Source organism: Nuphar pumila, chromosome 2 (genome assembly GCF_984573655.1).
Source record: "Nuphar pumila chromosome 2, dmNupPumi1.hap1.1, whole genome shotgun sequence".
NCBI lineage: Eukaryota > Viridiplantae > Streptophyta > Magnoliopsida > Nymphaeales > Nymphaeaceae > Nuphar > Nuphar pumila.
In genome coordinates, this window is record NC_143250.1 from 66,583,797 (window position 1) to 66,644,744 (window position 60,948).

General features: G+C 36.8%; 2 protein-coding genes across 4 annotated transcripts; one reads left to right on the top strand and one right to left on the bottom strand.

The window, feature by feature from the left end:
• The first annotated feature begins 8,738 nt into the window (after positions 1-8,738).
• Positions 8,739-46,205, top strand: LOC149845636 (uncharacterized). 2 transcript variants are annotated; one of them, XM_089995881.1, is made up of 11 exons: positions 8,739-9,154; positions 9,963-10,160; positions 10,313-10,435; positions 10,770-10,807; positions 10,895-11,063; positions 19,152-22,118; positions 22,197-22,341; positions 27,747-28,273; positions 28,359-28,472; positions 29,553-29,695; positions 45,674-46,205. In XM_089995881.1, exons 1-11 carry the CDS (start codon positions 9,071-9,073, stop codon positions 45,900-45,902), a joined length of 4,737 nt encoding a protein of 1,578 aa, XP_089852007.1. In that variant the 5' UTR covers positions 8,739-9,070; the 3' UTR covers positions 45,903-46,205. The 2 variants fall into 2 exon arrangements, with proteins under 2 accessions (XP_089852007.1, XP_089852008.1); XM_089995882.1 differs by having other exon boundaries at positions 19,152-22,265; positions 27,905-28,273.
• Positions 46,206-47,207: 1,002 nt separating this feature from the next.
• LOC149845637 (protein BTR1-like) lies at positions 47,208-59,482 on the bottom strand. Of its 2 annotated transcripts, none has more exons than XM_089995885.1 (9): positions 59,314-59,482; positions 57,216-57,454; positions 57,003-57,109; positions 56,169-56,362; positions 53,443-53,567; positions 48,016-48,171; positions 47,876-47,937; positions 47,787-47,803; positions 47,208-47,582 (listed from the first exon to the last, which is right to left on the bottom strand). In XM_089995885.1, exons 1-9 carry the CDS (start codon positions 59,420-59,422, stop codon positions 47,554-47,556), a joined length of 1,038 nt encoding a protein of 345 aa, XP_089852011.1. In that variant the 5' UTR covers positions 59,423-59,482; the 3' UTR covers positions 47,208-47,553. The 2 variants fall into 2 exon arrangements, with proteins under 2 accessions (XP_089852011.1, XP_089852010.1); XM_089995884.1 differs by having other exon boundaries at positions 47,703-47,803.
• Between the last annotated feature and the right edge of the window lie 1,466 nt (positions 59,483-60,948).

The following is a 60,948-nucleotide window of genomic DNA, read 5'->3' on the forward strand; positions in this document are numbered from 1 at the left end:
AAATGAACTTAGAATTATCCTCATTGACATTTATTCTAGCCCACCGACCGATTTTTGGAAAATCATAAATCGCAGGGCCACACTGAGGATGCAACACAACAATATGCTCTCACGCTCAGGCCTACAAAAACAATATATTAGTAAGACTACAACCTTCAACGAGTTTAGTCTACAAGTACTAAATATGTAATAAATAAATACCTGAACAAATGACCAAAACCCTCCGGCAGTTTTCATACCCTTACTCGCACGGTAAAGTTGATTGTACAAATGTGCGAGCATAACAGCACCCCATGCATAGTTGTCAACTTCATCTAAGTCTTTCAAGAACTGCATCCACAAGTAACTTGTTCTTGAACCAGAACAATCAGAAAATAAAGTAAGACCAAAAAAATAAAGAAGAAAGTCATGCAACTCTTGGTCGGCTCTTTCAGATGCACATGTAGTGGATCGACCTTCTCATTTATTACGAAAAGAAGAAACTTTCATCGATGTAGAATTTCTTTCACCAGAAATATATTGACTCTAGTCGTCCATCGACATTCCTGGAAGGGTCGTGCACTTTTCCCTTGCGTTATAGTTTGAATCCTATAATAGGACAACACTGTCATGGCACTTAAGGTCAGTAATATGCACCACATCTTCTAGGGTCATGGTGATCTCAAAAGAATCAAACTGAAATGTGCTTGTCTGATGATTCCACTTATTTATCAGGTGGGTCGTGGTGTTCCAGCACGTTTCAAAATAATGTTGGTCCAGAAGGCCGTCGAAGGGCATATTTTGTAATCGATCATTCTGATATTCACTCAGTTATTCATACCATGACATAACTACAGGCCACTAACACTGCCCTCTGAGTTTTTCACCTGGTGCTCTACTTCTCTTCTGACCTCTCTGCAATACAAAATAGTATATTATTCGTATCAATTATAAATTAGTCCCATTTGTACTTCTACACCTCGCAGTAGATAGTAATCGCTATAAATAATAATTGTTGCACACACACTATCACAGTAATCGCTATACATAGTAATCGCTATACATAATAATCGATATCAAAACAATCGCTATACATAGTAATACCTATCACAGTAAATCGTTCACAGTAATTGCTATATATTAATCGATATACATAGTAATCGTTATCACAGTAATATCTATCACAGTAAATCATGACAGACATGATCGATTTATGTACCTTAGTCACAATTTTCTCCTCTTCATCCCCTCCTTCCTTCCTCTGCCTTTCTTGTTGCTTTGCCACCTCCCACTGTTTTTCTACTTCTTTCGTCCTTCGCTTCATCACCTCCCTTCTATGCTTTTCAATTTCTTCCTTCCTTTCCCTTTCCTTCTCTTCCTCCTTCTGCTTTTTCCTTTCCCTTTCCTTCTCTTTCTCCTCCTGCTTCTTCCTTTCTCTTTCCTTATCTTCCTCGTCCTCCTTCTCCTTCCTTTGCCTTTCCTTCTCTTCCTCATCCTCCTTCCTTTGCCTTTCCTTCTCTTCCTCGTCCTTCTCCTTCCTTTGCCTTTCCTTCTCTTCCTCATTCGGATGCTTCTTCCTTTGCCTTTCCTCTTCAATCTTCATCATTTGCCTTTTCTTTACTTCCTCTTCCTTCTTCTTCAATTGTCTTTCCCTCTCCTCCTCCTCCTCCTTATTCTTTTTTTGTCTTTCCCTCTCCTCCTCCTCTGCCTCCTTCTTCATTTGCCTTATCCGCCTTTGCTTTTCAAAATATTTCTGCTTCATTAGTTGCCTTTTCTTCTCTTCCTTCTCATTCTTCTTCTTCAATTGCCTTTCCCTCTCCTCCTCTTCCTCCTTATTCTTTTTTTGCCTTTCCCTCTCCTCCTCCTCATTCTTTTTTTGCCTTTCATTCTCCTCCTCCTTCTTCTTCCTTTGCCTTTCCCTCTCCTTTGACTTCTTTCTTTGCCTTTGCTTTTCGTTCTCCTCCTCCTTCTTCTTTTGTTTTTCCTTCTCTTCGTCATCCTTCTTCTTCTTCTTTATCTTTAGTTCTTCCTCATTCTTCCTTTGGTCTTCAGCCTCAATATCTGATGGAAAATCCTCAGCATAATACAATTCCAACACTTTGTCTCTGTCTTTATCATTCTCAATCTTCATTATATTTTAGTATTTTTCATAATGCTTATATAGATAGGACTGGCGGATAACTTCTCTAATATTCATCCCATAGAACACTGGAGGATTTCTTATCTGACGAGCTTTAGACATTGCTAACCTGCATAATACATAAATTTAACCACAACATTATATGTTACATCTGCCTCCCAAAGTATATAGTAATACAAATTATCACATTTGTTACAGAATCACCAACATTACAAATCATCGCAATATTTAGCTTCATAAGTAAACATCGTTGTAAAATTTAACAAACTTAAGTATAAATCGAGGTAACTTCATAAATACACATCTTTAGTGCTTTAAATGTATAAATTGTTGATGCTTTAAACTTACGAATCGTTGTATAAATTAAAACCTTCATAAGTACATACGTTGTAACGGTTGGCTTTATACGTATACATTATTTTATGATTTATCAAACTTAAATACAAATCATGGTAGTTTTATTAAATCGTTACTGTTTCAAACGTGTAAATCATTTCTACATCGAATGTACAAATCGTTGTAGAAATATAGCCTTCATAAGTACACATCATTGAAATGTTTGGCCTTCATAAGAATAAATTGTGCTAACTAACTGTTTTTTGATGCCCAGAAGGTGGATAGGTACAAATCGATTTGTTTCAGTATGAAAATATGTGTTATTTAGCATGAATAGTAAAACCAGTTGTAAGATTTAGGATTCATATTTACAAATCGATTTGTTTGGATAACGAAACCTTGGTAATTCGACAGTGGAGAAGAAACACCCAGAAGGTAGACACAACCGATGATGGCAACAATGCTGCCACTATGCAGACGACGACAAAAGATGCTCCGACGGCAGTAGATGACGAAAAAGGGTGCTCCGACGACAGCAGACGACGAAAAAAGGTGCTCTGACGGCAGCAGACAATGACAAAGGGTGCTCCGACGGCAACAGAAGACGGTATAACTGCTACTCTAGTGGCAGAAGATGACGACAAAGTTTGTGTCGTCAAAGGGAGCTCCTGTTACAGTAGATGGTGCAAACGTTTGAACTATAAAGAGTTAACATCATTCTCGAACCGGTGTTTCACTTTTCTAGATGAAGGATCTTGAACCATCGTTTCTCTTTTTTTGAATGGAGGACATTTTTGTTATATTCCAGAACCGTCGTTTCATGGCAAGAATGGCGGGAGAGGGTACTTATGTGTTTGCAATTGCACCAGATTATGTTGCTAAGTGATGCAGACACACACAGAGATACGAGCCCCATGAGCTTATATATGTGGCGCTCATTGGGACCCCCGAGCATGCATTGTGGCTAACGACCGTCTTCGGGAGGGGGGGGGGGGGGGACATATAACCTGCTTTGTGTCTGGACACTGCTGGCCGGACTCAGAGGTGTCCAGAAGTAGTTGAGTTTTTGTCTCAAGTGTTCGATTCTCTCTCTTCATTTTTTCAAATATTTTTTTTCTCCCAGTCCCAGGTGCCCCTGACGCTACATACCTAAAAGGTGTTTCACTAGACATGCAGGACAACATGTTCTAGGTGCTTCAATCGTTTAGATCATGACGTTTGAAATTCTGTATTTGTGGAGATCATATTGGAGCACTACACTAAATCTTGATACCATTAAACCCTACTTTTTTTTTATTTGTGTTTTGTTTTGTTTTTACAAATAAAACATAGTGGTGATGCAGAACCTAAAAAACAAGCCTGCTTTATTGACTTAGAAAAAAAACTATCCCCCTTATTTTTTCAAAGTGTATTAGGAAAAAGTTCTTATAAAGAAATAAAGAAATACCTAATATTGTAAAAATGGATAGAATGCTCTCCTAGTTTTTTTGAAGGGTAATTGGGTTTAAGCTGTTCAAAGTGAAAGTCAAGCAAGACTTGTGCAGTTGATCCAACCTGACTCACTTAACACCATTCTAGTTTTTTCTTTATATTTACACGGAGAAACCTCCTCCAAGATCATAGACCTAGCCGCACTGACTTTGCCTGCTGTACTTACGATCGTTGTCCTGACAACGTAAAAGTGGTGTTTTTCTTTTTCTATAACTCATGCAGGAACATGCCAGTTTCTCCTCTCCAATCTGATACATACCCTGAGCATCTGCTGCTTGAGGTCTACCTTTTAAGTCGATCTTTGCATGTGAATTAGCCTACCATTATATATAAACTTAGGGACCTACTTCTTGGATCAAGCCACTTGTACCCTTCTAAGTAAAGATGCTATGGGCAACCTTGTGAAAAAATCAGGTGGAACATGATTGCACAATATTTGTGCATTATGCACCTGATCACCCTTCATCTCAAAGACAGGCCTGGGACCCATGGACGGCAATCAGGTGCTTAATGCACAAATTTTGTGCCATGTGATTGCACCGGATCTAGATTCGGGCACCCTCGACCAATTTAAAATGCTTATCTGAATCCGACCCGAATCTGAAAGTAATCCGAATGTACATTAGGATTTTACTTAAAAGATACATATCCAGAAATGATACATTAGAATAGGATAAAACATTCCGGCCATATCTGATCCGTTTGCAGCCATACTTAAGTTTGGTCTAAGCCTAAGCATAAAATAACTATCAAACTCAGGGTATGCTTTGGAAACACATTTAGGGTGATCAAGTTCCTGATTTCAAGTTGTCCTATTTCCAGTCATTAAGCACTACAAGTTGGAATTGATGAGCTCGGCTTTTGGTGTTTCTGCTGAAACTTTGGAATTAGTGAACTTGTCTGTCAGTACTGGATCTCCTGATTGGCCTTTGTTTTTAGTATATTGATTTTTTTAAAGGCAAGCTGGGGTTACAGACCCCTACCAATTATACAAAGATACCATTGAGATTTGAACTTGCAACCTCCGAAACACAAGGTGACTTACATTAGCTGCTCCTACCAAACCAGCGCTGCGCCACCCATTGGCTGTTTTTAGTATATTGTTGGTAGACCAAGGATGGCTCACTTGGGTAGAGGTGATTGTTCCAGGCTTTTCGAGGAATCCTAGGGAGGGCACGCTAAGGGGAGACCGGAAGCAGATCAGGTCATGCTGAACATGAGCATTTTTTCTCGTGCTCACATTGTGGTCGTCTGTTTGCATTTTGGATGAATGCCACGTGATTTTGTTCACTTTTTAGCATTTTAAAATGCAAATCGGATGCCCACGATGTCGGCACGAGCAAAAACACTCATGTTCAGCATGACCTGATCTGCTTTCGGGGAGGTATGTAGTGGGCATCACTCCCATGGCTTTACACCAGGAAATCTGTAAAAAGGTGGTAAGCCCACGGAGTTTTACATTGTCAGAACAGTGATCATGAGTATATCAGGCAAAACCAGCACAACTAGGTCTCTGATCCTGAGGGTGGTTTCTCTATGTAAATATATAAAAAAAGCTCATGATCCTGAAAAATAGATGCTTCACCATTTAAAAAAAACATGGTGCAACATGGAAGATGGACCTTAGCACAATCTATCACAGAGTCCGGTTTGTCTTGCTAGACTAAGAGTGTGTTTGATGGCGCGCATAGGGCCCTGACCCATTTGCTTGCCAAGACCAAAAAGCCTTATGCATGGATTCTTACTGAATAAGTGCTTGCTGCAATAAGCCACCTCTCCGCTACATTTTTTCCCTCCATGCTGCTTTGTTCGCTGAGTGCCTTTGTTGCCGCTACAAGTCAGACGCACAAGTTTGCACCTTGTTAGAAAGCGGCCTTTTTCTTTCACACACTATCAAACAGAGAATAGATCAAAAAATTAAAAATAAAGGGTGTTATTGTAGTTATTAGTAGAAATAGATCAACTTGATCTCCCACGTTAACTGCAAAAGATTATAGGGTCAGGGTTTGGTGATAAAGAAAGGAGGTCCTGTTAGATACTGCGTCAGACTCAAATGGTCCCATTAATGTATGAAGCCGAGGTTTGTGAAATTTTATATATATACTAGATCCGGGTTTGACCTGAGTTTCTATTAAGACCTGTGACTTTTTAATAAAAAAAGATAAAAAATATTATTTTTACTGAGTCTGGTTCATGTAATCCTTATTGGATCTGAGTATAAGCACCTCAAAGACAGATCTAGGTTTGGACTCACCTGAGTCAAAACCAGATCCGACCCATTGACACCTCTAACTGTATAACGTTAACACCCTTAAATTATACGCCAACTTGCTAAATTAGCTTGAATAATACAACATAAAAAGTTGGAAGCTATTCTTTAGTATAATAGTGCAAATATTCCCTTGGTTTAATTGTCAATGATAAAAGAGAAACCTAGAGGAGAAGCGATTCCTGCAAAGCATATATTCCATAGTCCAATAGCTATGTTCAATATAGATGAACCCAAAAGTACCACACTTTCTCTCTCTTCTTTGACACTTGGGTGGGAAGCTCTTTGACAAATATTGCGAGATTTATAAAAATCTTGCAGATATATCGCGAGAAATTGCCTGAAAGTTTAAAAAGGTAATTTCTTGCCAGATTTTTAAACTGTGAGAAATATCGCGATATTTATATTTTTTAAAAGATATTTATAGTGAAAACCCTTGAGATTTTAATTTTTAAATGTGTTTTGTTTATGTTTTTTTGTAAAAACATTATTTGAATTTATTTTTTATTCCCGAGATTTTGCCAAAAAAATGTGAGATTTATGAAAACTTTCAAAATCTCTCGAGTTTTTTTTTTGCCGAGATTTTGCCGTTTTTAACTTTTGTCACTACGGTGGAAAGTCAGAAAAAAAAAAAAGAAGGGAAAGGGCAACTGGACTTGCAAGTAATTAGACTTTGATTCTATATGCTTTCAATCCTAACAAAGCCTTGTGGACCAGCCAATATTAAGCTTAGCAACTAAAGAATGGGCCCTAACTAAATAAATAATCTGATAGAGACAATTCAAATAAAGATTGAACTTGACACTGGTCGGGTTTGGACTCGGGTAGAACTAGACTTGGACCAAATTTTTTGGGTATGGTATTGGGTCCAGACCTGGGTTTAATTGGGTCTATTATAAGAGAAACCATAATCGAACCCGATAAGAACTACATGAACCAGACTTGAATCATACCCAGTAAAATAATGTTTTTTTTATCATTTTTACATTGAAAATTTGTAGGTCTTAATCAAAACTCGAGTCAGGCCTGGGTCTAGCCTAAAATTTCACAAACTATACCCGGGTCCATGTATTAATCGGACCTTAGGATCCAGACCCAGGTCTTAATTGGGTCTTGTTATTTGTCACCGTACCCGGACCCCATAGGGTTTGGTCCGGGTAGAGTCCCAGTAAACCCGACCCTTACAGTCCCCAGTCATCCTTATTGGGTCACAACTCACAGGACAGCCTCATGAAGTTACTTTTTTAATTAATTTCTTGTGTCTTAAACGTAGAAAACCAAATTGATCAACCTCCCTGCTGACATCTGCCGCCACCAAAATCACATTTTTCCAAAATCTGATTCATCTCGTCTACTCAGAAAAAAAAAGGAAAACTTTTTTTTTTATTTAAAGGCCTTGATTTTGGTTTTAATTAGCAATAAGCTGGTTATGCTTGAAAGATGATTTCCCACCGACTTATGAATGTCATGAAGTTGAAGGTCGTCACAAGTTCTTTTGACAGAGGGAGACCTTAGGGCATGTTTGATGGTTTGTTCAGGATTGGACGAAATGTACAAAAAATGAAACAAAACACAGGTTTTGTTGGTTCCTTAATAATTATAAGTTCAATGTTTGTTTGTTTTGAATGTGTTTCAAATGTCTATTGTTTGATGAAGATGTGCTGATAACTTGGACAGTTATGAATAATGGGTTTGATTACTTAATTTTGAATGTGTTTTAGCATGTTTATTATGGATTTTAACTTCAAGGATCTAAAAACTAAAAATGTTTAAAATTTGGATAATTTAAAAAAAACAAGAATCAATATTTTTTTATATAAATGCTTTAATCGGTGTCTTATTAGATCTAATTATGAAAGTTTATCAAAAAATTATAGATTTTAACTACAAATATAGATTTCAAACTGAATCCAACTACCAAAAAAATGTTTCAATTTTGTTTTCTTAAATTTGTTCCATGTCCTAGTTCTTTTGGTAACATAGGGTTGAAACAAAAATAACACACTTTCATGGATGGCATTTGGCATGTCCACCGCATCCAACATTTGTTAAAAATGAAGTTCTTGTCATTTTTTTAGTTGATGTACGTGCCCTCAAGGGTTTTATCAACAGGACAGCTAATCTGCATAAAAAAAACTGCACCATATTTTTCTTAATTCCAAAGGACCCCTTATTTTTTTGTAAACGTGGCAGGTATGACAACAAGGGCTTGATTTTTACATTTTCAACTTGATCACCCGATCGCTATTTTAGTGTTTCTTTTCACTTCTTTTGTTAAAGAAAATGGTAACCATTCAGTGAAGTATTCGGCGGTAAGCAATCAAGAACCCCGTGATCCACGGTGTACAAGGGTAATTAAACCCTTCCCTTGTTTTCTTTCTTGCTCGTGCTGATGATATAACGATACCCACCAAATAAATCTGCAAAATTTATAATATTCCCTTACATTTTTTTTCATATTCGACTTAAATAATCCTTAAAAGGTACAAAACCATTCACAGAAAAGAGATTTATTTTTTTATTTATCCGTGTAGTGGTTTGGACTTTTGAGAGCAAGAAAAGAGAAACAGCCACAACAGAATGGCTTCTTACGGGCCATATCACAACGCACCAATGATGCCTCCCTTTGGCCGCATAATTTTTTAAATTATGACGCACCCCACATGAGTGAAACATCCAAAAGGCGACCAACCAACCACCCAGAATAGGATTTTGCTGCCTTTTGCTGGATTCCCTCCTCAAGTTACTGAATTCTTGATGCTTTTGGGGAGTTGTAGCGGAAACAGTAACGTGGTCGTCTTCATCCTGGCGTGAGGGAAGGGGGAGGAGGCTTGGGAAGGGAAGTGGAGGGGAAAATGTTCGGCAGATTTCAGAGATACAAGTCGGAGAAGTCGGGAGAGAGAATCGAGTTCAAATTCTCACAAATCCAATTAAATCAGGTCAGGATTTTTTTGTAAGCATTAGTTTTTTTGTTGGTATTTATTTTACTCCCCAGATTTGGTCTTCAGTTGGGTTCTTGAGATGAAGTGGGTTGGTGGTCATTTTTGGGTTGTGGGTGTTTCGTTTTCCCCTTTCTATTGTTGGTTTTGTTACTAAGACGAAGTGTTTTTTTTAGATATGATATGCTATAGCGATAATACAATGAAATTTTTGTGTGCCAAAGAAGCATAATTAGTCGCAAAACCCAGAAGAAAAAACGCAGGATGAGTAGAATAGGAAACTGCCATCAAGCATGCTGTGAAATAAGATGCATTTGATAGTGTAATCCTTGAAATGTGTTGATCTATTCTCACTGCAATCTTATGTTGACTCCTAAAATGATTAGCATAATTCAATCGGATGCTTTCAATTATTTTATTTGTCGCATATGAGAAAATTTTCTTGTTGCAACCTATTACCGTATTTGTTATTTCTGAGCGCCAGTCTAGTGCTGATTACTTGCTTTTTTTGTGTCAAACTGCTCGATAAGAATTTTCACTTCCAAATTGGCATGCGCATTACTCGATAGTATTGTCCAATCGATGCTTTTAAATGTGTTCACATTCTCTGTTTTCTTGCCTTAAGAGAACACATATTGTGTATTATTTAACATGACATTGTCTGTTCTTTGTACAGCTGAAAGTCCATATGTCAGTGCACCTTAGAGCATAGTATAAAAAGCTTGTTTCTTGGATTTGTTTCTCTAGAATGTTATTGGTTAAAGTTTTCTTCTGCTACTGAATTTGGTTTAGTTGTAATTTGTAACAGGTTCCTAGAGGATGGGATAAGCTCATTGTGTTAATTACTTCAGTTGAAACAGGGAAAACAATTGTCAAGTCCAACAAATCATCGGTACGAGATGGAACTTGTCAATGGATGGAGACTTTCTCTGAGTCAATATGGGTTTCCCAAGATGACACATTGAAAGATATCGAAGAACGGCTTTTTAAACTTGTTGTTTCCATGGTCAGATGCCTGTATGCTACCAAAATATATGATTGAGCACATTATTTTTACTGCTTCATATCTACAATAGATTTGGCCACTTTCTTCATGTTCTTTTTTGTTCAACAATTCATCATCCAATTTCATTTAATGGACTCCTATAATATATGCAGGGATCAGTTAGGTCGAGTATTCTTGGAGAGGCTGTTATTAACTTGACAGAACATATCAGTTCAAAAGATCCTCATCCAATCTCATTGCCGCTGGATAAATGCAGTCATGGGACAGTTCTACAAGTGAGTATATACGGATTTAAGCTTTTTTTGATATGGCTAGCTTTCCTTTTAACTCTAGCTCCCAAGTCTTAACCAAAAAAAAGAACACCAGACCCATACAAACAACATGGCAGACCATTGACCAAGAGTTCATATGCTATAATTCATTTCTTTGATCATATGCCCTATATGAGGCCAATTAACTGCTGTAGTTTCAAGTTTGTCTATCTACTTCCTGCAATGCACGTTTGTCTGCTGATGATGTATAACCATGATCTACATCATTCATTTGCCCCTGATGATCATTATAATGTCTATTTTTTCTATGAAATGAATGTTAATTTGTTTTTTACAGGTGAACATTCAATGCCTTACTCCAAAAATGAGATCAAGGTTACTCATCATTTCTGGGTCGAGCTACTTTGCAGAAATTATTCTAGTATGAAGTTTCATCAAGTGCACTTTTTTAATATTTTTCAGGGGCAGAAAACATAGGAGTCGACAATCTTCAGAGGCTGATAGTCTCAATGTTGACCATGATGATAGACTTGAATATGCTCAACCTGACAATATTCTTGCCGGAGGCACTGGAACTTCCTCTAACAAGAATCTGGGTGGCACTAGTCTACTTGTTAACTCAGGAAGAAGGGTTTGTTCCATAACAATAAGATATTTATTGTAGCTCAAGTCAAGATGTTAGCCTTAACTTTTTATTTGACTTGTCCAACTGTGATCTTCTATGTCTGAAATAATGCGTGATAATTTTTTTCTGCTATTCATATGGGTTCTGTTGAATATATTATTTTTCCAATTTTAGGTAGACTACTTGTATAGTCATAGTTCCTCGTCTCTTGCCTGCCTTGTACCTAATTGTGTTAATCCGAGACATGATCCCCCTATTCTACCATCAGTCTGTTATTGCTTGAATTCTCTATGCAGTTTCAGCAGTATATCTCAACATAAGACCGGCTGTCTTCCCTTTGTGATCTGGCATATAAGCGAAAGTCAAGCAAAACAAATATTTCAGCGAATGATTGTTTGAACTGTTAAACAGTAAATCTTGGAGTTATTTTAACAAAAGGCAAAACATTACACATACACATTGTTTTAAGTCAATGGAAAAAACTATAGAGTTCATTTAGTATAGGTTTCATTTTGCATTCCTCTCAAATGAAAAAGAGAGAAAGGGAATAGAAGCCCATATTGTCAAGGAATACCTAAAACCATATAACCTGAGCATCAAAATTACGAGAAAAGTTGGGGTTTGTACATCTTATTGAAACCAATCAGTAGTAAACTTGTGTAACACTAAAAACCAACGAGCCAGCAGTAAACCAGCTAGGATTCTCAAATCGATGAGAAACTGAGGCAGTATCTGGCAGTTGGAATGTTAGCATAGCAGTAGGTAGTCTTTCCTCTTCTTTGGCCTTTAAGCAAGAAACATTTTCATGCCTAATGTCATATTGTTAAATGAGTTGATAAACATCCATATGAGTTGTTAAGGATGGTGTTAGATGCCATTTTAGTAGGAGGTTGAACGCCAAAGGCAACAACCACATCTCCTGTCCTGGCCATTAACTTTATAAGTATCTGAAGGATGAATTGTGATGCAGTTTGATTGTGGATCATAGAAATGACACATATGGGTAAGCACCTTAACAGCAGTCACCTTTTCTAATACACTTTGTATCCAAGATTTTAAAGGCCAGACTAGATATAACTTTGTGACCTAGTCATTCATTAGCTAGTTGGTAGAAGATAAAGAATGCACTTTTTGTGTTAAGCCTTCTCTTCAAACTAATAACTTACAATAACTTGTATATGTTCAGTTCATCAAAGATAATTTTAGCAAAGTTCATATTGTTACCCTTTTTTACATGGTAGGGAAACTCCAAACTCCAAAGTCTCCTTGATGTTTTCTGCTTAGCCGCAAAAAAGAAGCTTCTGCTCTAGGTGAAGATGTTTGTTACAGTTCTTTTTCAGTTTTGAGTACTTTTTGCTATTATCTTCAACCCCATGTTGTTTATCTTCCCTGCATAATCCTTTTCACTAATCACCTCCATCGTTTATTCCTTATCTACCCAATGGGGAAAGGCATCCTATGCAATGTCCACTGCTTGGTGCTCTAGTATCAGCACCATCGTCCATGTGCCAGGTCAACGAGGCAGCATTGGGAAACAGCTACCTCAACTAGAGTGAGAGTTGTCATGGAAGTGGAAAAGGATATATAGAGTTTTTTTAGGCTATGTGGAGTTGATGGTAGAAAAAGAACAGGAACAGTCCCAAACTGTGTTGCATACGACGCTCCATGGAGCATTGTCATCTATTACCATCATGAAGGTTTGACACCATAGCTTTACAAACCTTCATCGCACTAGGGTTTTCAGCATATTGGTTTGGTACCTAATAATTTGTATATTCTGAGATTGTAATATGTTGGCTGATCCCCAATTACAATAAGGTCTGGATCTACCAAATGTCAACGACAGTATCCTGACTAGTTCATAATTGTTGAATGGTTGATCTCTCTATGCTACAAACATCCTCATTGCTTCAAAACTATAGCAGATGAATTTTATCCTCTTTCTATAGTATGAAAACTGAAAAGTCTTCCCTGACTATGTCACATGGACACTTCACTTAGCGTGCATAATCCCATGTCAGCATTACATGACATTAGGGCACTTCATGGACACAACATGACACATTTGGACGTAGTCAAACCAGTTTCACACATAGTCAATATTGTTAAAATGTATCATTCAACTTATGTAATCTTATATATATTTTATATATATAAAGGATAATACATATTCATATATGGTATATATGCATATGTATTATCCTAATTATATATATAAAATATATTTTTTTCTATTTATAGGCATAGGGGTAGTTTAGTCATTTCACAGTTTTACGCATATTCCATTTGGAATATGTTTGTAATTTTTACTTTTATTTTTCGTTTTTATTTTTCTCTTTTTTAGTAGTTTGCGCCACCTAGGGAGGCTCCCCAAAGAGTCGTTGGGGAGCCCCCAACGGTCACAAATGTGACCGTTGGGGGCTCCCAACGACTCCTTTGGGAGCCCCCTAAGTGGCTCCTTGCTTGTATTATAAATAGGGGCTTTCCCCTTGTAATTCCTTTACTCCTTGGAGGAGCTTATGCTCCATTGTATAGGGTTTTTTACCCTCTTCTTCTTATTTCTTCAATAATATTCAACTTATGACTTTATGTCATATTTACCCCTTTTATGGGTTTATGTATTAGCACATGATGTGCTTGTGTTGTTCCCTTGAATGGGTATATTCGCACTTAATGTGCATGTGTATGGGTTCATTATCGAACCTAAAGTATTCAAAGTCACTTTCTAACATGGTATCAGAGCTCGGTTGAGATCGAGTTGCTCTTTGGTGCATCGGGAAGCGTGATATTCAAGAAATTTTTAAAGAAAAATGGTGAAGTATTCATTTCTCTCTCTTTTCTTTCTTAAAGTTATTCAGTATGCATTCTATTTCTTTAAGTATTGTATGAAGAATTTAATATGTTTTTTTTATGTGTACTCTTTGTCATTATGTCTTTTTATAAAAAATTGAGTTACTTGATACTCTATTGAATCTTTTTCGTATACATACTTTTTCGTATGTTTTTCTTTGAATTTTTTTTAAATGATAACTTTTTTGGCGAAAAATTAGATATATGATTGCTCAAAACTTGCTTTAATAAGTCGGTAAAAATTTATGACCATTGGAGCTTTGAATTTATATTTTAAACCTAACTTTGTTTATAAGAATACCTTTTATATGAATGGTAAGTCTTTAAAGAAAGGTATGTTAAGATTAAAATGTTTGTGAGGTGTAGTTTTTTTAAAAAATGCTTGACATATATGAAAAATTCCTTAATAAGTTTTGATTCACTTTCCTAATGTGTCCTTTTTTATATGAGCAACATTTAATTAAGAAGGTTTTTTTTCGGTTGAATTAAGTTTTAAAATAGTATTATGGAATATGGTGATTTTCTTTGCATCTTTATACTCTTAAAAGATTTTTCAATTTGATTTAAAGAGCTTGTCTCATTATAAAATTTATGGTCTTCACTAATGTTTGTTGCGTACTTATTGCATTAGGAGTTGGTAATAATCTATTAAGTCATGTTTTTTGATAAAATTTAAGAGTTTTGAATTTTTCCTTGATAAATGTTTAATTTTATAGATTTATGCCATAGTACATTCTTACTTTATCATAAGGTTTTTTAATAAATCTATTATTCCTCTTTGTTGGGATTTCTCCCACTTTAGTGGAGTTTCCCACTTCTTTGGGAATTTTGTGTGTTTTTTGAGCTCTCTTTAAGGAGCCTTTCGGTCCTTATAATCTTCTTGTGAGTATATACTCTTTTATGAAGATTTCATGGTTGTTGTGAGAAGATTGGTTGTGAGCATCATTTTTTAAGTTACAATAGTGGATTTCATAAGATTTTCGAACTTCACCATCTTTATGAATGCCTATATTGGCCTAAGTTTGTTATTTGCTCATTCAAGATTATTGTCATTTAAAAATCTTGCATTGCATAAAAGTGTATCTATTATCATTTGGTGTGCATTTAATTGCACTTTATATCTATCATAGTTGAGGCTTGTTTTTGACTTTTTCCAAATCGGTTCTTACGCATGATGCTGCTTAAATATTTCATAAATTGTGTTAGTTGCATAATAAGTCTTTTTTGTATAAATGACTTCTTTTGAAGATTAAGCATAATTCGGATTTATGCAAAATTGTTGTTATAAAGCATATTATTGTGATTGATTATATTGGACCTTTGATTCAATTTTTAATCGGTCCTCTTTTCTTTGAAAAATGATTTCTAAAGTGTTTATTGCCTTTTTGTGGCATTTATATTTGTCCATCACATGTTATTTAATGCATCACTTGTTTAGCCTTATTATTGTTTTATTAGAGATGTTTGTTGAGGTGAGTTATGGGCACCTCGTGTTATATCATTCTAGATTGTCCACTTGCCATATTATAGATGGTGGTTGAGGTGAGTTATGGGCACCTTGGGACTCTAGAATGATTTGGTATACGATCTCTAATTATGAGTGTGTCACTCGTTGTTATGTCATTTTAGATTGTCCACTTACCATATTATAGATGGTGGTTGAGGTGAGTTATGGGCACCTTGGGACTCTAGAATGATTTGGTATATGAGTGTGTCACTAGTTTGATGTTGGCCATTGATCTTATGGATGCTCTTATTTATATATAAATGTGATGGATATATGATGTTTGAAACCTTAAAATGTTTTAAGGTATATTAAAATCAAGGTTTTAGGGATTATTGACCAACCTTTCATTGTTTATGAAAATTATGAGTGCATTTGCACATTTGTGATTTCGTGCTTTTGTGCACAAGTGTTCCATATGTTTTTGGTGTGCGTATGTTTCACACATTTATTTTCAAGAATATTGTTCTATCGGTTGTTGTATCTTGTTGAAGATACTTTTATATAGTTTATTCCAAAATGATATTGTTATGGGTATTCTTTTTTAAGAATATTGTTTCAAGGTTTTATTTATATGTTTATCATTACAAGTTTTATTGCCTTAAAAGCCTTCTCCTTTTATGCCCCTTATCTAAGTGTCATCATATATAGACAAGAATTTTATTACACCTTCGTGTGTTGGTAGCCCTTTGTTGGCTTTTGCTCTCTTGGTCTAGTAGCTGAACACACTTGTCTTAAGTGTTATTATATGTAGACAAGGCACGTTGATTCACACCATAGTGTGTGATTTTAGTCCATGTTGGCGTTTGTGTCCTTGTTCTAGTCGCTGAGATGTATGCCCATGGTTGGCTTATTTCACTCATTTCAAGTGTCATCTTATGTAGACAAGAGATGTATTGTGTTTTAGCCCATGGTTGGCTTGTTACTCTTGTTCTAGTAGCTGAACATACTTGGTTTTGAGTGTATTTTTTTACGTAGACAAGAGATGCTTTGGGTCCATGTTGGCGTGTATTCTCTTGTTCTTGTCGTAGATGCACTCATTTCAAGTATTATTATATGTAGACAAGAGGTTCTTTTGCACACCTTTGTGTGTGTCTTTGGCCTTTAATGACATTATATTTATATTCTTGATCTAGTAGCTTATACACTTGATTTATGGGTTTTGGAGGACTAATGAGGTAGTTGTTTGTAATGGATGAACTATTGATGAAATTTGCAAAATTTCATTCATGACTTGTGTTTTAAGATATTCAAGTGAATCATATTTTTGATATGCATATTTTAAAATCAAGTTGATTTTTTGGCATTTAATCTATATATTAAGTGCTTATGGTTTTTTGGCCACTTTTGTATGCAAAATGTGTTTTTTGTCAATTGAGTGAGATTTTCCTAAATGGGTAAGATTCTCTACTCAAATAACACTCTTCGTTTTGCCTCGTAAATGGATTTAAAACCTTGGGAACTCTTGTGTTTATTTTGTCTAAAGTATGCTTGGAGACTTCGTTTCTCTTGTTTGACACTTCATTACATGTTTAAAGCATGTTCATTAATGATTTTATTTAAGTATTAATTCATTTCATGATAGTATATGCATATGCTCATTATGGCCTTTTAAGGCCCTCTTTCATTAAAGCATATGTAGCTTATGCCTCTTCATAGGCTCATTGTGATGTTTTTTAGTGGATCATTTTGTTATTTCCCATTATGGGGTTGTGATTGTTCAATGATGGACCTTATAAATGCATAATGCATTCTTGCAATTCATTTCCGCATAATTTGTTTCCGCTCACTCTTTAACATGATGTATGATTTTGAAACTTTGGTTTTCTAAATTTACTTTTCATGCTAAAATAATTATCCTATCATGTGCTTCAAATTTCTATGCATAAGTTATATTTTTGCACCATTGTTTTGCGGATGTGTCATCCGATATGGTTTCAATTAAGCTTGTTAGAAATGCTCCAATTGAGTAAAGTGCAAAGATATGTTTTACTTGTTTCTTTGTTGTTGTTCCACAGGATCTTAAAGATAAAAGGAAAAGAAGTACCTTGGATAGATCATGGAAGGTGCTCATCGTTAAAGACGTTGGAGGAAGACATTTGCAATGGCATTCGTACGGAAGGCTCTTGAAGCCTTGAGAGTCTTCCTCCTGCTTTCTTCAATCTTTTCGTTCCCCCACGCAAAGTTTGAGGGGGGGTGTTAAAATGTATCATTCAACTTATGTAATCTTATATATTTTTTATATATATAAAAGATAATACATATTCATATATGGTATATATACATATGTATTATCCTAATTATATATATAAAATATATTTTTTTTATTTATAGGCATAGGGGTAGTTTAGTCATTTCACAGTTTTACGCATATTCCATTTGGAATATGTTTATAATTTTTACTTTTATTTTTCGTTTTTATTTTTCTCTTTTTTAGTGGTTTGCGCCACCTAGGGAGGCTCCCCAAAGAGTCGTTGGGGAGCCCCCAACGGTCATAAATGTGATCGTTGGGGGCTCCCAACGACTCCTTTGGGAGCCCCTTAAGTGGCTCCTTGCTTGTATTATAAATAGGGGCTTTCCTTTTGTAATTCCTTCACTCCTTGAGGAGCTTATGCTCCATTGTATAGGGTTTTTTACCCTCTTCTTCTTATTTCTTCAATAATATTCAACTTATGACTTTATGTCATATTTACCCCTTTTATGGGTTTATGTATTAGCACATGATGTGCTTGTGTTGTTCCCTTGAATGGGTATATTCGCACTTAATGTGCATGTGTATGAGTTCATTATCGAACCTAAAGTATTCAAAGTCACTTTCTAACAAATATTGTGTCATTAACTTTATCTATTTTCTTTTATGAACTTGTTTACTTATTTTATATTCATTTGAGTTCTTTTCTTTTAAAATTTGTCACCAATTAAATTGTATTTCAATTTCAACTTAGTTTCATTATTTGATGTTCCTAATTATAGTGATTTACAATTGATGTTTTATATACACACCCACACACATGCATACATTTGTGTGTGTACAACTGTGTCCCTGTGTCCTAATTTTTTAGAGCTATCATACCGTACCAAATTTATCTGTATTGTGTCTCACTCCTGCATCCACATCCATGTGACAGTTCTCTGAAGCTTAATCAATAGTGAACTTTCAAGTTTCGGACCTCACTTCTTTGTATAGGCTGCATCATTCTAGATTAATCATAGAAAATCATGATCTTTCATGGTGCAGTATGGGTTTCTGATTATACTATAAAATGACATTGGTATTGGTTCCAATAGGAATCATCAGAGTCACAATGATTAATCGATAACAAGGCATGTAGAAGTGGTAATTATAGGAGGTCAGGCAGATGGATTGGTCTAAATCCAAGTTCCGCTAGCTTATTTAGGAGACTTAAAAGATTAATTAATTCATTTTTAGGTGCGATTCTGTGTCCAATACAAAGATGAATAGGAAATTGATATCCACTTATGATGATACTATAACATGTATGGAGCCACATGAGCAGGGGAAAAAAAGTCAAATGCAAATTGTAGTGCCTGTCTAATATGATGATGATTTTTGTGTCAAAAAAGTTTTTTTCTCTCATAAAGTTATTTTCTTATAACAAAATCTGTGTTTAGATGGGATTGTGTTAACTACATAAGGGGGTTCATCCATCTAGATATACATGCATGTGTACCATTTGATATTCCCTTCCCCTCTGACTATGTTCTCTTTCCATTTGCAGCAGGATATGAGTTCTTTGGCAGTGCCATCACAAAATAGTTCTTTATCAAGAGAAAGCTCAGTTACAGGTACGCCATCTAGAGACACTTTCAGCAGTGACATGACAACATGGCAAGATTTAGAAGACTCTAAAAATAACACATTCAGAGCTGGTTTTGTTGAAAGCCGGTACAAGTCAAGTTCATCCTTCAATTCAAGTGAAATGGGATCAGTGGGTAACATTGAGAATTTGGATGTAATAGATCAGAGTTCTCCACAGGCACTTTCATCATCCTACACAAGGACTACTGACCCTAAAGGCTTTCTGGAAGCTGCAGAATTGACAATTAAGGAACTCCGATCAGAAGCTACGATGTGGGAAAGGACTGCCGAAAAGTTAAAGCGTGAAGTTGTCAGTCTCAGGAAGGATCTTTCTGACCAAACAGAACTTAACAAAAATCTTGGACTTGAAGTTTCTGAAGCATGTACTGAACGTGACAGTTTGAAGCTGGAGTTACACAACTTGAAGATGTTGCAGACATCTAAAGAAAAGCCTTCTTTTAGAGACAATTCAATGATTAATGATGAAGACATACAGAACAAATTGACGGAACTGAAAGAAGAAATTGAATTTCAAAAAGAGTGCAATGCCAACTTGGCTTTACAGCTAACAAAAACTCAGGAATCAAATTTGGACCTTATTTCTGCTATACAGGAACTTGAAGAGACCATTGAGAAGCAGAGGCAGGAGATAGACAGGATTTCAACACATAATAGAGGACCTCTAATATTGCAGAATGAAGAGCAGGAAGTTGAGGATGGAGACAAATTGCATGCACCACATGAAGGGAAACAGGAGAAGGATTTAGGAGATAATGAAGAAGCAGCTGTAAAATTGCAATACAAGATAAAGGATAGGGAAAATGATGACCTAGTTATCCAGTTGCAGGAACTCCTAGAATCACAAAAAGAAATGCAATCAGTTGTTCTGTCACTGCAGAAAGACATTGATGACAAGAACAAGGAGATGGAGCATGAAAGGGATCTTAAGGACCAAGCTGTGCTAAATGTCAAAGCAGAATGGAAACATAAATTATCTGCAAAGGAAGAACAGATTATCAAACTGGAGGCGCAAGTCACAGACTTGCTTAACAATCATTCTGTGCAGAATTTGGTACAATCAACCCGCAATAATTCTGAACTATTAGAAGAAATTGAGGCATTAAAAACTAAAGTCCAAGAACTAGAAAGAGACTGTAGTGAACTCACTGATGAAAACTTGGAGCTTATATTAAAGATGAAGGAAGCAAACAAGGCAATGGTAAAACCTGTACATGAGCTGCCAACTGGCAATTCTAATGAGACTCATAACCCAGGGACAGAAATTATTGGAGAGGGGAGGCTTGTTAATGCAGTCACAAATCCTGAAAAAGTTGACCAACATAGTTTGGAGGAAGAATTTCTAAAGATAATGTCTGAGATTAAGAAGCAACTAAAAATATCTTCTCAGCTTGTAAATAGTCCATGGTATCATATTGTAAACAATTTAGAAGCTGACAACGGGATCGATCTATTCCATAGTTATATTCTGGATGATGCCCGTTTGGTAGAGGAGACTGAGGATTTATTCAACCATTTCCATGAATTAAACAAAAGTTTGGAGGCAAAGATTCTTGACTGCAGATTTCAGTTTTCAAAAATTGATTCAGGGATAAAGGAGCGAGATACAAATGTCTCAGAGATGCGCCAATTGCTGGAAGATCACAGTGCAAGGATCAATGATCTTACTAATCCGATTAAACAACTTGAATGTGTGAAAACGGGACTGCAATCCGAAATTGAGGATCTAAATAAAGAGCAGGCTGCAAACAGGTGCAGAAAACTCGACTTGGAGACTGGACTGTCCTTGAAAAATGAAGAGATGGAGGCTCTGAGGCTTGAAAAGGGGGATCTAACATCCCATCTTGAAAAGTTACAAAAGGAAAAAAATTGCTTGGATGAGAGTTTAAAAGATGTGCTCAGGGAAAGTGGTCTTGCTTCTAAATGCTTGGATGATACACGTCGGGATTTGAGGATGCTTGCTAGCAGTATGGATTCTCATATTTCTGCCAGGAGGTCCCTTGAAAATAAGTCGGTGGAGCTAGAAAATGTAAAAGAAGAAGTAGAAGCCCAATTATCTGAACTGGAAGGGGAAAATATACAGTTATCAGAGCGCATATCAGGCTTGGAAGCTCAATTAAGGTACTTAACAGAAGAGAGAGAAACTAGTAGATTGGCACTTGAAAATTATAGATCTCATGTCTTAAACCTTCAAAATGAGCGAGAAAGATTTGAAACTGACATTGAAAAAGAAAAGGTGCAGCTAGAGTTAAAACTAATAGAGGCACAAACAAGATTTTCTGAGGCTCAAGAAGAAGCTGAATTTTCAAGACGGGCTCAGTCCAGATTGCAAGATAAAGTTGAATTTCTTGAAAATGAACGTGATTCCCTTCAGAAAATGAATGTAGAGCTTAGGAGACAAAGACTTGACCTGCATGACAATTGTGAAGTCCTAGAGGGAAAATTTCGTGCAATGCAAGATAAGTTTTCTATTTTCCTGGAGAATGTTGAACACTTAGAGAGGAAACTTGACTCCATTCAAAATGATGTCTCTGTGAGAGAGAAATCATTTTCTCTTGAAGCTGAGGCTCTGACCATACAGTGTAAGGAGCTTGAGGAGAAACTCTATGAATCGGAGAATCTACTTAACCAGATGAGTTTAGTTATGAATGTTGAAATTCAGAGCCTTCAAGGTGAGGTAGAATGCCTTAAAGAACAATTGTCCATGACTGATGATCAGAGGGAGGTAGCAGCTTCAAATGCAGTGCTTGAAATATCACGCTCGCAATCTGAGAGAAAAAGGCTTGAATGTGTTCTGCAAGAAGTATATGATAAGGTTAAACAATGTGAAACTGAGCTGTGTATCACCAGACAGCAGTCCGAGAATAAGGTACAAGAGTTGATGGGTTTACTTGCTGCTTCTAAGCAAAATGAGCAAAGCCTGAAAACTGACCTTGAACATATGCAGAAAGTGCTAGAGGATATAAAATCTGGTGATGCCAATTCAAAAAAGATGGCAAATGAACTGGAGTTAAAGGTAAGGACTTTGGAATATGAGAGGCAAAAACTAATGGAGGAAATAGATGGTTTGAGTGACCAGCTACAGAAGGCATGTAATGAAGTGCCGGATGAAGTCTCCAAGAGCAAAACAAGAGAGCACGCACATACACAAATAGCCACTAATGGGCAAAAGAACAACACAACCACTTAAAGTGGTAAGGCACCCAAAAGAAGAGGAAAAATATATATTCCACTCAAAAGGCTTCAAAGAAGCATACTTTACAATGGGGAGAAACCCCTTTATTTATAGACAAAAGAGGAGACCTTGGAAGGGCTCCTAGAGGGACGTTGGAGCCCTTCCAACGGTCATAAATATGACCGTTGGATGCTCCAACGTCCCCCTAGGTGGGGCCCATTCCAAGGTGGAAAAGGAAAAGAATAAAGAAAAATAAAAAAGAAAGAAAAAAAGGAAATAAAAGAAAAGGAGAAAAAATACAATATGCGATAAGAAGTAAAAAGACTGTTTTACCCCTATATGGGTCTATTTACAAAAGATATAAATATATATATATTTATATATGTAGATAGACACATAGACATATATATAATTAATATATATGTGTGTATGTGTCGTGATCTATATATATAAATATATATATGTACAACATATTTTAACACCCCCCCTCAAACACACGGTGAGATCACCGAGAGTTTGCTAAGGAGAAAGAAGAAACGAGGCGATGGCAAAGCTTTGGTGAAGAAGTCCGCCAACTGGTACTCGGTTGGAACATAAGGCAATTGAATGGTGCCTCGTAGGAACTCATCACGAACATAATGGCAATCCATCTCAATGTGCTTTGTTCTTTCATGAAAGGTGTGATTGCTGGCAATGTAGATAGAGCTCTTGTTGTCGCAGCACAGCTTTGAGGGAGTTGAGAATGAGACCCCCATATCTTTAAGCAAACTTCTTAACCATACGATCTTCGTGGTGGTAGTGGCCATCGCACGATACTCTGCTTCAGTAGAAGAGAGTGAAACTTTCTGTTGCTTCTTACACCTCCAAGAGATAAGTGACTCTCCAAGAAACACACAATACCCTGTGGTAGAAATACGATCATCGGGGTTACCACCCCAATCAGAGTCAGTATAAGCAAGTAAAGTAAGAGGTGAAGAAGAGGGTAAGAATAATCCTTTTGTTATGGTGCCTTTCAGATATCTGATAATTCTCATGACAGCAGCCATGTGAATGGTGGAGGGAGCAGTCTGAAATTGACTTGCACTATGAACTGCATGAGAAATATCGGGCCTAGTGATGGATAAGTATGTGAGCGACCCAATTAATTGACGATAAGGTGTGGGATCAGCTAAAGGAGTGCCATCACTAGCTCTCATCTTGGCATTGATTATTTCTGGCGTCTCCACCTTCTTGTCATCAGTCAGTCCAGATCTGTCAATAATGTCGGAGGCAAGCTTCATCTGAGAGAGGACATACCCTTTGGGAGAGTATGCAACTTCAATACCTAAAAAATATCTTAGATAACCAAGATCAGACATATCAAAATTTTCTTTGAGAATATTCTTAATAAGGTTAATACCTCTCTTATCATTACCTGTGATAATCATGTCATCAACATATAATAACAGAATTGTAATGTGATCATTAGAATTTTTAACAAACAAAGCAGTATCAGTATAACATGAGGAGAAACCATTATCAAGAACTACTTTGCTAAAAAGATCATACCAAGCTTTAGGTGCTTGTTTAAGACCATAGAGAACTTTATTTAACTTTAGAATATTTCCTTTACCAATATCAAGACCTGGCGGAGGATCCATAAGCACTTCTTCATATAAATTTCCATTTAAAAAAGCGTTTTTAACGTCAAGTTGATATATAGGCCATTGTTTAATGGAGGCTAAGGCAATTAAAGTTCTCACACTAGTCATCCTAGCTACGGGAGCAAAGGTTTCCTCATAATCAATTTCATATTCTTGGGCATAGCCTTTTGCAACCAAACGAGCTTTGTATCTCTCAAGAGATCCATCACACTTAGTTTTAACTTTATATACCCATCTACACCCAATTGCCTTTTTTCCTAATGGTTGGGGAATAATACTCCAAGTTTGAGCTTTGTTAAGAGCCTCTAATTCAACTTTCATTGCTTCAATCCAATGTGGATGATCTTTAGCTTCTTTAAAGGAAGTAGGCTCATGATATGAATGAATTAACATGAGACAAGCCCTATAATTAGGTGAGAAAGATTCATAAGATACAAATTTTTGTGGAGGTCTACTATTACGAGAAGATCTCCTAGGTGCATTAATAGGTTCTTCTAATGAGAGATCTTGAGAATATCTTTCAAGAGCAGGTTGATGTTCAATTCCTGACCGCCGGGTATATACATTCATTTCATTAAGATTCTCAACTTGAGAATCATTACCATGCTGAAGTATATCATTATGATGGGAGATGCCATCACAAGTATTATCGCAAGTACTTGCATCTGGTGTTTCAATTCTAGGAGCAAGATCAAATAGGAAGGAATAGTCAAGGTTTTCTCTAGATGTGTAAACATCAAATCCATTTTGTTCTTCAAGAAAATTTACATTTCTTGATATATAGAGTTTATTATTTCGAGTGTCATAGCATCTATAACCTTTTTGATTTTCACCATATCCAATGAATGCACATTCAATAGCTTTAGGTGATAGTTTATCTTGTCCTTGAACAAACACAAAACATTTACATCCAAATATCCTTAATCTATTAAAATCTGGAGTAATTTTGAATAATTTTTCAAAAGGTGATACATTTTTTAAAGAAGCAGAGGGCATACGATTGATTAAATATGTTGCGGTAAGAAGAGCTTCGGCCCAAAAGTTTTTAGGAACATTTTTAGAAACAAGAAGTGTTCTTGTAGTTTCAATTAAATGTCTATGTTTTCTTTCCGCAAGACCATTTTGTTGTGGGGTTTTAGGACAAGATCGTTGATGTAAAATTCCATTTGTTTTGAAATAATTTTGAAAATCTTTAGACATGTATTCTCCTCCAGAGTCGGATCTAAATATAGCTATATTGTTTTGAAATTGGTTTTGAATAAGAATATGAAATTCTTTAAAATTATTAAAGACATCGGATTTATTTTTAATAATGTATACCCATGTATATCTAGTAAAGTCATCAACAAAACTAACATAGTAAGAGTAGCCTCCCTTGGACAGAACGGGTGCCGGTCCCCATACATCGGAATGCACAAGCTCAAAAGGTCTTTTTGACACAAAATTACTATGAGAATACGGAAGCGAATGAATTTTTCCAAGGATACAATCATTGCATGTGAATGTATTTGTATTACAAAATTTTTCCAAAAAAGGAAAGAGATACAATTTAGAAACACTAGGATGTCCAAGTCTTTTATGCCAAGTCTCAATATCTTTGGATTGAACATGATTACAAAATGATTTGGTTAGCAATGACAAAAAATCCATATAATAAAGATCCCCTCTTCTATGGCCTTGCCCAATCCGCTTCCCGGACCGGAGATCCTGCACATAGCAATGGGTAGGTGAAAAAGTGACATTACATTCAAAATCGGTAATTTGGGAAACGGAAAATAGATTTAAATTGAGTTTTGGAATAATTCGAATTTTGGGAACAAAAAATTCTTTGTTTTCATTATAAGTTTTCTCAAGATTCCCAATGCCTTCAACATCCAAGGATGTTCCATCGGCAGTGGAGACAAAAGATTTAAATTTGTTGAGACTTGTTTTTGATAAGAGTGATGCATTCGGAGTCATATGAAAGGAGGCACCCGAATCAAGAATCCAAGAGGTCATACCTGGGAAGGAGGAGATAGCGGCGCCGGAAGTGGATGGTGTAGAAGAAAACTGAGAGGAGCTCATCTTCATGAATTGTTGAAGAGTTTCGGTAAGATGAGCAAGAGACTCTTTTATGTCACCATCTTTCTTTGAGTCTTCATTTGGAGGAGCTTCACCAACGGAGGCCACCTTCTTTTTAAATCTTGGGCAATCCGGACGAATATGGCCCGGTTCATTACAATTATGGCAAATGATTTTCCTTCCTCCACCACCATTATTTTTGAAGAAATGAGGTGGTTTGTATGGCCTTACATTGTTGCCGGGTCTAGATACGGCATGAACTTCATCAACATCTCGTTTTAATGCCAAACGAGTCTCTTCTTGACATAAGTCGGCCAAAATATCACTTAGAGGAGTAGAGGCCCTATGGAGAAGGGATCCTCTAAGTTGCTCAAATTCGGGGCGAAGCCCATGAATAAATTGGAAAAATCTTTCTTTTTCCATTTGCTCTTGCCTCATAGCAATAGCACTACCTTCCCATTGGGGTTCGAGAAGGACAAGTTCATCCCATAAAGAAGATAGGGCACTATAGTAGTCCCTAATACTCATATCACCTTGTTTAGTAGCTCTTACCTTTTCTTGTAGGAAGAAATGCCTAGCAAGGTCTCTTTGAGTGTACATGCCTTTCATAAAGAACCAAGCTTCATTAGCCTTCTTGAATTTGGCGAGATTTGCACAAATCTTTAATTCAACATTGTTCATGAACCATGCTAAAATTTTAGCATGCTCACTTTCCCAATCTTCTAATTTAGAAGAGTAATCAAGAATAGCCTTCTCTTTTTCCTCTTCGTTCAAAGCTTTTTCCTCATTACCTTCAAACTTAGTCAACTTCAATTGTGGTTCCGGAATGGTTCCACATACATAACCCCAAAGTTTTTTACCTTTGAGATTGTTTTCCATGGAGGCCGCCCACATGCGATAATTGGTCCCATCCAATTTGAATGAGAGGTCGATTTTTGCATCCTTGTTGGCCATTTGTAGAAGAGGAATATAAATGCACGAAAGAGAAGGATATTACTTGTCAAAAGAAGATCCGATGAAGCTTTATCAACCAATGATCTGATACCATGTAATGAAGTGCCGGATGAAGTCTCCAAGAGCAAAACAAGAGAGCACGCACATACACAAATAGCCACTAATGGGCAAAAGAACAACACAACCACTTAAAGTGGTAAGGCACCCAAAAGAAGAGGAAAAATATATATTCCACTCAAAAGGCTTCAAAGAAGCATACTTTACAATGGGGAGAAACCCCTTTATTTATAGACAAAAGAGGAGGCCTTGGAAGGGCTCCTAGAGGGACGTTGGAGCCCTTCCAACGGTCATAAATATGACCGTTGGATGCTCCAACGTCCCCCTAGGTGGGGCCCATTCCAAGGTGGAAAAGGAAAAGAATAAAGAAAAATAAAAAAGAAAGAAAAAAAGGAAATAAAAGAAAAGGAGAAAAAATACAATATGCGATAAGAAGTAAAAAGACTGTTTTACCCCTATATGGGTCTATTTACAAAAGATATAAATATATATATATTTATATATGTAGATAGACACATAGACATATATATAATTAATATATATGTGTGTATGTGTCGTGATCTATATATATAAATATATATATGTACAACATATTTTAACAAGGCAGTGCGTCTTAAAGATGAAAATTTGGCACTTAGGAGCTCACTCGATGAGATTACATTTGAAAAGGGTAAACTAGAAGCATCTCTGAAATCAGTTTCTGCTGGATATGATGAATTGAAGGCAGAGAGGCTAACACTAACTGAAAAAATATCATGCATGCAGAAAGCTATAACCAAGGGAGAAAATGCAAAACGTAGTAGGGATGCTTTGGAAGAAAAGATTCTGCGTTTAGAGGGTGATCTAGTTGCAAAGGAAGCATTATCCACTCAGGAGGCAGAACTTAGAAATGAACTTAACCGTTTTAAGCGAGCAAATAGCCAATTGCAGCGTAAGATGCAGTTGCTTGAGAAGGAGAAAGATGAAGCACAGAAGAGAATCCATGGCCTTGAGCAGGAGCTCATGATGAAAACTGAAGGGCCTCTGTGGGAGGAGAAGGAAGTCCTTAGCGGGTCAAATGGTGAAGAACCACATATTCTGCAAAATGAAGTAAAGGATCTTGATATTCTCTGCGAGAAGATACATACTGTTGAGGTGAAATTGGTTTCAGATTTACTTTATTACCATACAATGGTGTTTTTTGTATCTACTCAAATTTCTGGTTACATGAATTGACCAGGATGAAATCGAAAAGCTCAACAAGAATGATGAAAGAACACCATCCACAAATCTTGACCAGCCACAACTTTCACTGGGAAAGCAAAGTTTTGATGACAACATAAGTGAAACACAGGTTATCTAGTTTCCTTCATGTCATTCTATTTTCTGTATTGTTTCTTTTTCATCGAAGTGGAATTGAATTTTTTTCGGTTTCCGTTATATCAATTGTTTTTCTTCTAATAATCCCCTCATTCACTGCAAAATGATGTACTAATTGTTTTTTTCTTCTCGGACCATCTGTGTCATCCATAACCACTTTTTCCTGATACTAGTTGCAGCACTATGCTGCTGCCTGATTGTGTGGCTTGCATGTAAGATTCTGATTCACATATTGTTATCAATTTTTGTCCATAAAACTCTCTTTCTGATATACATGATGATGTATAGTTATTTGTAGGAGACTCAATTTCACTCCATCATCCAACAATTGAGTTGTCTTTCCCAGTCACTTGTTTTCTTCATGTTATTTCGTTCAATTCATTTTCCACGAGCACACAAAAGTGTCGAGCTATTCTCTTGCGCCGTAGTACATCTATACCATCTAAATTTTTTGTTCTGACATTATGGCATTTGTTTTCCATAATGATTCTTCTGTTTTCCTTTGGTATACTCAGTTGATGCTGCTGATTCATATTTCTGTATGGAAGCAGAGTATGTTTCTTTCTGTAATAGCACCATATTCTCACTATCAATAATGAAACTCTTTTCCTTCCAAACACCTTTGATGCTAACTAGTGGATCTGATATTTTAAACCAGTACCTGGCTGTGCAATTGGTTGTCCATCTCAGCTACAAAATATTTATTGATTAAATGCATTTCGGTTTTACCTTTGAAGTCTCATTGAGCCAAAACAATTCAAGAATACTACATTAATTTCTGCAATAGTGTTTAAGCTTCTCTCACATTTGTCTTACTGAGTATGCCAACTGGATACTTCTTTTACCATAAGAAATTGACCATGAAGCTCTAGCACCTAAAGAAACGTATCATCTGTTCCATTGGTTGAGATGTAGAACATTGCTGACCAAGCAGAACATGCATAAACACACGTCACATAGATATGTACTCCTTGATAAAATGTGTATGCATCTTACAATTTCTGAATGCTAAAAATTGCAGTAGATTTTGTTTCTTAATATTTGTCCATCTCAGGTGGACAACGAATCTCAGACACCAAAAATGTTGCATGAGGGAAGCACAGGATGCAATCATCATATCTCGAAGATCCAATCTCTAGAAAGTGAACTGGCTAAAGCTTTGGAGGCAAATAAGTTGTACAGAGTACAGTTAAAGAGGTAATGTTTTAACCAAGGTTGTTAAATGCGATGAGGCATAAGCCTTGAGGCGTTGAGCCTGTTATGAAGCGAGGCGTAAGCCTTGAGGCGTTGAAGCGTAAGCTTCATGATCAAAATAATAAAATATATAATATTAATAAAATAATGAAATTTTTAAATAAGAACTACTAATAAACGACAGAACTAAATTCAATGATCTGTTTTATATTTCTTTGGAGATTCACATATGGAAAAAGACTTCCATTTTCTACTCATAAATGAATTTAGACACTGACAAAAAAAATCACAGAAAGCTAGTTACCATTGATCAAAATTAGAAGAAGAAGAAACATTAAAAATAATGGGTATGAAGTTCTGCCTATAGTGACTATCAGGTTCTATTTATTGATCAAGGTCTCGCATCCTGACGCCAAACCACATGCATGTGTGCTTATGCAAAATCCCACTGAACTTAGCTTTGAAAATGCACATAGATGCATGTATACTTCCAACACACGACACATGTGAGTACAATTACAACACTAGGAAACAAACATCAGCATGATTGACACACAGAAAATTGTAGAAACATACTAAATATTGTATACAAGTTAGATAAATGCCAAAAAATTCAAAACTTTGACTGTTTCCTATCATTTCTGCAAGAATCTTAACAACAAATTTGCTTCGACTTTTGACGTGAAAAAGAACTTCAAATAAAGGAACTAAATCCAAATAGTTCTCCGAGCATGCATTCACAACCACCTCAAGTATCAAACTAGAACTGCTATACAAAACTACTTGACTTAAATAAAAAATGCATATGGTAACACTCAAAATGGATGGAGAAATGAAAACATAGGATTTTGTGGACATAATCTCTCTCAAGAATTTTGTCAAATATTTGATATGTAACTTCTCACTCCCCAAAAGACCTACAAAGAATAAACAACGGTCAAAGAAAAAAACATTCACACGCACCTCAAGCATCAAACTAAAATTGTTTTACAACAAGAACTACTTTCTCAAATAAAAAGATACACATAGTAAAGAAACAAAAACATGAGATTCCGTGGATGCAATCACTTTCAGGCATTTCATCAAACAGTTGATCGACAACTTCTCACTCCCCAAAAAAACCATCAAGAATAACCACAACGATCAAAGAAAAAACTGTCGATCTGGTCAAGTTTATCATGTCCATCAACAACAGAAGCATATAACACAAAACTACGTTGAATCATCTTACTAAGTACTGTGGATGGCAGATTGATGCTTGATTGGAGATGCAAATGGGCCTGTTACTTAGAGGAGGGAAGAGAAGAATGAAGTTGGTTTGAAGCAGAAAACAGAGAGAGAGAGAGAGAGATCACTGACCGGAAATAGCCACCAGAGATGTCGGAGATGATGATGCGTACGCCTTAGAAGCGAAACGCGCCTTGACACGAGGCGTGCGCTTCACCCATGTGAAGTGTGCGCTTCGAGCCTGCAAGCGCCTCAGTTCTTTGAGCTTGCGCTTTGCCTCTGAGGCGTACGCTTCAGGTACCGAGGCGTTCGCCTCTCACAACACTGGTTTTAACACTTTGTTTATTTTTTCTCTCCACTGGGCAAGCAGAGGGACTAAGTTGTAAGTCCTAACTGATAAAGTGGTGTTTTGGGTCTGGATATCATACCAGACCCAAATCCACCTGTATAACCTTTATATACAATTGTATATGTTTTATTTCATTCTGGGTCTGGATATTATACCAGACCCGGACCCATATTGTACACTCAAAACATATTAATATACTCTCTTTAGGTCACAATTTGATATATTGATTCCATGACAGCCGCAACCCCTTTCTTCTTTTATTCCTTTTCTCTTTCTCGACGCAGTTTCTGTGAAGATTCTAACATGGTATCAGAGCCAAGGTCCATCGAGGGTTGAAGAGGCTTATGAAGGTGCAACCGATCGACGAAAGGTTTGAGGTCTCCACTGTCTCCTGCCTTGTACTCTTCTTCAGTTCTTTTTCTCGTTCCTCCACCCCCCCTTTCTATTCTCTTGCTGGTGAATTCACGTCCCACGAGGGTCTGATATTCACGTGAACCCTTGTTCACGCAGACCCTGAGTGTCGCAGGAAAATTCTACTAAAGTTGATTCACGTAACGATGCGAATCGCTGAAGTTGATTCAATCGTTCACGTGAATCGACCCACATTTTTACCCACGATTCATCCTTTTCGCCTATTTTTTTTCAAACCTGGTGCACCAGATATGTTTCACTTCTTGCGCATTTCCCTCTACGCATCTACTCTGCGTATTCAGATCTGAGAAATTAAACCCTCTTTGATGTTCGTATTTGCTAAGTGACAATAGTTTGTTTTTAATCTGATTCTCACCTCTTTTTTTAAGTGTCTCATCTTTAAAATAAGTCTTCTCTCACTGTCACAGGTGGTACCTACATTGTTTTTATCTGAAAAACACTTAGTATATTCAGATTAATTTTCTGTTCCATGTGTGAAAATTTTCAACTTTCATTACGTTAATCTCCAATCTTATAAAAGTGTAAGGGAAAGCTTATTTCTAATTCCCTTTAAACTTGACAGTCTCTGATCGCCAGTTTTAAGGTTTAAAAAAAAGAAAAAAAAAGAAGGCTGATCAACAAATCTTACAGGCAGAAGATTGAGCATTTTGTGAACACTCTTGTCACCTTTCCTTTCTCAATGGATTCTTATTCTTCTCAATTGAGTCTCTCTTCAAGTTTTCTTAATCAACTCGTTTCCGAAAAGTTAAACACCTCAAACTTCTTGATTTGGAAGAGACAAATCATACCTTTTATAAGGAGCCAAGGTCTCTTCGGTCACTTGGATGGAACCACTCCAGTTCCCTTAGAATTTGTTACGAGAGAAGAGAAAGATGATAAAGGGGCAAGTTCAATTGTGTATGTCAAAAATGCAGAATATCTCAACTGGGAAAAGAAAGATCAATCAGTAGTTGCATACATCACTTCTACCTTGTCTCAAGAGGTTCTTGTTGCGATCCCCGATAATTGTACAGCCCTGCAACTTTGGGAGAAATTGGTTCAGACGTATTCACAAGTTTCACAGGCGAGGATGGTTTTTCTCAAGAGGGAATTTCAACTACTGAGAAAAGATTCCATGACCATCATGGAATATCTCAACAAGATGAAGACTATCACAGACCAACTTGTAGTTATAGGATGTGCCGTGAGTGACAGTGATATGGTGCAACAAACTCTGAGTGGATTGGGACCTGACTATAATATGATTGTCACTTCACTATTATGTCTGTCTGTTCTTCCTACCTTTGATGAGTTGAGAGCCAAACTGATTTAGTATGAGATGACTATGAAGGGATTTTCTCAAGAAACACATGCTCATATAAATTCCCAAGAAGTCTTTGCCACAGGAGTGACTTATGGTCGAGGACGAGGGCGAGGAGGACAAGGGCAAAATGGACACGGAGGACGTGGATTGCTTCCCACTCCAAATATCTTAACTCATACTCACGGACAAAGGCCAATCCCCACTTGCTTCCTCTGCAACAAAAGGGGGCATATCAAGGCGAATTGTTGGCACAACCCTGAAAATAAAGGAAAGACTCCACAGACAGAACAGAAAGCAAAGCCCACTAATATCAGAGACAATGGAGAGATTAGAGATTTGTTAATATCTGCCCTCTCAGAATTGAAGTTAAAGCAGAACGATCAAGGCACATGGTTTGTCGACTCAGGGGCAGCAACTCACGTGACTGGTGATGCAGGTAAACTTTCTAAACCTATCCCTTATTTTGGCAAAAGTAACATTGTCACTGGAGATGGATCCTATCATCCTGTTTCTCATGTTGGAAAATCTGTCATTCCCATGTCACACTCTACTCTTGAACTTACTGATGTACTTCATGCTCTAAATATCAAGAAAAATATTGTCTTTGTTTTCAAGCTTGTTGATGATAATCATGCTTCAGTTGAATTCACTCCCTTCTCTGTGCAGGTCAAGGACCTTCGCACGAGGGAAACATTCGCTGAAGGAAAAAGACAAGGCAACATGTATGTCTTTGAAGAAGCTCCATGTCATCCCGTCCGTCCTATTCATCTGGATTTGAAGTCTTCTAGAGTCGTGTTCCCTCTCTTCAGCAAATGTTTTTAGTATTTCTGAATGTAATAAGCCTTTCTTATGGCATAGTCGATTAGGACATTGTGGGAGTCATTTTATTGAGAAACTTGTTTCTAATAATCTCATTCCAAAAAAAAGTCTCAATGTGGATGAGAAAAGCCAGAAATGTTTCAGTTGTTCTTTATGCAAAAGTCATGTATTGCCTTTTCATTCTACTAACAAGTGAGCTTCAAAGCCTTTTGAGACGATATATTATGATGTACGAGAACCTGCCCCAGTTGCCTCTGGGTATGGGAGCAGATACTACCTAATCTTTGTTGATAGCTACTCTCGATACACCTGGATATATTTCATAAAAAAATAAGTCAGAAGTTTTCCTTTTGTTTTAAAATTTTCTTTCCTTAGTAAAAAATCAATTCTCTGAGTCTATCAAATTCTTTTAATGTGATGGAGGTGGGGAGTTCTTATCTAGTGACTTTATTTCTTTTCTTCAAAATAATGGGATAGGAAGAAGGGTGTCATGCCCACACACGCCACAACAAAATGGGATTGCTGAGCGAAAACACAGGCACATTGTTGAAAGTGTCATGAGTATGCTCCATGATAGTAATCTTCCCATTAATCTGTGGACAGAAGCCTTCCATTCCGCCGTACATGTGATAAATAGATTGCCTATGGTTGTTCTAGAAAATAAGTCTCCTTATTACTGTCTTTTTGGAGCTCATCCTAGTTATCATGATTTGCGTGTTTTTTGATGTGTTTGTTATGTGTATATTGACCGGTCCCTGAGAAACAAGTTTCGGGATAAGGCTCAAAAGTGTAGATTTGTGAGATATGCCGACGACTACAAAGGATACAGGTACACTAACCCACCAGGATTTGAATCTGTGAACCCTACCACCACGGTGGTTACCCATGTGGTCAACGGGGTCCTCTGTCAAGTTGAACGCCCAAGATTAAATCCTGCAAGCACATGGGGGCAGCCTTTGCTTTATCACAGTTGGAGCACGTAAGGCTGGGTGGTCCTGTCCTCAACTCAGAGTTTTACTTCGCAGGGAGGTGGGCCCATTAAGTGACCCAGTTCTCAGTGAGGATTTTGCTGTCATAAAAAAAAAACCCTGAGAAGTCCTAAGTTGAGAGAGTGCAACTGTACCAGTCTAGCTATTATATTTGACCCAAAACAGAGTAATAGATATTGTGATATTATCATGATGTTTAGATACTTGTTGTTTCAATACTTCTCATTTTTTACATCATTTGTATATTTTAATTTGTAAATTTAAATACACCAATATTTTTCCTGTGATTTGTAACTCACAGAGTCGTTGGGGCATTAATGTAATTCAACCTATAGGGTCTTTGGGACCTCCCCAACGGCTCTATTTGTAGCTGTTGGGGAGTGTCCCAATGGCCCTATGGGCCTCATGTTGTGTATAAATAGGGGAGCTCTTTGTTAAAGAATGCAATCACACATACATAAGAAGCACACAGGTTAATGTGGTTGGGCTGTGACAGCCTACATCCATGGGAAGAACAATCACTCTCTCTCAGACTACACAATATATAGTAAAACCAGCAACAATCAACAATAGTAATTGCTGGAGATAGATGATATCTCCATCTAGAGAAAACATGAAACAACCCACGATAATCTTGCACGATAATGTTGCCTATACTGGCTCCACATTTTGTGGAAACCGAATCCATATCATAACAACCTTTGCTAAAGGACACTTCAAACCGAGTAGAGATAAGATCCTCTCATCTCACGATAACGATAACATTCTCTCCCTCAAGTTGGTGCGCAGATGTCAATCTGTTCCAACTTGCAACTTAACTTGTGGTGTTTTTCGTGGCTTAGAGACTTAGTAAAGATGTCAGCTAACTACTCTTAGCTTGGCTTAGAGACTTAGTAAAGATGTCAGCTAACTACTCTTAGCTTCCCACATATGACGTGTAAACCTCTTTAGCCTGAATCTTCTCTCTTACAAAGTGACAACCGACTTCAATGTGTTTGGTTCTTTCATAAAATACTGGATTAGCTCCAATGTATATAGCAGCCATGTTGTCACACTTAAGCTCCATTGGTTGAGAAGTTGTTATGCCCATATCAATAATAAGAGCCTCAATCCAAATAAGCTCACATGTGCACAGAGTCATGGCATGATATTCAGCTTCGACACTGGACCTAGCAACAAGAGACTGTTTCTTGCTCTTCCAAGTCACCAGGTTGCCACCAACAAATGAGCAGAACCCAGTACTAGATCTTCTATCATTGGGGTCTCCTACCCAATTTGCATCGGTAAATCCCACAATATCAAGGTTTTCCTTTTTTTTCATAAGAACTCCCTTGCCTGGGCTGCTTTTAAGATATCGGAGAATTCCGTGAGTAGCTTCAACATGAGTTGACCGAGGTTGATGCATGAACTGACTGATTATACTTACAGCATATGTGATATTAGGACATGTAATAGTCGAATATATTAATTTTCCCACAAGACGTTGAAAACTCTCTATATTAGTGATCACTTATCCATCATTTTTCCTTAGTTTGCAGTTGGCTTCAAGGGGAGTATCTGTTGTATTTTGCCCCTATCACTCCAGTATCTATTAGGAGATTTAAAATGTATTGTCGCTGACACAAAAAAATTCCTTTGTTAGAATGCACCACTTCACTGCCAAGAAAGTACCTTAGCCTACCAACAACAGTCTTTGATTTCGAATTTGGCATATAAGATTTCTTTTGTTTTTTGTATCATACCTTTATTGTCTCTTGTCAAGATTATGTCATCAACATAGACTAAAAGAATCACAGTACCCTGAGAAGACAGGTGAACAAACATGGTGTAATCAGCAGTACTACGATTAAATCCGATTTTAATAAGAACTTCACTGAGTTTGAAAAACCATGCTCGAGGAGATTGTTTGAGACTATAGATGGATTTTTTGAGTTTGCAGACTTTCCCACAATCACATTTATATCCAGGCGGAGGATCCATATATACCTTTTCTTCTAGCTCACCATGAAGAAACACGTTTTTCACCTCTAATTGGAAGATGCTCCGCTGATTATTAGCGACAACTGATAGAAGGATACGAATAGAACTCATTTTTGCAACATGTGCAAACGTTTCAGTGAATTCAATGCCTTCTTTCTGCGTATACCCCTTTGCCACAAGTCTTGCTTTATACCTTTCCACGGAGCTGTCACTATTATATTTAATTTTATATATCCACCGACATCCCACCATTTTCTTTCCTTGAGGAAGTTCTACAGGAGTCCAAGTAGAGTTTTTAGCCAAAGCTTTCAACTCATCATTCATTGTTGATTTCCATTGAGGATCTTCAAGGGCTTCTTCAAAACTTGATGGTTCACGATGGGAATAGGTCTTGGATAGGTATGTCTGATAAGGAATGGATAGTTTAGAAAGGTCAAACACGTTTTTGATAGAATGGTCAGTAGGTGCTTCAGTGACACTATAGGAGTAGTAGTCACTAAGTCTAACTGGAAGCCTAGTGGGTCGAGATGATCTCTTGGGATTACCAATTTCCTGAACTGGGTTGGACATAGATATAGGTTCTAGGTTTGTTTCGGTAAGAGGGGCAATAGGATCTGAAGTAGGACCAAATTCTTGGTTAGTCGAATCACCCAGTTCATTAGGCCCTGAATCATTGGGAAAAGGATCAATATGGCTCTCAGGAATCGGTAGAATGGGACTCGGGTTGAGGCTTGGCATATCTGGTAGGTTCTTCCCCTCATTAGGATGCTGAAAACAGGGTTCATTTTCAAAGAATTTCATATCCCTTGATATATACAGTTTTGTTGTGATCGGATTGAAACATTTGAAACCCTTCTTAGAGGACGAGTATCCTACAAAAATACACTTGATGGCTCTTTTCTCAAGTTTGGTTCAAAACTTATCTTGAAGATGGACAAAACACTTACACCCAAACACTTTTAAATGAATTTTTTTTATTAATCAAGCTTTCCATAAGAATTTCATTTTCCAAACTAGAACTTGGAACCCAGTTTATAATGTAACAAGTTGTCGCTACAACATCTTCCCAATATGGTTGAGGTATGTTCATATTAAACATAAGAGACCGAGCAACATTAAGGAGGTGACGATTCTTCCTTTCGACGACCCTGTTTTATTAGAGAGTCCCAGCACATGTAGTTTGCGGCAATATGCCTTGCTGAGCGAAAAATTCACTAAGAACCTCATTAATGTACTCTCCTCCATTGTCAGACCTCAACCGCTTGATCTTACAGTCATATTGATTGAAAACCAGGTTATAAATTTTTTTAAAAACTTTGACTATCTCATTTTTATGCTTCAGAAAATACACCCAAGTGACACGAGTTTTATCTTCAATGAATGTGACATAATATTTAAAACCAAACAAAGAGTCGATAAGGGCAGGACCCCACACGTCAGAATGAATTAATTCAAACAATGCGCTACTTCTATCAAATGAATTTTGAAACAGAAGCTAAATAGCTTTAGCGAACTCACAAGCATCACAAGATACCCTAGCGTTATTCAATTCTGTCAGCAACAGTTTTATGATTTTAGCAGAAGAATGACCCAGACGAGAATGCCAAAGGCTGTAAAAGTTACTTGATTGAGCACAACTCAACAATGCCCTCGTCGGTTGATTGAAGATGTATAATCTGTCACGTTCGATGCCTCTACCAATCACCTTCTTCGTTCTCTTGTCCTAAAAAACTACATCCTTTGAAGAAAAAATAGCCAAGCAATCATGAGTTTTTGTGATCTTATTCACATATATGAGATTAACAGCAAGTTTAAGAACAATGAGGGCTTTCGAAATAATATCACGATTGATGAGCTTAACGTTTTTGGTTCCCGTGACCACCATGATTGATCCATCGCCAGTATATACCGGTTTACTCAAACTGGTCAAGCCATCATTAAGGTTTGTCATGTGGTCTGAGGCTCTAGAATCAATAATCCACTCGTTGGAAACACACAAAAGTAATGCATGAGTTTTACCTTGTTGATCGGCAGGAGTATCACTGATGGGAGTGGTGGATGCTAAATTTGTTTTAATCATCTGTTGAAAAAAACGTGTCAAGTCATCTTTGGTGACAAAGTTTGTTGAGTCCTTTATGCTCGTCTCCTTATCACGGTTAGGGCATCCAACTAGATCCCAACACCGATCTTTGGAATGGCCAGTTTTTTTTACAGTAGGTGCACTTGATTTTCGACCTTGGTTTGAGACGATCTTGAATAAAGTCGTTTGGAACCTCAGTAGGAGATTGATTTTTCTTGAAACTTATTTGACACGCCATTTGTTCTGTCAACTCTTCTTTATGTTTAAGGGCTGGATTCATGACTTTCTGGTGTGTTTCTTCATGTTGAATCATGGCGCACACAGTGTTGTAGGACGACATGGGTGTTATCAAAATCTGACTTCATAAATTTTCATAGTCAGGGCCAAGACCTGCAAGAACTTTAAACACCTTATCTTGCTCAAAATGTTTCTTGTTTTCAAGAATGTCGTTGTCGGGGGCGATATTGACTCAATTCATCCCACATTCCTCTAAGTGTACCTATGTACACGCTAAATGGCTTGTCATCACGGGTGTATTTAGCAATCTCCAGTTGTAATTTGTAAACTCTAGCAAGATTGAATTGCTCACCATAGATTTCTTTAACCGCGTCTCAGATTTCTTGTGCGGTATTTATAAACAGAAAACTTCTAGCAATGGCTGGTTCCATAGAATTTAGCATCCAGCTCATTACTATATCATTCTCAGATTCTCACTTATCATAGGCATGATCTAAGAGTTCAGGCTTTGGGTTTTTTCCAGTAATGTACCTTAATGAGTCCACACTATCTAAAAATCAAAAGTTTTGAAACTTTGCAAAAACATTAAACATTTTATATACTCAATGTTAGAATAGTACCAAAATTAAATTTAAACATCTTATTCATTTCTCAAATTTGGGAGAGGGTGATTGAGTCTAGGTTGAGGAAGGTTATCATGATATCGGAGAATCAATTTGGTTTTATGCCTTGAAGATCAACTATGGAAGCTATACATCTTCTTAGACAACTTATTGAGAGAAATAGAGAGAGGAACAAAGATTTGCATATGGTTTTTATTGATTTGAAGAAGGCATACGATAGAGTACCTAGGGACGTTCTCTGGTGGACAATGATGAAGAAAGGTGTTTCTCTCAAGTACACTAGTATAATTAAGGATATGTATGAAGGAGTAGTAACCAATGTCCGCACTTGTGGAGGAGTGACAACCAATTTTCTTATAACGGTTGGGTTACATCAAGGATCTGCTTTAAGCCCTTTCCCAATTGCTATAATGATGGATGAGCTTACAAGATCTATTCAAGAAAATGTGTCGTGGTGTAAGTTGTTTGCTGATGATATTGTTTTGATTGATGAGTCTAGAGCTGGGGTTAATGCTAAGTTAGAATTATGGAGACAGACATTGGAAGCAAGAGGTTTTAAGTTGAGTAAGAGTAAGACAAAATATATGGATTGTCGGTTTAGTAAGCAACGAAGTAGTGATGGGAGTGTAGTGAAGCTTGGTGAGCAAGAAATACCGGTGGATGATTGTTTCAAATATTTGGGATCTATCATTCAAAAGTAAGTATGGAGAAATTGATGGAGATGTAAATCATAGGATAAAGGTTGGGTGGATGAAATGGAAAAGTGCAACTGGAGTATTCTGCGATCGTAGAATGCCATTGCGGTTGAAGGAAAAGTTTTATAGGACGACTATTAGGCCCGCTTTACTATATGGTACAGAATGTTGGGCTGCCAAGAGACATCATTTCAAAAAATGTGTGTAGCTGAGATGCGTATGCTTAGATGGATGTGTGGAAATACAATAAAAGATAAGATTCAGAACGAGGAGATACGTAAGAAGGTAGGCGTTGCACCCATTGAAAATAAGATGAGAGAGAATCGTTTATGGTGGTTTGGACATATTCGGCGAAGGCTTAATGATGCTCCAGTTAGAAGGATGGAGAAATGAAAAAATATATTAGTTAAAAGAGGTCGGGGTAGGCCTAGGAAGACTTGGATGGAAATGATAGTAAAGGATATGAATGCTTTGAACCTCACCGAGGACATGGCATTGGATAGAAATGATTGGAGGAGAAGGATTCATGTGAAAGACCCAGAATGATTTTCTTTTTTGGTTCATATCGCCGACCCCAATTGTTTTGGGATGAAGGCGTAGTTGTTGTTGTATTCGTTTCTCAAATTGTGGATCATGGGTGCAAAATCTTGTTTTCATATAAGGATTGTTTGATACAGGAGCTCCAGTCCGTGAAGTTGATTGGGCGAGGCTATAGAAGAGGTGATCTCTATGTTACGGACAATTTTGAATTATTAAAACATACTTTTTGTAATTTTATGGAAAAGAAAGATATAGAAAATCGACACAAAAGACTAGTGCATTCTAGTGTGTCAAAATTACATATTTTTTTATAAATTATAAAGAAAGAGATTTTGTTTGTAAAGATTGCGTTCTTGGTAAAATAAATTCTTTGCCTTTTGGGCCTAGTCATTCTATTATCAAAGAAATCATTTGAGTTAATGCATTCGGATGTATGAAAACCGACTTTGGTTATATCCAAAGGAGGAGTATCATATTGCGTTATTTTTGTAGATGATTATAGTAAACACTCTTGGATATATTTTCTTAAACACAAGTCTGAAGTATTTGTTTGTTTTAAAAAAATTAATTGTTATACAAAAGCTCAATTTAAAGCCAATATTAAAATCTTTAAAACCAATTTCGGAGGAGAATTTATATAAAAAAAACTTCAAAAACTATCTTGATTTGCATGAGATTATTCACCAAAAATCATGTCCTTATACTCCTCAACAAAATGGATTAGTCGAAAGGAAGCACAGATATATTGTTGAGACTACTAGAACACTTTTTATATCAAGAAATGTTCCAAAAATCTTTTGGACCAAAGTCACCCTACGATTTATTTGATAACTAGAATGCCTTAAAAAACTATTGAAAACATTTCTCTTATTGAAAAATTAATTAAAACATCTCTCAATTACAAAAGGTTAAGAGTCTTTGATTGTAAATGTTTTGTCCATTACAAGAAAAATGATAAACTTTTTACAAAAGCTATTCCTTGTATTTTCTTGGGTTATACTGAAAATAAAAAAATATATAAATGTTATGAAATTAAAAGAGACAGGCTACATATCTGTAGAAAATGTTACTTTTCTTGAAAACGAAAATGAATTTGGTAAAGATAAAATCTAAGAGCATTGTGATTATTTTTTTCTTTTTAACCTTGTCAATGAGCATGATAAAGTTGTGAATTGTGATGACGTTCATGATGTGCATAAGAGTGACAATGAGGGCACTCATGATGCACATGAGAATGAGAATGGGAATGAAGGTCTTGATAATATAGGCCAACCTCATAGTGAAATTCAAATCTATACTCGAAGTACCGAAGACCATCCTCCATATGCTTTAGAAAGATATTCTCAAAATCAAGATATAGATTCTTCTAACATTAGAAGATCCATGAGAATTTCAAAAGTTCCTAGTAAATTTGTATCTTATGATTCTTTTGAACCCAAATATAGAAAATGTCTAATGGCTATATACTCGTATGTAGAATCTTCGTTGTACAATGATGCTAAAAATTGTCAAGAATGGATTAGAGCAATGAATGGTGAATTAAAAGCTTTAGAAAAGGCAAAAACTTGGGTAATTCAAACATTACTCAAAAAAAAAACTATAGGATGCAAATGAGTTTATAAGATTAAAACCAAAAGTGATGGGATATTAGAAAGATATAAAGCAAAACTAGTAGCCAAAGGATATAGTCAATAGTATGGAATAGACTATGATAAAACTTTTGCTCCAGTTGCTCGAATGACCACTGTTAGAACCCTTATTTTTAAAGTGATTTTATTTTTAATTGGATATAAAAAATTGTTTTTTGAATAGTAACCTTAATGAGAAAGTTTACATGAATCCTCCATTAGGATTAAGATTAACACAGAAAGATTATTCAGTTACGAAAAACTTTGTATGGTCTAAAACAAGCCCCTAAGGCTTGGTATAATCGATTTAGTAGTGTGATGACACAACTTGGTTTTAAATCCTATTATACGAACATTGCATTGTTTGTTAAGTCTTTTAGTGCTTGCATGGTGATATTACTTCTCCATGTTGATGGCATGATTATAACAGGAGGTGATAAGCAAGGAGTTTGTCATATCAAATATGTGTTCAAAGCCAACTTTGATATAACAGATCTTGGTTTTCTACGATACTTTCTTGCAATAAGTAGTTTACTCACCTCGTGGTTATTTGTTGTCACAGACTAAGTATGCAACAAATATCATAGAATGGTTAGGACTCTTAGATGAAGGAGTTGATATTCAGAGATCATTAATGCAAAGATGAAGAAGGATGATGGGGAACCTCTGAAGGATCTAACTCCTTACAGATAGATGATTGGAGTTTTTCTTACCTTTCTATTACTCGTCGTGATATTGCACATGCTATCCACTTTGCTAGTCAATTTCAGTATGCTCCTACTATAGTACATATCAGTGTTGTAATGAGGATTATTAGATATATCAGAGAGAAACACTGTTAATTATGGTTTATTTTTGTCATCATCTTTTCCATTAGAAGTTATTGCATATTCTACTTTGATTGGGGAGAGGATGTGAATGATCATTACTCAACTATGAGTTTATGTATTTTTTGTAAGACATTCGTTGATTTCGTGAAAATGCAAGAAGCAATAAAAGGTGTCTTTGTCCTCTACAGAAGCATAGTACCGAGCTATTGTAACTGCTATCTTTGAGTTGGTTTGGCTGAAGCAACTGCTAGAACACTTGGGTGTTCACATAACAGAACCTTCAAAATTATGTTGTGACAACAACAGTGCAGTTTACGTCGCTGACAATCATACTTTTCATGAGAGAACCAAACACATCGAAATTGATTGCGATTATGTTAGAAGAATTCTTGAAAAAGAACATTAAGTTGCCATGTGTACCATCTGAGTATCAATTGACGAATTTCTTCACCAAAGCTTTTCCGTCACTCAGATTTCAATTCCTCTTTAGCAAACTCTCGGTTGTGGCACCGTGAATTTGAGAGACCGTGAATTTGAGAGAGGGTGTTAAGATATGCATATATTCATATCTATATTTATACATATATATGATATAGATATATCATATGTATGTGTATGTACATACATATTAGTATATACATCATGTATATATATTAATATATATGCTTTGCTCATTGTAATAGGCAAATACCCATTAGGAGTATTTTTGTCTTTTCATGGTCATGTAATAGGTTGTGCCCATTAGGGGCACAACAACCTTTTTATTGTTCTTTTTAGAATAGGATTTTATATTTTGTTTTGAGGGCATTAATGTAACTCAGCCCATAGAGTCGTCGAGGCCTCCCTAATGGCTCTATTTGTAGCCGCTGGGGAGTGTCCCAATGGATGTTGTCTATAAATAGAGGAGCTCTCTCCCTTGTAATGTAATGCTTTCTCAAGATTATTGCAATATAATTTTTATATTTTTACTTGTGTTCTTTGTCCATAAGTGGCTTACGTGTGTGTGCTTATGTGATTAACCCGCCCTTTGTAATTTGGTTGTATTCTTGTAAGCCCATAAGAGGCACTCCATTGTTCTTGTTCTTGTTTCATTACACTGCTCAATGTGGATCAGGTTCTAAGATGTCAGGGCTCATGAAATTTAACATTTCTCAGAAAGATGCCCCACATTTCCTTGTGAATCTGAATGCTGTTATGCCTAGTATGAGGAGATGTCAGATCTAAGTTCAACCATCATTTTAACTAGTGGAGATTAGAGCACTCAATAACTTGTGAAGCCATTGCTGGACATCTTTTCCAGCTGTTAAGGATCTAATACTGCCTTAGCAGTTAGATTCTCAGATGAATTTCCTTAGCTTCTTGGTCTTTTTAGGGCTTGCCATGCTTCCAATTTTCGTATGCTTGAGCTTTGATCAGAAATTTCTTGCATGTGATAATTTTAATTCATTGAAGTATCTCACACAGATTAGATGGTTTGTGATATCTTCATTGTCATGGCCTTCATCCTGTCCACTTTTCATGATCAGCTACATCATCATGTTTCATCCCATCTACATAAGGTTTGGTTTTGCTAAATCAACTTATGAAATTGTCCAAAACTTTTGCAAGATAATGACATGACATGCTATGTTTAAGCAGGCTGTTGAGAATTTCAAAATTCTCTGAATCCAGCTTTTCTGACACTGTATTTGCTCATTGAATCCCATCTGAGGCAATGGCATTGCCTGTAAAAGTAGGGTTGACAGGAATTTGGCCATTTTGTATCAGAGAAAAAGAATGGTCACAAACAAATCTTTTAACTCCGGTATAACCTCTTTTCCACATTATCAAATCTAATGCATAAGAAATGTAATTTTTCAAGAGGCAAATAGATACTTAGCAATTCATCATGCAATATTAGTTCTTCAAAGAACGAATTTTGAAACAGAAGGTAATTCCTGAGTTCTTTAATCAGTTCTTTAGCTGCTTTCATGTGCCTGAAAATCCAAGCTTTAAGGTAAGGAACGAGCAAATCCCTAAAGCTTTCCTTTTGTGAGTGCTTTCACGGTTTCACCATTTCATCATAGTGGCCAGTATTGTTCTCAGCAATTTTTTGATGAGGGTTTTTCTTTTGTGTTTTTTCTTGAAAAAATCACAAAAAATCTCAGAAGAATTAAAAATTATGTGTGTATTTTACTCTCCAAATTTCCAAAAATATTTTAATACCATCAAGCTGTAGCCATTTCAAGATATAGTGTTTGATTCTGCAGTCTTTTGTGCGAGCCGCCAAATATTTGTGCATCAACACTTGAGAACCTTGGAACCGTCGAAGAGATGCTGAAGGACTTGCAGGAATATAAACAAAAAACATCTTCTCTTGAAGCAGACCTCAAAGACATGCGCGAGAGGTATTTTCATATGAGCCTCAGTTTTGCTGAAGTAGAAGCGCAACGCGAGGAACTTGTCATGACTGTAAGGACCCTCAGAAATGGAAATTAGCTCTCATGTAATTATGGGCTCTCATCCATGATTATATCCCACTTGTAAATTTTTTATGCATTTTGGAGCTTATTCTTTTCATTATAAGTTTTTCCCTTATAAAGATCGTTAATGTACATAATGAAGGAAAGAATATCTCTAAGTTTTGGCTAGATGTTCTTATTACAAAAACCTCTTGTAAAGGATACTGTGGCGCAGCAGTTCATCACTTAGTTGTATTGTTTCAATGCCTTTATATCATTCATGACGAGTTTTGGTTGCTTGTTGGCTTTCGTTCCAGAAAAAAATTGATCTTCCATGGTTTCAGTCTGCTGTGTGGCATTTGACATAATTTCTTAGCATTCATGAGTGCAGTAATAACATGATATATAGCTTGTCCACTCTACATGGTACATCAATTTTCAGATCATGATACTCATCCAAGCTGCCAACCCCATGAGCTATGTAATTAATCAAGATTCCCCACAGATGGCATTGATTGTGCAAATGTCATGCGAGACTCACAGTTTTCATGGAACCATCCTGGCATTTCTGTCAAGTTTGTATGTTGGAACTTGGAACCCCATTCGCTGATACCCGAAGTGATGAACCACATGCTTTTCCACCCGTATTAATGCCACTAATCATTTATTTGTCTGAGTAATTTGTTAAATCATCATGCACTTATGCATCTACACAAATGAGATAAATAGGGACATTTTGCTCCCCACCCAATGCAATATCCAACTGATCCCATGTATCCATCAATGTAAAGTGGGTGTATGAAAGGTTTCTGACATATTCATACTTAACAATCACCCAGCCCAACCCCCTCTCAACGATGGAAGTTTACCCCCCAAGTGATAGAAGAAAGAACAAGTCATCTTCTTTTCTTTTCTATTATTTCAATCCGTTTCAGTTTCAGACACTTGAATTTTCGACTTCCCTAGCTGTAGTAGAGAGTAGGGGTGGACATCATCCAGCCTGGAAACCAATTGCAATTGCGTACCCACCCGATATGGGTTGAGCCTGAGCTGCAGATTGCAGACTCGGCCTGATTACTAACTGGGTCCAGCTCAACAAGAGTCTGGTAGCGCAAGCTCAGTCTGAGTCCAGCCTCAACCCAATAATAATCGAGTAGGCCCTATTCAAGCTGGCTCAGCTCAGCCCGATGTCCGCCCCTAGTAGAAAGATGGTAAATATATAGTATTGAGCTTAGGCGAACTACTGCAGGTGCTTCTCCCATTATAATTGAGTGGGCTGACAGCATTGTATCAACAGTAACACGTGTACACACAGATCATACCATCAGTTGCTCAGTTGATATCGAGGTTATAAGCTTGTGAAATTAAAAACTGGGGTTCATCAGGTGACACATCTGATAGTATTCAGTTTTTTAAAATCCAATGCAACAAGAAACAAGAGCATGCATTTGCAAACACATGTACATACCATAAGAAAACAATACAACAAATCCTATCTTTAGCTAATAAAGCAGTTATGACATTTTCCTGGCCCGCCTAAGCTTCCGAGTAACTTCTGAAAATTTTCTTGTCAGTTTCAAGAGGCTGCCCTATATGAAGAGTGCAAGGCATCATTGAGACGATGGGCAGAATGTTTTCCATGATTTTCTCTGTTACTTGACCACTTAAAGATGTTAATAATGTCTTGATTAGCCTCTGCAAATTTCCCATTGCTCACCTGTTTAAAAAAAAACAAAGGAAACAACTATTTCAAAAAAGAAAAAGAAAAATTGAGAGAAGACACAACAAGCAAACACGAAGAAGGGAATGCAGAAGTGTGAAAGCATAGAATGATCACATTAGTTATTGGTTCATTGTTCAGAATAAGAAGCAATCCTCTGGTTAATCATTGTTTGTGCTGCCTGTATGGCTTCCTCTGTACCTGAGATTGTTACTTTCCTGCCAAAAGGAGTTGGGTTAGGGATTCCTTCAACGATATCCATGTAAATCAATGTGAACATCGACTCACACCTGTTAGATGTACCAGATATAAAATCACCACGATCTGAAATCTTTATTCTTGCTCCACTAGCCTGCCAAGTGAGGGATCATCGATAAGCATGAACCCACATGATATATTAAAAGAAAAGAAATGATTAAACAAGACCGACCTGCATGATCTCTGTTATATTCCTTCCACCACGACCAACGACTAAGCCAATATGCTCGTCTGCAACTCCAAGTGTCACTGGCTTAGCAGGTGGACTGTTCTGTGCTTCACGTGATGCACTAGATGGCCTCAGTGATATGACTGGTGTCATTAAACCCTAATGAAATGCACATCTTGCATAAGAAATTGAAACTAAAAGAACAGTGACCTATTGAACTCTAATTCGCATATTGCAAGCTCATCTGACTCAGATGTACGAGGCTATATGTCACAACAGAAAGAGGCTCTCTAAAGTCTAAACCAAGTTATGCCATTCCATAATGTACAGAGTCCACTTGCACAATTTTCGTACTACTTAATTATCAAAAGTGTGTAGGCCTAGGCCAGCTGGATTAGTAAAAGCCACACTATCTTATACAAGAGGAAATAGGTTCAGAGACCACAGATTATCCCCAAGTCTCCAAGGATAGGTTCAGAGACCGCAGACTGTCCCCCAGTTTGCCTATCAAGAAAAGAAAGAGTAGAAAAAATGTACCTTGTCCTCTTATATACCATTCTTCACAATACTATCTTAGTGAAGGCATAAATTTCAAGTGCTCGTGTGAGTGTGTGTGGGGGTGTGGGGGAGAGAGGAGGGTGGATTCATGGGGAATCTTTGAAAAACAATAATAACAATAACTGAAAATTAACAAATAAACATAAATTTCTCAAGAAAACTTGTGGATAATATTGCAGAATTATCATGTTATTTTCATTTCCTTTTTTCCGTGCTTTTCAAATAAAAGCCTTTAAAACATGAAACATTGAAAAAAGGCTATTTGTGTCTGTGTGCTCGTGAGTATGCCATCATATTGCAACTCTTTGAATGAAAAACTCTTTTATGCCCATTGCATACAATAGATAACATTAATCTAAAAGGAGAAAAGTTGAAACTTCACACTGCTCTCACAAAAATGATAACTCAAGTTACTTTGGTCATCCCAATTTACTGATCACTTAGACTAGGTTCATCCACAAAAACTATACGCAGCTGCACCGTTACTGATGGAAAATCAAAGAAAACCTAAGTAGATTTTAGAGTCGGATCATTATGCTCGCAGGTGTTGGAATGCTAACCTTCAAACTGAACTCTTGCATCTTGAACATTACTGCAACAAGTTTCAATGCATGTTTTTCTATTGAAATTTAGTATGGCATTTATGGGCGTGAGAAAGTGTTGCTATTATTGTAGTTCAAGCATTTGTCACCGGAAGAACACGAAGTATGCCCTCTTATCCAAATGGTTGTGGCTTCTATACAATAGAGAATGATGGTGGGCATACTTGTTAGAGTAGAAATATAGGCCAAAATGTTGGCATTGGAAAGAGATCTTAGAATGGGCCCTCATCAAATGGCCAAGAAATGACATATCTTTTCCTGGTACCATGAGATTAGGTTTATTATGCTGTTTGTGAAATATTTTCTCTGGTGATATCTTGTCACTTGGTCCGATTTTACTCTTGTTAATTTTACTGCTCCTATTAATAATATGCTTCTACAACAACAACAACTACGCCTTCATCCCAAAACAATTGGGGTCGGCGATATGAACCAAAAAAGAAAATCATTCTAGGTCTTCCACATGAATCCTTCTCCTCTAATCATTTCTATCCAATGCCATGTCCTCGATGAGGTTCAAAGCATTCATATCCTTTCCTATCACCTCCATCCATGTCTTCCTAGGCCTGCCCTGACCTCTTTTAACTAATATATTTTCCCATTTCTCCATCCTTCTAACTGGAGCATCATTAGGTCTTCGTCGAATATGTCCAAACCACCATAAATGATTCTCTCTCATCTTATTTTCAATGGGTGCAACGCCTACCTTCTTACGTATCTCCTCGTTCCGCATCTTATCTTTTATTGTATTTCCACACATCCATCTCAGCATACGCACCTCAGCTACACTCATTTTTTGAATATGATGCCTCTTGGCAGCCTAACATTCCGTACCATATAGTAAAGCGGGCCTAATAGTCGTCCTATAAAACTTTCCCTTCAACCGCAATGGCATTCTACGATCGCACAACACTCCAGTTGCACTCTTCCATTTCATCCACCCAACCTTTATCCTATGATTTACATCTCCATCAATATCTCCATACTTTTGAATGATAGATCCCAAATATTTGAAACAATCATCCACCGGTATTTCTTGCTCACCAAGCTTCACTACACTCCTATCACTACTTCGTTGCTTACTAAATCGACATTCCATGTATTTTGCCTTACTCTTACTCAACTTAAAACCTCTTGCTTCCAATGTTTGTCTCCATAATTCTAACTTAGCATTAACCTCAATTCTAGACTCATCAATCAAAACAATATCATCAGCAAACAACATACACCACAACACATTTTCTTGAATTGATCTCGTAAGCTCATTCATCACTATAACAAATAGGAAATAGCTTAAAGCAGATCCTTGATGTAACCCAACCGTTATAGGAAAATTAGTTGTCACCCCTCCACAAGTGCGAACATTGGTTACTACTCATTCATACATATTTTTAATTATACTAATGTACTTGAGAGAAACACCTTTCTTCATCATTGTCCACTAGAGAACGTCCCTAGGTACTCTATCGTATGCCTTCTCCAAATTAATAAAAACCATATGCAAATCTTTGTTCCTCTCTCTATTTCTCTCAATAAGTTGTCTAAGAAGATGTATAGCTTCCATAGTTGATCTTCCAGGCATAAAACCAAATTGATTCTCCGATATCATGACAACCTTCCTCAACCTAGACTCAATCACCCTCTCCCGAAATTTCATAGTATGACTCATGAGTTTTATACCACGATAGTTTGTGCAATATTGTATATCACCCTTATTCTTATATAGAGGCACCAAAGTACTCTTCCTCCACTCATTAGACATCTTATTTATCCGCCAAATCTTGTTAAAAAGATTTGTCAACCATTCTAAACCTTTCTCTCCCAAGCATTTCCAAGCCTCGATAGGTATACCATCTGGGCCAACTGCCCTTCTTGATTTCATTTTCTTTAAAGCCTCTGCAATTTCTTTCTTTTGAATCTTGCACGTGAAGTCACGATTCATCTCATGAAAAGGAACAGAAAAGTCTCCAAGATCCTAAGCATGACTTTCATTAAATAGCTTATCAAAATAATTTTTTCATCTCTCCTTAATCTCCTCATCTTTGACTAAAACCCTTTCGTTTCATCTTTGATACATCTAACCATACCCAGATCCCTCGATTTCCTATCTCTCATCTTTGCAAGCCTATAAATATCCTTCTCGCCCTCTTTGGTATCCAACTTGTCATAAACCTCCTTATATACCTTATCCCTCGCGTTCCGAACTACTTTTTTAGCTTCCTTCTTTGCTATCATATATTTCTCCAAATTCTCATTATCACGACTCTTACTTAGATTTCTATAACACTCTCTTTTAACCTTAATAGCTAATTTGACATCCTCGTTCTACCACGATGTATCCTTACCTAGCGGTGCACCACCTTTAGACTCACCCAATACCTCCTTAGCCACCTTTCTCATGCCACTCGCTATCTTATTCCACATTGATTCTAAATCCTCCTCGAGACACCAATCAACTTCCTTAACTACCCGCTCTACAAACATTCCTTGTTTAGCTCCTTTCAGTGCCCACCACTTAATTCTAGGATCTATCCTATGTCTATCCCTTTTGCGGCATTGTCTAATTCTAAGATCTAAAATTAAGACTCTATATTGTGTAGTTACACTTCTCCCGGTATAACCTTACAATCAATGCAACAACCCCTATCTCTCTTTCTAAGTAGGAAAAAATCTATCTGACTCGTATTAACCCCACTTTTAAATGTTACTAGGTGAGACTCCCTCTTTCTAAACCAAGTGTTTGCTAAGATCATATCATAGGACAAACCAAAATCTAAAATCTTTTCTCTACTTTCGTTTCTTTCTCCTATACCATAGCCTCCATGGATACTCTCAAATCCATCCCTACTTATGCTTACATGTCCATTAAGGTCACCGCTGATGAAAAGCCTTTCTCCATAAGATATCCCTTGTACTACTCTATCTAAATCTTCCCAAAATTGACGCTTAATGGAATCATCTAAACCTACTTGAGGTGCATAAACACTAATAATATTAATAATATCCGTACCTAATACTAATTTAATACGTAAAATCCTATCACCCTTCCTACGGACCTCAACTACATTATCTATAAACTCACGACTCATAACAATCCCTACTCCATTCCTATTCATATTTATTCTTGTATACCAAATCTTATATCCCCAAGGTTCTATCACTTTTGCTTTCTCACCTACCCATTTGGTTTCTTGTAGACATAAAATATCAATCTTTCTCCTACACATAACATCTACTAACTCTACCAACTTACCAGTTAAAGACCCTATGTTCCAAGTGGCTAACCTAATTTTATGGTCTTGGACTAACTTATTTACCCCCACCCGTCCAACAAAGTGAGGGAACCCTTGCCTATTTAACACCACACCCGGGCGCCGGTGTGACGCATCGCTTCCGGGCGACGACCTAGCAACCCTTGCCCATTTATCACTGCCTCCGGGCCTATAGAGTACAGCGCGTCGCTCAGTAGGGAACGCCCCAACGAAATTCTCAATAATGAAAATAAAAGGATATTCAATAATGAAATAATACACTTCTCTTCCAAAAAAGGATATTTTAAGAAGGTTTGGCAAAGTTACTTCATAAAATTAGGAATATGAATATATGCAAATAGGGGCAAATGGGTTTACAAAACAGGATATGCAACAAGTTAAATTCTAGACATGAACTAGACAATCCATGTTACATATTATAAATAACCGTTGGGTTGGATGTCGAAAAGATTCAGGTACAAAATGCAATTGGACATAAAGGAGTTCGTGTCCAGGTCAGGTCAGGTACATACTACGAAGAACCAATTGGATTGGGTTCAAGAATAGTTCAGGCACAAATTGATTTGATGGCAAAATTGCACACTTTAGGACTGGCACATCCTTTAATCGGGTCTAACTTTTGGACACAATCCATCCCCTGGGTACACAAAATCAGGTCAGTTCAAGATTGAACAGATCAATTCCTTATATTGGGGCAGTTCTATCTGACCCACTTGCACCCACCCTGCACAACAATGCAAAATCAATTGCAATCTGCTGTGCAAAAAAGGGATGTTTCCCATAACTGCAAATTCTAATGCATTCTGGTTCAAAGTGAACTGCAAGTTCTACTGCCTTCTTGTTAAAAGTCAGCGTATTCATAATATGTGCCTTGCCACTGAAGGCAGAAGTCAAGAAAATGTACTTATTTAAGTATGGTGGTTCACTTTGACTGGCTTGCAACACAGTAACAAAGAGAAGCATTAGAATAACTAAATTGAAAAGGACAAGAAGCTTACCTTATTATTGTGAAATTTCCCAGTAGCACCATTAGATCCATAGTTAATCACATTGTAGGCAGATGGAACAATGGAAGGAAGCACATAGTTAACCGGAAGTCCATGAAGTCCGGAAAAGTTAGCACCTACGAACCCAGAACAAAGAGAGTCAGCATATGCATCAAAATTCCACATGCTTGCCCTAGTATTATAGACTCCAAGACCATCAGCAACCACCATCAAACAAGCTAGCAATTTGTCATCACACACTAACATTCCTTCTTAGTGCAGAAGGCAATTTTTTTCTAGAACTCAAAAATGAAAGTGCCACGATTTACAATCAAGCTAGTAATTTCTTGAAGAAGAGATATCAATGACAGAAGATAACCACTAGTCCAGAAAACATATTCCATAAAAACACATTCCCTGCAACTGTTTTTTTGGCAAACAAGAAATACCGAACCAACATTTATTCTGGAAGATTATAACCCTTCAATAGCTACATCACATTAAGACCATATAAGATTTAGCATTTCTCTGGAAAATTTTTTAACAGTCAGAACATTCAAACCAGGATCAGGAGCATTAATGGCTAGTTTCCCATATATTCAGAACTAATAAGCAAACAAAATCAACAGTGAGATGAAGGATAATGCTGTCAAAGAGGACATTACAGTTATTTATTTTTCCTGTAACTTAAAACAATATAATTTTGCAACAGCCTAGTGGCTGTTCTCATAAAATGGTCAAATAGAGATCCTAGATGTCACCGAACACACTCTGTAAGTCCACTTTGCACAACAGAGTCCCAGCAAATACAGAAGAATAACTAAGGAATGGTGAGAGTGAACAAGCCTGAAGAGTAACTTTCAATTTCAGTATAATATTGAAAACCGATACCATATAACACTAAAACTGCATCAAGAAATAGTTCTTGAAAGCTGAATATTAATTGTAGTTTACATCAAATCATAAGCATACTCACCAGCTATGTCACAGGGATTCGGCTAGCAGGGTGCCGCACCCGCATCGACGCGACGCGAGTGCGGGTGCGGCACCAGGTGCAGTCAACCCGACCCTGGGTGCAGTCAACGCACCCAGGGTCATTTTGGTCCAATTTTTCGGACTTAAAAAAAAATTGCCAAGAAAAAAAAAATTGCCCTATATGTCACAGGGATTCTCCAACTAGGTGCCGCACCCGCACCCGATGCGGTCAACCTGACCCTGGGTGCAGTCAACGCACCCAGGGTCATTTATGTCAAACTTTTGGACTTTATATATATATATATATATATAATTTTTTATAGTTTTGCCGCACCCCCGCACCCAGATTTTTTGGAAGTGCCGCATCCCCGCACCCGCACCCATGTGACATAGCTCACCAGTATCCATACCATTACAATAGCAAGAAGCAAAATTTCTCATGAAAGTGCCAAAACAGAAAAAGGTTTTCTCAGAAAAATAACACCATAGCTAAAAACAGGTCAATCAAAAAAGATTGGAAATCTATATTTTATCATTTTCATGATATTTTAGAAAATTGTACAGTTTCTCGTGATATGTTTCTGAAAATATAAACTTCTGGCATAATACCATAATAGTAGTTCTTCAATTTCTTGGCATAATACAATGACAAGTAGGGCGGTCAATGGGTTGGGTATCCGACCCATGAGGATGTATCCAAACCCGCTCAAATAACCAGTTGCCTTATCAGGTTCAGGTTCGATTTTGTCGGGTAAAAAATAATGAAATCCCAAACCTAGGTCTATATAATTCAAAGAGTTTATATTCACTAAAAATCAATATAAAATACTAGGATCAAGCCGGGTCTGGAGGGATCTATGATAAGAATCATAACCACTAGCCAAAACCGCCCTCCTAATGGATGTCTTAGATTGAAGTTTCTCCCTCTCTCAAATGTGCGTGATGAGGGCATTACAAGATAATTTTTAAACATTTCTAAAAAAGGCATTTAAACCCAACAATAACCTATGTCATTTGGAAAAAGTTTCTAAAGCAAAGCATTTGTGTGCACCAATACCCTTCAACCATCTTTACGAAGTAGTAAGAAAGGTCCCAAACCCAGCCCACATATTACTCAGGACAGGCTCGGGTTGACCTGAACAACATTCGGGTCAACATTTACCAAGAATAAAAAAGTGGAAAAATTAGGCCTTGAGGCTTCAAGTGAAGCATGAAATCACACTCAAGGCCCAATAAGTAGATTTTTACACTATCTAGAGAGTTCAAAATAATCCCATGGCAAGAAGCTATCACCAATTAGCGAGAAGACCAACTGATCCACATCTAAAGTCAATTTTAGAACAAGAAGCTTCATGATTTGCCTCTCCAAGGAACAAGCTATTCTTATGCCTTTCTCTTTGCAACATCCAGGAAGACTGGCAGCAAATCACCATCCACTTCATCTTTGGAAAGCATTTTTGAAAACCCTGGTGGATCAACCCAGTCACTAACCCGAGTTGACATGTCTGAGACATACCCACCCACCCACGCACCCCTCTCCACTAAAGTCGCTCATTCATGCATACTTACATATGTGTGTTCTTGTGTAGCATGATGCAGCTCAGTCACCATGTTGACCCAGACAAGTCGAGTGACAAGTTATTGGGTTTTTGGTCCATGTATGGCCATAGTGACCCAAAACCCAGGGGCTTAGGACCTTGTCCAACAAAAATTATATGTGAAACATTGTACAATTGAAGTACTAAAAGCTAAAGAAAGAAAACCTGTGTACGAAAGAGGAGAGTTCGCATATTGTGAGTAATGAGGATCTTCTACAAGTTTGTTTACAATCAAGTATAATGCTCGCATTTGCTCCTCTAGAGACCCTGTCACTGTGACAACTCTATCATTCACACCAGTGAAACTATGATCTTGTGGGGAAATCTTGATGCCAGCTTGAGAGTCTTCTATGAATGACCTGTTTGCGTCGAACCAAAAAATCAGAACAACTTAATTACATCATCAATCAATTCAGATTTATACACATAAGAATTTGAAACACACACACACAGTGCATCTATTCCTTGGCATAGGCAATTAGATCTGATAAGATCCAGTAGCTGTTAGATATGAATAAGGATTAAGAATACCCATTTTAAGAACCTTTTCTTAGAGAACATTTTTAGGCTAGAGATTCAGCTGCTTTGCTATTTAATTTAATTAAAAAAAAAATCAGAGACACCCTGCATTTTCTCTATACACACAGCCAAATACTTCAAATAACACAGGCAGTTTTTTGTTCTTGATACAAAAGACAGATTTTTTTTGCATGTATAGATAATTTTTCTTCAATACTTTCTCTTGGTTGCAATATATCTTTGCCCATACTTTAAATGCAACATGCAGATTTTTACTCTTGATATTAATACTGAGATTTTTCTGCATCTACAGCTAAGTTTTCTTCAATAATTTCTCTTGGTTGCAAGATCTTTGCCCATCGATGCATTTTATCAAATAATTGAGTACAAATAATGGTTTCTAGTTTTTCTATTTGATCAGGCCTCCTAAAGAGAACATGTCTTTTGTTCATGACGAATGATGTGACAGTAAATGCATACTTTATTGTAGAGCCTCCCTTGCCAATTATGCCACCACATGCACTGTTCGGAACAATAAGCCTCAATTTTGATGCAGAATCCGCGTCATCACCATCTTCAACATGTGACTGAATAAAATAATTCATAAAAAAACATATATTTAATAGTGGAATTTCATGATTGTTACATAACCATGTCAGCAATGAATGAAAGAAAAGCCTGAAACTACAATACCTCACTCTGCAGTTTTGAAAGTATAAGCCCCATTGCAGTAAGTATATCACCATCATTCCCAGTTACCATAATGATTCTGTCTGTTGTTCCAGGAAAATATTCATGATTGCGAGACAATTGGATGCGAGTTCCAGATTGCGATTGCAATTCGGTGATAGTTGAACCACCCTTCCCAATGACAGACCCAGCTGCTGCATTTGACACGAGAAACCTGATGCTCGTCGGCTTCTCTTTTTCGTCTAACAATGTTCCATGCATCAGTACAATTATTCAGACAAGAAAATGCAAGTCATCACTTGCAAAGAGCAAACAAAGAAGAAAGCCATGAAAAATAAATAAAAGAACAACTCTGAAATAAATTTAGTGATCCAAGTATTTTGAGAAAATATGCACTGGAAGCAAGAAAAAAAATCACACAAAAATCTATTGCACAAAAAAATTATAAACAAAAGGATTGTCATAACTATAACAATGAATCAGTAAACCCCAATATTGGTTCTACAAGAACCTAAAGTGAGGAGATTGACTAGCAAACATTTTATTAAAACTTGAGTATCCGACCTGAAATGCATAATTCAATAAATGTCACAGGATAAAGGAATTTTTGCAACTGCCAATTTATTTCGGCAGGCTTAAACAGTTGTACAAGATAAGCACTGTTTCTGATAAAAGAGTATCACTACTTAAGATTATAGCAAATAGCTATCCCAATTCCCGGAAGGATGTTCCTTCATAAATTCAGTGGCTACTAACAAGTGTGCATAACTCTAACGTCTATAAACTAGTAGACGATACAATTTAAAAGAAACACTTCAAGCATTTTTCATCCAAACAACAAAGCTTGGCTAGAAAAAAAATGAAATCAAACAACACGATAAATCCTTAACCATATTAGTGATTATGGCCTAACCCAGTTTATGTGTTAATGATAAGAACCTCCAACTAGATGTTTGTGACTTGAGGTGTTCAATTGGTATACATGTTCAATACCATTTTTCGGTGAACACCAGATTTAAGCAGCTTGATTGCACAGCTTTTTCAGAAACATCAATCCTAAGATCAACCAGGCCCAGATTCATATTTATCCTACTTAAATTATTTTGCACTGGAATGGTCTTTTGATTTTTCATTCCTGCAACATAAACTAAATTATGGCAAACTTTGTCCATGTTCAGATTAAAGTACAATCAAACCCACAACAACAAGGGTGAAGCAAAATATCAAGAGCATAATTTATGCACGAGCTAAGTAGTTTGTCACCTGATATCCATACTAACTAGTGCATGAGACTCATGAACCATGCCGGTTTCCATATCCCACTCCTTCCTCTATGTTCCATCAATTACTTTATTTTGCAAAGTAATTATGAACAGTTCCTGTCCGGATTTACATGTGTTTGTTTACATACTATTATTAGCAATTTAGCATCAACAATAATAAGCGAGTTTGCCAACAAAAATAACATTCAGATTCACCAACTAAACTCGTTAAAATCAAACATTTTCTAACAAGTCCATCACGGCTCAGTGCATATCATAACAATAGAAAAAACATAAGTTCAAACCGATCTGGTAAAACCCAACTTCCCAACTTCTTGCTGTTCTATGAGATTCTGTCCCATACTCGAAAATCGGGATTATGAAGATTTTATACATATTTTTACTCAATTACCGACAATGGCAAGGTCTTAAATCGTTCATTACGCATACACATATCCAATCAAATCCCATAAGCCGAGCAACAGCAAACAAAACCCACATCATAGCTAAGCAACACCAACCCAACTCGCCAAAATCCAACTCCACCCATTACAAAACCCAATACCAATTTCAGGAATACAGCCCATCGTTCATATCCAATCATCAGAATCACCACCATTGCGACAAAACGCGCCGCCCTCTCCACGACGACACCCACCGAGCAAAAGAAACGCAAACAAAAAACGACCCAATTTTCCGGTTTCTTTCTTCTTCCCGGAGAGATGAAAAGAAATATATGAAAATACATATCAAGACCAAAAGATCTAGTGAAACGAAGAGGTCCCCTCGTGCCAAAACAAGTGAGATACGAAAGGGGAGAGGATGAAGCGAGGGCTCACCTTGGTTGGTCCTGTTTGGGGGGATTGGTGATCTCTTGTTGGTGACTTCAGGGGACGATGAGATGTACGAGTCTGGGGACTCCATTCCCACAGCACCAATCTCCAACATCTCACGCGCTTCTTCCTCTTCCTTTTCTAACAACTATTGAACTGGGATCATCGGACTCCAAATTTTTCGTTTGGTCCTTTTCTTGTAAAATATCTTCTGCTGAGCACGTGTGTGTGTATATATATATATATATATATACCTTCGACTGTCCACTGTATCGTACTATCTAATGAGAAACCATGGCTGAAAGCTTTGACCAGTCTGACCCCGTGGATGCATTCGATACACTGTATTTGTTAGAGAGGTGAATGCCTCAGTACTCGCAAGCTCAAAGAACCGAGGCGTCGTAGTGAGGCGTTTGCAGGCTTCAAGCACACGCCTTGCTTCGAGGTGCGCTTCGCTTTTAAGATATACACATCATCATCTCTGGTGGCCATTTCTGGCCGGTGAGATCTCTCTCTGTTTTCTGCTTGAAACCAACTTCATTCTTCTCTTCACTCCTCTAAGTAACAGGTTCATTTGCATCTCTAATCAAGCATCAATTTGCCATCCACGGTATTTAGTAAGATGATTCAACATAGTTTTGTGTTATATGCTTCGGTTGTTGATGAAAATGATAAACTTGATGGGATCGATAGTTTTTTCTTTGACCATTGTGGTTATTCTTGATGGGTTTTTTGGAGAGTGAAAAGTTGCCGATCAATTGTTTAACGAAATGCCTAAAAGTGATTGCATCCACAGAATCTCATGTTTTTGTTTCTTTACTATGTGTATATTTTTATTTGAGAAAATAGTTTTTGTTGTAAAACAATTTTAGTTTGATGCTTGAGGTACATGTGAATGGTTTTTTCTTTGATCGTTGTTTATTCTTTGTAGGTCTTTTGGAGAGTGAAAAGTTACCAATCAAATATTTGACAAAATTTTTGAAAGCGATTATGTGCACAGAATCCTATGTTTTCATTTCTCCATCCATTTTGAGTGTTACCATATGTATTTTTTATTTAAGTCAAGTAGTTTTGTATAGCAGATCTAGTTTGATGCTTGAAGTGGTTGTGAATGTATGCTCCAGAACTATTTGGATTTAGTTCATTTATTTGAAGTTCTTTTCCACGTCAAAAGTCGAAGCAAAATTGTTGTTAAGATTATTGCAAAAATGATAGGAAACAGTCAAAGATTTGAATTTTTTGGCATTTATCTAACTTATATATAATATTTAGTATGTTTTTACAATATTTAGTATGTTTTTACAATTTTTTGTATGTCAATCATGCTGATGTTTGTTTCCTAGTGTTGGTACTGTACTCACATGTGCCGTGTGTTGAACCTCATAGTCACTATGGGCATCACTTCATACCCATTATTTTTAATGGTTCTTCTTCTTCTAATTTTGATCAATGGTAACAAGCTTTCTGTGATTTTTTTTGTCAGTGTCTAAATTCATTTATGAGTAGAAAATGAATGAGTAGAAAATGAAAGTCTTTTTTCATCTGTGAATCTCCAAAAAAAATATAAAACAGATCATTGAATTTAGTTTTGTCCTTTATTAGTAGTTCTTATTTAAAAGTTTTATTATTTTATTAATATTA

Bases quoted from the DNA above. Each gene is read 5' to 3' on its own strand.
- LOC149845636 (XM_089995881.1), top strand. From the start codon at position 9,071: ATGTTCGGCAGATTTCAGAGATACAAGTCGGAGAAGTCGGGAGAGAGA. The intron at 10,161-10,312 runs GTCAGATGCCTG...TAATATATGCAG, and splicing joins TTAAACTTGTTGTTTCCATG to GGATCAGTTAGGTCGAGTAT. The intron at 28,274-28,358 runs GTGAAATTGGTT...TGAATTGACCAG, and splicing joins AGAAGATACATACTGTTGAG to GATGAAATCGAAAAGCTCAA.
- LOC149845637 (XM_089995884.1), bottom strand. From the start codon at position 59,422: ATGTTGGAGATTGGTGCTGTGGGAATGGAGTCCCCAGACTCGTACATC. The intron at 57,455-59,313 runs GTGAGCCCTCGC...GAACATTGTTAG, and splicing joins CCCAAACAGGACCAACCAAG to ACGAAAAAGAGAAGCCGACG. The intron at 57,110-57,215 runs GTATTGTAGTTT...TATTTTATTCAG, and splicing joins TTTCAAAACTGCAGAGTGAG to TCACATGTTGAAGATGGTGA.